We start from the raw sequence: 72,089 nt of genomic DNA, 5'->3' as shown, positions 1-72,089 counted from the left end.
CTGAATGTGTCTCAGTGGGACTTGGCTTTTACTATTAAGTGCTGTTTTTAGATCTTCTAGGGAGCTGTTATCTTGTGTTAGGGAGCTGCTATCTGGTTACCTTCCCATTGTTCTGTTGTTCGGCTGCTGGAGAGTGAGAGAAAAAGAGTGAGCCCTAATACATCCTTAGGCCATAGGAGCACCCACAAGACTGTATTAGCTCTGTCAGTCAAAATCAGACTCCTGACTCCTACTTGATGAAAAGAGACAGATACTAAGAGAGGGAGACTGAAGAGTAACCCTTACCCTTTAAGCAAATAGAAGGTCATGTATATTTGTGATATTTTGTTCAAAGAAGAATCTTTAGTTATTAATTGATCCAGAAAACAATCTGGTGGGACCTACCAGTCTGGAATTTATTTGAATTTTGAAAATCAATATGAATGGTGTTTTGGAAAAGACAAACATATTCAGCCTCATTGAATTACAATGAGATCTATAGTCAGAATAGTGCTGATTCTGATGTTATAAGACAAATCAATCCATCCTGTAATAGGAATTATGATATATACTATTTATTATTTTTGTACCCCATTAAACCATAATAGTGCAAGCTCAAACCCTTTTTCTAATGAGGGTTGAGAACTCTTCTGCCTAATAACCAGAGTAACAGCCAGTTACAAATAGTTGTCTTCGTCAACGTAGAACCCTCTTAGGTCAGCAGACCGTGCACTCAAACAGATGCACTCACCCAGACCCCATTGGTTTTTACTACTCAACAGATACAAACAGATACAGATAGGAAGACTACTGTCTCTAGATTGCAAGAAGAACTGAAATCTTTCCTATTGAACTTGAGGGTAAGCTATTATTAAAAATGTATATTTTTTACTAAATATTTTAAACAATAGATACCTTGTAATATTATTATTCATGCAACAACAACAACAACAACAACAACAACAAACAACAAACAGACAGCATGAGGCTCTAGGGTATTAATGAGCTTCCATAAGTAACAGAGCGCTACATTGTTATACAGTAAAACAGAGGATAACAGGTCAGACATATCTATGAACTAACCAGTAGTGATGGGCGAATCTTTCCCGTTTCACTTCCGCGAAAAATTCACAAAACTTCGGAAAATTTGCAAAACGCAAGTCAAGGATCGCCGAAATTATTTTGACATGCAACAATTTAGACACGAGCAACAATTTTTATATGGACAACTCTTTTGTCCAAATGCATTTAAGTCAATGGCTATCCGAATAATTTTGTGATGCGCACCACAATCTTGACCAGTGACAATTTTTTTTTTGTGGCTAATTTTCCACTGCGAATTTTCCAAGCAGTTTTGGCGGTGAAATGCACCGCAAATCCATGCCTGGCCAATTAATTCGCCCATCACTACTAACCAGTGCACAGCTGTGTTGTCTTAAATTTTTCCACTGCCTGGCAACTCTAGGGTTGTTTATTATACATTTATGCTTTTACTATAAATGCAACACTGAATTGCTCGTAAAACATGTCAGCCTTGCCTTTGTTAGATTTGTTAAATATGCCATACTTGAAAGGATATTTACAGCAAGTGCATCTTTGCACTACTACGTTGTATGCATTGTTTTAAATGTTGAAAGCTGAAAGTTTTCTATATTATTTCTGACATAGATATATTAGGGACTGCTTGACAGCTAACTGCTTGTATCAGATTTGCCAGTTTTTAACCTTTTCTTTAAAAGGTCATTCATTAAAGAACATTGTATGACAGTCTTACATTCTTTTACATGCTTTTGAAGGCAACAAAATGGACTGCCCCCAATATGTTCTAATTTTATTGTAAACAATCTGTTTTTAAAACTTCAAAATATTCCCTGATGTTTGTACAATAGATATTTGCCACCCACACATCTCATCTCAAAGAGTTTCTTTAAATCAGGATCAGCACCCAGTCATCAACAATCTGTTCAGCTTGTCAAATGCAGAGCCAAAAGGACTTTCTAATTAGAGCTTAAAGCAATGCTGCAATGCTCACTTTTATATCATGTTTACATCTTTTTTTCTTTTATTTTATTAGCAGCAGCAGTAACACAGTATAGATAACACTGCAAACCATTCTTCAAATGTAAATCACTAATGTTTTACATTGATTTATTGCTGCTGTTCTTGTGGGCAACCTTCAAGAATTTTATGATTTTTGTAGAACAGCCCTAGAATTTTGGAGATTCAATGTATCAGGCTTTTGACAGCAACCATGACAGAAGAGTTTAAAATCGTAAAAATAACAAAAAAATAAAAATACTATTTTATTTATTATTTTGTACTATATCATGTACAAACATAATATAATTCATGCTTTATTACCCCCTTCAAAATGAAGCTATAAACGTAGCTAGGAATCATGTATTATAATTTATTCAGAAAACTTGAAAATAGAAAAATGTCCTTTTCTTAATTAAAACGATAGAGCAATTTCCACTGATAAATATGCTGCAGCAAGTTTTAGTTTTATACCACATTTATTACAAATAAATCATATACCTTATTTTGTGTATCTGTATAAAGATATGTAACTGTCTTAATTGTAATTATTGATAGATGTCAACAATTACTAAATCGTCACATGTCTATATGCAGATGCATACGTTAAAAATGGGATATGATTTATCTTAACAAGTTAAAATCTTCATCTTTAGTGTTGGCCAAATAAATTCGGCAGGCGTGAATTTGCAGTGAATTTTCACGTTTTGCCGCCGACTAATAAATCCAGCGCATCAAAAAAATGTGGGCACGCGTCAGACTAGTCGCGTGCATCAATATTATTGTGCATCAAAATTATTCGGACACCCATGGACTTTAATGCATTTGGACATTTCAAAATTGATGCTGGTCAAAATAATTTTGAGACCCGTTGACTTCAATGCATTTCTCAAATTTTTAAGTTTCGCAAATTTTTGGGGGAAATGGTGTTCCAGTTGTAACAATTTTGATCTGTGTAATTCACTGTTGACAATGTATAGCTTTGTATAGCATTTTTAAAAAAACAAAATTAACCAAAAACTAACTTGCATCATCATATACTGTACATATGGACTAATGTATGTGGTGAAAACCACCGTAAGGGAACGTATGGACAACCACAGATTAGTCATCAAAAAGGCAATTGCCAACAAGGACTCTAATATCCAGGAATCAGAAACCAAAGACAAAAAGAAAAAAAGAAAGTAACCGTGGATTCATAGATTACAGACTATAACACCTAAATGACTTATTGAAATGCTACCATTTCATTGCTTCCTCAGTTGTCAGTGAGAGTATCTGTGTTTAGACATGGTTATTGAACGGTGTTACTTATTTTTAGGTCAGCTGTGTTCCTTTTATAAGGGTCAGTGATGTTCCTCTTATCTGATAGCAACTTGATTGGCTTATTCCCAACAGCACTTGAGGGGAAATGTAATACAATTTGAAAGAAAACAAATCCATGACTAAAAATTAGCATGGTGCCATTTCCTCCTAAGACTTTTATTGTATTGCAAATCTTAATTGTGCATTGCGACCCTTTAACACCTGCTTTTGGAGCAAAAACTTTTCAATAAGAAGATTTATTACTTACAGTACACTGCACACTATCACCTAAATATCACCTAATAAGAGTATACCCTCCATGTCTAAGCTAGACCTTATAACTGTTTGAAGCCAATGGCTTTATTTGCCTGTGGCTGAATCAGTTGGGACCTGCCATAGTGCTGAAGCTAAGTGCCGTAGCTCTGGATGTGGATTCTGTAGTAACTGTTGTCCCTTGATTCTGAATGGGCTGCTGTTAGGTGGGTCTGTGTAATAAGAGTTATCTTGATAAAGGTCTGGGATACAGACTGAAACACCAATCTTTCTTCAGTAAATAATCTTTATCTTTTTTTACAAATTCTGTGAGGGCTGGAATTCCTATCTTTTATTGTGTTCAACTACAACTCAGCACACATGTATTTTAAACTTTTTGGTGAGTGCTTTCTCTACCGTGCTAGTTGAGATTAATATGTGCCTATGCAAAAGTATTGGTGTCAGCATTAAATTATGAAATAGGTTCCCTTGTAAATTTCTAATACATCTAATTATATAGCTATAATTATATAATTATATAATTCTTGAGCAGAATGAATGTTCATAGGTACCATACAAATACATTACATATAAATACAAAGACTCGAAGGAACATCAATTCTCAGTAAACACATGTAAAAAAGGGATTATAATGAGATAGAATGTCCAACAGAGAATACCGAAAGACAAATTAAGACAGGTTAATGAAATATAAAGAGAAGAAAAATTAAGCAGAGCTGCACCAGTAAATCTTAGAAACAATAACATACAGAAGTCATACAGTAAGGAGATTATTTACTAAACTATGAATGAAAAAAATCAAGAAAAAATTGTTGTTTTTTTTTTATAAAATCAGACTTTTAAAAAATCACGAATTTTTCGATTAAACCCCAAGGATGGAAAAGTCTGAATCAGAATATCCGGCATCTCAGACCTGTTGAGGTTGCATATACTGTAAGTCAATGGGAGAAGTCCCAATAATTTTTTTGATGTGCACTGAGTTTTGTGCAATAGCCCAAAGTTTTCAGAGTTTTGGGCAAAAATCTGAGTTTTCAGATGAAAAATCTGAAAAAATAGTGAAAATCGGATGAAAAATCCCCAAAAAATCATGAAAATCTGATTTTTTTACTGCAAAGCAAATTTTTGGGAAAATGTAATAATAAATAAGCGCAAAAACCCCAAGCGGATTGCATCGAAGTTTGTAGCAAAAAATATTGAGATAAATTCGAACTTTGATAAATAACCCCTCTAAGTCTCTTTTTAAAATTAAAGCTTTGTTTATTTCTTTCGATATTTACAGTAGATTATAAAAACCCAACCTTCAACCTATAGAAGGCACTCATCTACTAACATCTGGCAAATTAGCACCTGGCCAGTAACCAACGGTAAAGCAAATATTTGCTTTAATTTTCTGCATTAAACTGACTGGAAAACTCTAATCTCTGACTTGGGGTAACAAAGTATGGAACAGTGTTGTTCCTGACATCAGTTTGTCTGTTTCAAGTACTTTCAGAAGTACTTTTTTGGTGGGAGATGGATGATGATACATCTATTTTAAAATATAACAAAATCTGATTTATACCAGACTTGAAACATTCTTTCACTTACCATATGGCACGTTGAACTTTTAGTTTATTAATAGTATTTCTGAGAGTAAATGAACACATCACTAAGGAACCATTTAGTTTTCTGTAACTTAATTATTTGCTTCACATAGGCATACTGTCACTTAATCTTAAATCTAAACAATATTTAACATTTACTTCATCATCTAGTTAACTAAATACTAAGCGGACACGGAGGCCCATTTATCAAAGGTCGAATTTTTGTGGTTTTAGAGGTTTTTTTAAACCATTATTAAAGGAACAGTAATACCAAAAACAAAAATAGTTTTAAAGTTAATAACAAGTTGCTGTGTAGCCATGGGGGTAGCCATTCGAAAAGGCACAGGTTACATAGAATTTAACAGATTAAGCTCTGTTCAATACAATGGTGTTTTATCTGTAATCTGCTATGTTACGTGGGTGCTAAACTGCCTGGTCACGGCTCTGCTTCAGCCTGTAGCAGCCGCCTTTGACTTCGGGAGGAGCCCTCAGCTACTCAGATGCCGTCAGGTCTTAATAAGAGAGGAGCCAAGCAAGAGTTCTGGACAGGCAAAGGGGCATGGTTGTTACCTATGTTTTGGATGAAAGGCAACAGGTCAGGGAATAGACGAAAAGCGTAGTCAGGCAGGCCGGGTAGGTACAGGCAGAGTTCAAGCAAGGTCAATCAGGTCAGGGTTGGTACAAGCAGCGTTCAAAGGATTGTCAGGCAGGCAAGGTTCAATACTGGTAGAATTCAGATAGTCAGGCAATCAAGGGTCAGGATTGGCAGAGTTCAGAATAGTCAGGCAGGCAAAGGTCAAAACAGGAATCAAACAAGACAGGAATCGCACCCAGGATAGTAACAAGTAAGACCTTACAATGGGCAATGATTACTGGACAGAAGTCCCTTTAAATAAGCTTGAATTTTGCGCCACAGCGGGAAGACGTCACGTGTCACTGACATAAACCCAGAAGTGAGCGACCGCAAACGCCATAGAGAACACCGGCGCTGAACAAAGAGGACTAGGGCCCCACCGGGCCCTGTTCCCCGCTAGACCACCAGGGTATGTTACATTATGGTTGCCCCATAGCTACACAGCTGCTAGTTTATATAAAGCAAAGCAAAGTTGCGCTAGCATTGGCTAATTTGCATACGACGGGAAGTGAAAGTTTAATAGGCGTATATGTTAACGCAAATATATTACATTACACAATAATAATAAAAATAAAATAGAATTGTTATAATGCCTTACACATGAGCCCAGTGTATAGTTTATTTGCCATGTGTTAAGAAAAGCAGGGGGGAACCCCTTACCCAAAAATTTTTCAACAAATAATTGAGAAAGTCCTATTCACTCCATTGCACTTCGCCTGGTCTGAGTTGGTGAAGGCAAGTCTGGTGAATAAGGTAACCTTTAGCAAAATCTGCATCTTAGTGAAATTGCAGAGTTACGTCCATTCGCCAGCATTAGAGTGCGAAGCAACACTAGCGTCTATCTCCTTCATTAGCGAAGGGACGCCTGAGCCCGTTAGGGAATCTGCTAGCGTTAATCACTTCGCCCTTTAGGGAATCTACCCCTAAATTTTAGAGATTCATGAAAAAAAAAAGAAATCCGAATGTTAGCAAATAGGCCCCATAGTGTTATGTTTGAGAACATATGAAGAGATGACACAGAGCTACATTAAAATTGTGATATATAAATGATACTACTACACAAGGATTAAATGATACTGTTAATTTATGACAGAATGGTTGCAACATTGAGGTTCCGGACATTTCTGGACATAGTGATGGGTGGAGGAAATATTGACTGGACAAACACAAAGCTGAGTGCAGAGACATGTGGCAATTCTTTTATGTGCAGGGCAAGGCATGAAGTGTCAAAGGTATTGCAGATTGCAGGGGTGTAACTACAACGTTAGCAGACCCTGCTGCTGCTGCAGGGGGGCCCAGGAGGTATAGGGTCCCAAATTCATATACAATTTCAATAAATATTGGTAAATCTGATCAACCTCTAGACATTTTGGGGGCCTGAAAAATAATTTGTAGTGTGGCCCAGTGATATCTAGTGGCCCAGTGATATGCCACTGGCAGATTTTACTAGTGTTTTGTATTTTTCAACCTGTTTAATACAACCTCTACATGAACTTTAACATCTGCTGTTTAACCATTAATGTTTTTGCTACGGCTTGGCTCTACTTATGTTGATTTTATCCTTTTTTTCTGTTTTTTCTTTTTTCTCTGCATAAATGTATGTATATTTTTTAATGTAATCTCTTTCCTATATGACTGTGTTATTTTAGGATTTTGTCTTATGATGTAAACACTATTTAATTCTGCATGTCTTTTGTTAATGAATAAGTTAAGTCAAGAGAATGTAACCCAAAGTTTAAAGTTGTATTTGTTGCTTTTACCTCACCCTAACTAATCTGTGAATATTCTCCGGGAAATCACTCCTAAGCAGATATGTACAAGAATGCAGTAATCCTTTATCTTTTCTGCTACAATTCTACAGGCTGCAGGGGGTTGAAAGGGTTGCTTTGTCTGTTTTATCCCACTAATTAAGAAATAAAAGCTGTGTCTTTTTCTAGACAAGGATAATTTATAGTCTGTTGATGTGTTCACTTCAATTTGCTATAAAGTGTAGTTCCCTGCTTTGTGTATGGCCTGTGTGGACTTCATACTGTGAGACAATTATTGGTGTTTGTGCCAAAAGACTATAGAGGCTGAAACAAAATATGTGCCATTCACTGTCTACAAATTCTGCCTTGTATTCTGAATATCGAGGTGCAAGCAATAGTGGTTGACAGCCGTGGGTGCAAGTGAGCAGGTTGAGCACCCATGACCATTTGCACAGTTCTGCACTTTGCTCATATTACCCTATAGCATATTAGATTTTTTGAGCAGCATCTCGATAATGTATAGCTGTAATGATGAAGCTTTCTTATTAAAGGAAAAAACTGCTAACATTTGCTTTATTAACTTGTGTAGGTTTCACAGCTAATGGTAAGTCGAATTGCAGTTTTCCTGGGGTTTTCAGATAATAGATCTTTCCGTAACTTGGATGTTCATACCGTTAGTCTACTAGAAAATTATGTAAACATTAAATAAAGACTGGTTGGTTGGTCGGCTGATTCTGCTTCCAAAAAGGATAATATATCTTAATTTGAATCAACTACAATGTACTGTTTTATTATAATAGAGAAAAAAGGAAATCATTTTTAAAAATTTGATTTATTTGAATAAAATGCAGTCTATGGGAACCACTTATAATTACAAATGCGAAAGAGATTATATAACTTATTTAGTTACAAAAATTACTCCTAAGCATGAAGATCTGTTTAAGCAGAACTTTGCTGCATTATCCCAGGTTTTTAAGGATAACTTACGTAAATGGAACACAATGGCCATATCATGGTTTGGGAAAATTGCCTCTATTAAAATGAATATACTTCCTAAATTCCTTTACCTTAATCTTTTTTTAAAGACCTACAAGCGGCCTTCCAAACATTTATTTGGGGGGGCAAATCTCCTAGAATTAATAAAACAACCCTTGGAACATCGGTTATTCAAGGAGGGCTTGGCCTACCAGTGCTTCAGAAATATTATGAGGCTGCGCAAATTCGCCAAGTACTGGCGTGGTCAAGTTGGTCTTCTAATCAAGTATGGGTTTATCTGGAAAATATACAATTTCTACCATATCATCCCAATGTTTGGGTTTGGGCCCCCCAAAATACTCCTAAACCTAAGATACCTATGTTAAGATCTACCTCACTTACTTTGACTGTATGGAAAAGGGCAAACTTGAAATTTAAGTTGAGCTCTCTTTAGTCCCTGTTGACGGCAATTCTAGGAAACCCATTATTCCAACCAGCCATTACCTCTGTTCTTAGCATCCCTGGGGAATCTATATCTATGTTTATGGTTAGGGATGTGTTGGATGCTACATTGACCACTGTTTCAACGTATGAAGCTGTTAAATTAAAATTCCCTACCTTCCAACTGCAATGGTACATGTATTTTCAGATTAAGCATTTTGTGATGCCATTTATCCAATACCTTAAAGATAAACCTCCCACTCACTATGAACGATTATCTTATAATGGCTTACCTCAAAAGAAGCTGATATCTGTGATTTATACATTGATTAATGACCCATATGTCGTACGGACGTAAAAACACTCTTATATGACTAAATGGGAAAATGTGTTAGGAATAGAACTCTCAATGGAGGAATGGGAATCAATATGGAAAAACGCTAAAACTTGTGTCACATGCACCAAACAAAAAGAGAATATCTATAAAGTGTTAATGCATTGGTATCTTACTTACAGTGAGATTACATAAAACATTCCCTGGGGTTTCACAAATGTGTTGGAGATGTGAAAATGCGCCGGGAGATGTGTCTCACATCTTCTGGTATTGCCCTCTCGTTCAACCGTTATGGGAAAACATACAAAACTTAATATTGCAATTGATGCAAGAGGACATACCTAGGGATATCCTCCCTTTCCTACTAGGTAAAAGTATTATTGGATTATCTGCAGCCCAACAAGTGCTAGTTAACCACATTTTAACTATCACACGAGTATCTATAGCGCTAAGTGGAAAACATCAGCCCTTCCTACACTGGATGAAATTACGTCAAAACTTAACCACAATAAAAATTTTGAACATAGGATAGCTCTCCTTAATAACACGATGCCCAAGCATTTGAAAATATGGTCTGCATGGGAACTTTTCTCACCTACTTGAAACTATATGACTAAACGTTAAAGCAACTAAATATTATTATTTTTTATTTATTTATTTTTTTGATATGCTTTTTTTTTTAAAGTTAATCTTGTTATTGTTACAGTTCAATTATAGATACTGCACTGAGGTCTCTTATAACTAACTGAACAGGAATTTTTTATGAGGAAGTCTATACCTTTTCTTGATGCTTTTCTACGCTAAGGCTTAGAAATAAGGATCATGGGCAAGGCTACTGTTTATTATTAAATATCTGAAACTGTCAAGATGCTGTTTTGACGGTACTGGGAGAGGAAAAAGAAAACAAAAAAGAAAGTAACCAATGAAGTACTGTTTATATTATGCTGTTGAATTTATTAAGCATGTACTATCGATACATTGTTTGGCTACGACTTGTGTACTCATAGCTGTTTTTCCTTTCCTGCAAAAGAGAAAATGACAAAAATTTAAGTTACAAAAAAAAAAAATGCAGTCTATGGGAGACAACCATTCCATAATTCAGAGCTTTCTGGGTAATGGGTTTCAAGATAATAGATGTAGAGTCGGACTGGGGGGGCATTTTAGGCATATGTTGCAAACAGAATCTTCCCAGGTTCCAACTTGTTTCATGCTGTCCTTACTACAGCTTTTACATATGCATTATATTTCTCTCTAGTTTCTGGAATTTTATGTCTTAAAGGAACAATAACACCAAAAAATTAAAGTGTTTTAAAGCAATTAGTATATAATGTCCTGTTGCCTTGCTGTGGTAAAACAGGTGTGTTTGCTATAGAAAGACAACTATAGTTGTATATACTGTATAAATAAGCTTCTTTGTAGCCATGGGGCAGCCATTCAAACTAGAAAAAAGGATAAAAGGAACAGGTTACATTGCAGATAATAGATATGCCTTGCAGAATAAAATGGTGTTTTATCTGTTATCTGATACGTAACCTGTGCCTTTTCTTCTTTTTCTAGTTTCAATGGCTGCCCCCAACAGCTTTGTTTATATAAACTATAGTAGTCTTTCTGAAACAACCGCTCCCATTTACCACAGCAGGGCAACAGTACATTTTATATTAATTACTTTAAAAACTTACATTTTTTTGTTTTATTGTTCTTTTAATTATTTCCTGTTAAAGGAACAGTTCAATGAAAAATTCAGTGTAAAAATAAAAAGTTTGTAAATAAATAGGCTGTGCAGAAAAAAAATTCTAATATAGTTAGTTAGCCAAAAAATATAATCCGTAAAGGCTGGAGTGAGCAGTGAGCAAATATATAGCAAAACAGAACCCAACTTTCTGTTTTGCTGCTCTCTAACTCTTATTTAATCTGCAACTCTAAGGTGGACCACATGGGACATAACTGTTCAGTCAGTTTGCAATTAATCCTTAGCATGCAGGTCAGATTAAAAAGCAACAGTTATGACACATGCCCCTCCCCCCAAGTCACTGATTGGTTACTGCCTGGTGGCTTTTTTTAAATTAAATTCTACATGTCTCTTTGCCAGTCTTCAGGGAGTTCCCAGGAATTCTTAATTTCTACCAAAGAATGTTATAGCAACCTTATGCAACCTGAAAACCTCTGGACAGCTTGATGCACACCAAAACTGCTTCAAGATGTTACATTTGAGAAATAGTGCTCTGTTTAAAATACAGGTATGGGACCTGTTATCCAGAATGCTCGGGACCTGGGGTTTACCGGATAACGGATCTTTACGTAATTTGGGTCTTCATGACTTAAGTCTACTAGAAATAATTTAAACATTAAATAAACCCAATAGGCTGGTTTTGCTTCCAATAAGAATTAATTATATATTAGTTGGGATCAAGTACAAGCTACTGTTTTATTATTACAGAGAAAAAGGAAATCATTTTTATAAATTTGGATTATTTGGATAAAATGGAGTCTATGGCCATTCCGTAATTCGGAGCTTTCTGGATATTGGGTTTCCGGATAAGGGATCCTATACCTGTACAACAGAAACAGTATCAGGAAGTTACTTTCTATTTATATCCTAGAAATAGTCATCCCTTTGAAAACAATAAAAAAAAATGTAAAATGTATTGACTTAAGACCAGTGACTGAGAACTACTGTATTCCTTTTGTTTTGGTGCTGCTAGCTTGAGTGAAAGAATGGATAGGTATGATAAGTTTTCTTATATCAATTTCTGGCAAGGTTATCATGATCCCATAGTATAGCACTTTAATGAATGCAGGGCTTCATATTGCCACAGTTTGGCAAAATATACTGGTGTTCTGTGACATTATTAGTTAAAAGAAGCCTAATTCTTCGGAATTTAGTTTTGCAATAAATTGCCCATAAGTCTTTAAGACACCTTTTGAGGAGTACCTTGCCCGCACTTTGTAGTAGAGGTAAAGTGTGACCAATTACTCTTCACACAAAACATTAGTTGGTTAAAGTTTGGTCCAGCTGAAATTTTGATTAGTCAATTATTTCTCATTTGATAGTAAGAAATCCAGAGAATACGTTCTATGCACGTGGATTGTATCTTAATACTACTCAATTGTTATTACAATGAGTAGCGGTGGTTAGTGAAGTTAGCAAATTGTTTGCTATATATTTTGGGTCATATTTACTAATAGTAGCATAATAGAACACGGAGGAGCTATACTTCATAGAAGTTAGAAATTCTATTAAAGATACAAGGGAGTAACCAAACTTATTTTCAGAAAAACATATTTACTAACATATACTATCTATCTATCTATTAGGGATGCACCGAATCCAGGATTCGGTTCGGGATTCGGCCAGGATTCGGCCTTTTTCAGCAGGATTCGGATTCAGCCGAATCCTTCTGTCCGGCCGAACAGAATACGAATCCTAATTTGCATACGCAAATTAGGGGCGGAGAGGGAAATCGTGTGACTTTTTGTCACAAAACAAGGAAGTAAAAAATGTTTTCCCCTTCCCACCCCTAATTTGCATACGCAAATTAGGATTAGGATTCAGTTCGGTATTCGGGGATTCGGCCGAATCCAAAATAGTGGATTCGGTGCATCCCTACTATCTATCTATCTATCTCTACCCATTATCAATATATTGAGACATTTGACAATTGAGACATTTTGTGCATACAGCTACTTAAAAATGCCTTACCCTTTAAACAAAACAGGGATTGTTTGTCCATATATTTCAATATATTTAAGATGGCCAACAACATCAAAGTCACCCCATATTGATAATGGGTTGAGTGCAGAGGACTCTTGTATGTGTCTATATGTATTTTGTGGTCACAGCCTCATTGCACCCATGCCTAATGGTTTTAAAATTAGCGTCGAGCACAACTTTCCATTGTTTGTATATTAAGAAGATGCCCTAATCCTAAAATCCAATAAATTAGAATCTATATACATATATGGGATCCTTTATCTGGAAACCTGTTATCCAGAAAGTGCCAAATTACGGAATAGCTATTTCACACAGACTCAAAATTTTTAAAAATGGTTTCCCCTTTGTCTGTAGTATCAAAACAGTACATTGTACTTGATCCAAACTAAGATATTTTTAATCCTTGTTGGAAACAAAACCAGCTTATTTGGTTTATATGGGGGCCGATTCATCAAGCTCGAGTGAAGGATTCGAAGTAAAAAAACTTCGAGTTTTTTGGGCTACTTCGACCATCGAATGGGCTACTTCGACCTTCGACTACGACTTCGACTTCGAATCGAAGGATTCGAACTAAAAATCGTTCGACTATTCGACCATTCGATAGTCGAAGTACTGCCTCTTTAAAAAAAACTTCGACCCCCTACTTCGGCAGCTAAAAGCTACCAAAGTCAATGTTAGCCTATGGGGAAGGTCCCCATAGGCTTGCCTAAGTTTTTTTGATCGAAGGATATTCCTTCGATCGTTGGATTAAAATCCTTCGAATCGTTCGATTCGAAGGATTTAATCAATCATTGATGAATCGGCCCCCATAATGTTTACATGATTTTCTAGTAGACTTAAGGTATGGAGATCCAAATTATGAAAAAAATTATCCAGAATAGCCCAGGTTCCCAGCATACAGGATAACAGATACCATACCTATATATAAAATTTAAAGTCTGCCCTTTTCTCTAATTATTAAAAACCTCATTCTAAGCAATGTCTATGATGCCAAGCTACTATTACAAATTGAAAATGCATCACAACTAGCCCACATGTACAGTAATTATAGGTGGCTTTTCCTGATATTAAATGAAATAACGGGCTAGCTAAGTCAGAAAAGCAGTGTTATGTATATACTAAATGAACTTTGGATATTCAGAAACCTAGTATGAAATATGCTCTTGTGTTTTTGGAATAGTGATCATAGCAATCTCATTTGAGCTTTTGTTATAGAGACAGCAGTATAAAGGCACATGTCAACGTTAATATCATGAACAGTCCTTGCAATGGGGTGGTATAGGGCAGGATGACATCCCTGTACAATAAATAACAGATATGTACAAATGACAGCGGCAGGGGGGGGGGGAAATATTTTTCTTACTTTTCAGATGCAAAGCAGATAAGTAGGAAGTGATGTTTTATGTAGCCCAAAAGCAAATTATGCAGTGGTTCTGAAATCAGGGCATAGCTGCATAATAACTCGAAAGGCAGTTGGGCTTAAGATAAGTTCTGTGCAAGTACAGAAGGAGGGGAGGTATTTCTTCACCTCATTCAGCAGTTGGCAGTGACAGCCACAAGTACTAGTCCAGTATCATCAAGGACCTATACATATCTGCTCTGTACTCATCAGATCGCTGCACCTGACCAAAATGATACTATGTTGGGGGCTTCCTTAAGGGTGGGACTACATGAACGATTCTGGTGTAATGCAACTTGCTGCTACAAAACGCATTTTGTTGCAGCGCGTCTGATCGCACCGGAATCGTTCATGTAGTCCTACCATAATTGAGAATTAAGTGTGGGGGAGGGTTGAGGAAAACAGGCTTTGCAATTCTAGGTATTGGCAGTCATCGTCTATAAGCTAATAAAGTACTGTCTTTAGGGATAATTTTACCTTTTTATAGTTCCCTGATTAGGCATCACCTTCAATATGCAGTACTGGATGATGTTGAGTTGGCAGATTCCATTAACACCTTAAAAAGCAGCTTGGATGATTTTGATGACACATTAAAAAGCAGCTTGGATGAAAACAGGGATGCAGTAACCTCAAGCTTTACAATTCCAATAAAAATAAAGAACAAGTTTAAAAAAGTATATACATATTTATGTCCTCAAATGTAAGATTGCAAAATGAAGTAATATTTTTCATTACAAAAACAAAGATTTCAGTCCATATTTCCACTGGGAAAATGTGAGAACTCACCAATTATGTTTACTCTCATTAAAAGCTCTTGAGGTCCACAGATGTCATAAGGAATCTTATTGCAATTCTTCTTAAATTCTTAAATGCAGTGATGGAGCTGCACGGTGCATGAATTTGTCAACATATATTCATATATCATTATATACATATATCACAGTCAAGGCATTTTACTTTATAAGCATCAACATCAATTTATTTTCCAACTCCTCGTTTTATTTATTTTGAAGTTTAAAACATTAAGTATTATGCATTTACACTGCAGCAATGTAAGTACAGGTATGGGACCTGTTATCCAGAATGCTCGGGACCTGAGGGTTTTCCTGGATAAGGGGTCTTTCCATTATTTGGATCGTTATACCTTAAGTCTACTCGATAATCATGTAAACATGAAATAAACCCAATAGTCTGATTTTGCTCCAATAAGGATTAATTATATCTTAGTTTGGATCAAGTACAAGGTACAGTTTTATAATTATAGAGTAAAAGGAAATCATTTTTAAAAATTCAGATTATTTAATTATAATGGAGTCTATGGGAGACGGCCTTTCAATAAATCAGAGCTTTCTGGATAACGGGTTTACGGATAACAGCCCATACCTGTACATCTGAAATTACACGCTTACTAGTTGCCAAATAGAACAGAAAACTTTCACCCACAGTTAGATTGATATACTATACACATATACATGGTAAAAAATGTTTTGCCCTTTTTATTTCAAAAGCTCAAAAAATAAAATCTGTTCTTTACTTTCATCAGCCAAAGTAACAAGAACAACAAATAATCTTAATTAATCACTTTGTGCAGGCTCCAAAATTGTTCTTTGCCAATGAAGCCCACTCTCCATTTTGTTCTCAGTTTAATGTTACTTTACATCCTCTTCTCAGATATGTAAAACTGATAAAGACATGTAGATGCCATTCCTGTGTCAACAGAGAAATGAACTGCAGATTATTAACCTTATTAAAGGGCTAATATGTATTTTAAACAGGCTTATAGAGTTTTGGTTGGACAGTTGTACATTCACTGCAATGAATTAATTAGCTATGCAAATAACAAAAAACTGAAAAGACATGAGAAAGTATGAGGACAAAAAAACCCAGTAACTAATTTTTTTATTTAATAATCAATAAATATATATTTTTCTTCAGATATTGTTTACATGTTGATGGTTTCAAATCATATCAGATATAACATTAAAATATGCAACATGTTTATGTGTGCCTTACATGGCAGCCTGTTTTGGGCAAGGAGTTATTTCACCGTGAAACAGTTACAGCAGAGCAAAGATATGCTATGCTGATTGCACATAAATTCCTATAATAAAGTTACTGCAGTAGTCAAACCCAGAGCTTTTCATGTATCTGAAAGCCCAAGATAATGCAGTGAGCAGAAAGCATACTGTTATTCCAAGTCTTTAGAAGAGAAGCAGATATACTTGATATTTCGTTTGCATGCCTAGAAAAATAATATCTTATTCATTATTTCCTTTTATTTACATTCATGGACAGTTCCTCAGCTGACGGAGCAATGCCACCTACTGTGAAGCAGCATGTCTTTGATTTGCCCAGTGCCTTAATTGAAACTACTCACAGTAAATATCATTGTCTTTTTTGGAGGGCTTTTCCATTCCCATTTGGCCTCATTATTTTCAACCAGAGGCATACTCACCTATTATAATAACAGGATAAAATTCCACACACGATGACACAGTACAGTAACTTTGAACAAAAAAAAATGGTGTATTTTAAGCTCAATTTAAAGATTGGAAAAGAGCTGATATAGATTCTGTGGCAGTCCAGTCTGATGATTCTTGCACTGAAACAATTAAATGGTTGATGATCTCCAAAGCCCAACTAACTAATCAGATTCCTCTGCCAGAGAAGTTTGTGTGGTATGACATACAGTTGAACAGGCTCTCGCTGACTGTTGATGGAGAAGGACTGATTGAAAAAATCGTCTGGCGGATTTGGCATTTCATTTTGATCTTTATTGGAGGAGAAAGAATATTTAAGCACTACAAAAATTCTGCTGAAAACAAACATCAGACAAATTGTCCATAACAAAAAAGATGATAGATGTAGTCAAAGACATATGTGGTGCAATGCTTTGCATTCTCTAAAAGTCTGTAAAATAGAAGTGCAAAGAACTAATTTGTACAACATAAACTACTTTTAGAAATGCTCCCTTAGGAGATCTGGTTGTGATACAAAAAGCAGAAAATAAGGGGCCGATTCACTAAATTCGAGTGAAGGATTCGAAGTAAAAAAACTTCGAATTTCGAAGTATTTTTTGGGCTACTTCGACCATCGAATGGGCTACTTCGACTACGACTTCGAATCGAAGGATTCGAACTAAAAATCGTTCGACTATTCGACCATTCGATAGTCGAAGTACTGTCTCTTTAAAAAAAACTTCGACCCCCTAGTTCGGCAGCTAAAAGCTACCGAAGTCAATGTTAGCCTATGGGGAAGGTCCCCATAGGCTTTCCTTAGTTTTTTTGATCGAAGGATATTCCTTCGATCGTTGGATTAAAATCCTTTGAATCGTTCGATTAGAAGGATTTAATCGTTCGATCAAAGGAATAATCCTTCGATCGTACGATCGCAGAATTTGCGCTAAATCCTTCGACTTCGATATTCGAAGTCGAAGTATTTCAATTCCTAATCGAATATCGAGGGTTAATTAACCCTCGATATTCGACCCTTAGTGAATCAGCCCCTAAATGTTATCATCAGTAAAAAGCCAAACAACAAAAAATCCTAATTTTTACCCACAAGACAGCGTTTTTCCTCTTAGAATGCCAGTATAATCATGAGTGGCTAGATAATAGTATGTACCTCAACTTCTGAGCAACTTACAAATATATAGATACAAATGAGCACAAATTAAAGCAGCATATTTGATGTGAATATGGGAATTACTATATTGCAAGCTTAATCTGTCCCATACAACTGTAGTGGGAAGATATGTTGGTGAGTTACCTCCATAAAGCAATGACACGGATGATATGTCATAGATAAAGGATGCCATTTACGACCAAGAGTGCAATGAGTGCAATTTCAAGCACAATCGCCATGTTTTTTTTTCAAGATAAACAAAATAACAGTTGGAGGGGTTGAACTTGATGGACTTTGGTCTTTTTTCAGCCCTATCTAACTATGTAACTGATTATATTGCTCATGATTACGTCCCATGTATGACATAAATGTTGTTTATTGAAAAAAGACTCCGGTATGCAGGTTCCTGTCTACATTGAGATTACTGTTAAAGTATACCTCCCAACTGTCCTGTTTTCTGTGGGACAGTCCCAATTTTGACAGCTCAGCCTGCAGGTTTCTTACCGAAATGTTGTGACTGTCTCCTGCACTGACACCAGAAACAGATACAAAGTTTCTGAAACTTAATTAAATAAGAGGCTTTTTGGCAGAGAACCCAAAACAGTAAACACCTTCACTTGATACATTTATAACAGTTTAAAATAAGCAAAGGTACATTTGTAACTATTTAAGATAAGCAAGTCTCTTGGGGAAACTGTGGCTCACAGCTTAAATGGCAATTTCAGCTTCAAAACTGTTAGAACACATAAAATATGGCACTAAATTTGCCAGAAATGTGTTTCAACTTTTATAACCTGCCAAATTTTGTAAAATGGACATGATAATTAGACGTGTGGCCACAAAGTAGGCATGGTCAAATCAAGTCGCATAACTTTTTGAACCTCTTTCTGTGTTTCAAATGTTGGGAGGTATGGCTAAAGAAAGGTAACATGAACTTTGCTAAAGCTGCATGGTTGCAAAAAATAAGCATTTACACTATAGCTCACTTTAGTTTTTATAGAAGGTGGGAGCAAATCATCAGGTTTGAGACTATAAGTGAATAAGCCTCACCATGATAATGATATTGCAATAAACACATGTGAAACAGTAACACAAGAAAGGCAAACTACTTTGAACAGCTGCAATACAATACATACAGTACGCTGGCATAAAACATGTATGCAGCAAAGTCTCTGAGCTGCTGGTAACTCTAGCAGTGGCTTAATAGCTAGTGATGCTACATAAGGGGAGAGGCTAGAACTGGGTGTGCTCCTTCCACAGGTTGGGCTACAAAATGAAGACGTAACTCCCACAAAGCACTAAACCAGGTCACATATTGGGAGTATGATAGCCAGATAGATTTAAATGAAATACTGTAAATGACCATAGGGAGGTGCTGGATAAATATCGGAATGTCCAGAATGAGTGGACAGCAAAGTAGTGAACAAATAACAGATGTGTTGGAAGCCTATGCTGGAGACAAGACTCATGAGGGATTAAATGGAACCTGTACTTGGGCACCCCCTTAGATGTAACCTAGGATGTCCTAGTACCACCTGCCTATGGCGCATGTTCATTACAATGGCTGAGTTGTACCTGACTATATTGCACCAATTTATCAACTCCCTCTCTGGCACAAGATGCAGAGCTTAAACTGCAAAAACAAAAAAAATATTAAAATAAAAAATAAAATATCACTTCTGTTTGTAGGAGTGTGTGGTTTATAGGCATTTCCTAGGCAAGAGAAATGTGTGTTGGTTAAATGAAAAGTATATCATGTATTCATATGCATATTTTGATGGCATATCTTTGAAATCTATGAAAACTGTTTGTCCTATTAGAGGAGATAAGAGAGGAGTCAGCAAATTAAAATGCAAGCCAAGGAAGGCTGCGAAGGTTTGTGAAACGAAAATATTTCTATTAGTCCATTGAATTGGACTGTTAATGCAAGATGTTTGTATTAACACCACTTGTAATTGATTGCAATGAAATGGTGTCCTGGGATCAGTTATGTTCTATTCCAAGGGATAACATAACATACAGTACAGCTGCTATAGATTAGATGTCCTGACAGTTGCCTGTGGTCCATGGACTGAAAATTATGACATTTGCATCAGTTGCCAATAACTGCTGTTTACTCTAAATAATCACATGGGAAAATGTAAATAAAATAAAGCAAGAATAACTTAGCTGGTACACAGTTGTAAACATGTTAAGCTGTGTATATCTCAGTCGTTAGGGTGCATCCACGTTGTTTGATTTACAGGGGTTTATGCTAGCTTAGTTAATAGTTTAAATGCAAGATATGTTTAAATCTTGAGAGCAATAAAAATAAGTTGCAGTGTTCACTAAACCTTAGGATCTACTTTTTCTTTTGAAAAAGTCTCTGCTCCATTCTAACTACCACAACAACTCCAGTTCCTTAACCTGACAGTTGTATTTTCAATTGTTTTATTACCTCTCCTGTTCCTTTAAAACATCAATTTTCCTGAAACAAATGTAATTTAACAGCCAGGAATGGTCTATTTTATTTAATGTAAAATTATTATTTGCCTTTCACAGAATGGCACCTTATTGATGTGTTATGATAATAATAAAAAAACTGTATAAGTTACATTTCTGCAGGGTAAGAGAGAAAACTCTAACAGGAAAAATAAAAATATAATAGATCTAAATATAACAGATTTAAAGATAACTATTTTAAACAAAAGAAATTAAGCTTTAGGGGTAACAGTTTACAGTCTGCAGCATCTTTAAATAGGTGTAATATTTTTAAGCCACTTATTTCAAATGGTGTGTGTGTGTGAGTGAGTATGAGTGTGTGTGTGTGTGTGTGTAGTTTATTTTGAGGGATTGGACTTCAGTCTTTTTTAAATTCAACTTAACTATGCAACAGCTAGGGCATATCAGTCAAAATACAATGAGGGATGGAGATGTTTGTCCTCCTTAATAAATGTAACACCCAGTGACACAGAACAATGTAACATAATAGATAAAGTAGAAGAGAGGAAGACCTTCCAGTACAAGATGCCAGAAAGGAGATTACAATTCTAAAGTGGGGTACACAAAAAGTTGTATTTAGAGCAGTATTTTCTAAAAAAATCAAAAAATACTTTGTAAATATACTATAATAAAATAGACTACTGTCTTTGGTTTCTACTTTAGAGCAATAGAATCCAGAGTGTCTGTTATTTCATAGTCAGGCATTCAGCATCAGATACTAGTGGTGACTACCCTTGTTCCTTTCCCTGTCAGTACTTAATGGGATAGCTCCTCTTTCACTCTTCATCTGAAGAACTCATCCGTAATTAGATAATCAAATTTTCCCAGAGCCTCCACTCCATTGGAGTGCAGCTGTTGGAATTTACCAGTGGGCAAAGCAAGGCCTACCCTTAAGGTGTCCCAAGGATGAGGCTGTTTCCTACCCTGAGTTTAAATTCCAGAGGAGTTTTTTTTGCCAGTGTCTTGTAGCACCAGCCTGGGCAGACATTGGATCCCCACACTCAATTGGTGCATAGATACACAACTGCTGATAAGAGGACTTAAGTGGATATGCTCTGGTTTTTTAACTCTTCATTTAGGTGGAGTGAACTTGCCTGCCCCAGTCATGTACACAGCAAGGCCACCAGGCTACCTCTCCCATAGATCTTAATGCACTTATGTTGTAACATAATTGGAACAGTGATTGTATAGTGGTTACGAGATAGTTTCTCCCCGAGCCCACACATGGCATCGCCAACCATGTGGTTTTACCATAGCAACCCAGCAACACAGTCACAGCTCCATACTCCTTAAAAGTGAAAGTAGTTCTCCCAAAACCTAAACACATGGCTTTAGCTATATGAAGGAGTAACGCAGTGGCCACCTCCAGTATCTGCCAGAACACAATGCACAGGGACAAGGGCTCACTCCCCCTCTCTTCAATCTAGGTCCAACCCATAGCTGGCCAGGCAGGGGATTTCCCACCATGGGGTACTTTTAGGACCATAGGGGATTTAACCCTATGGATCCCTACACATATTACAGGGTTTTTATAGTATACAGTAACAAAATACATTAAACATAGATAACAAATAGTGATGAGCGAATTTATTCGCCAGGCGCGAATTTCTGCCAAATTTGCGCGATTTGCCGCCAGCGAATAAATTCGCAAAACGTCCGCGAAAATTCGCCCAAAAAAATTCGGCGGCGTCAAAAAAAAAATTTTGCCGCGCCGAAAAAAACGGACGCCGGCGTCAAAAACGAGATGCCACCGCCGTTTCGTGAATTTTTTGCTGTTTTGCAAATTTTTCCGCGAAGCGAAACGGCGCAAATTCGCCCATCACTAATAACAAACTATCTCCTTGCGTTATGATGGGAAACTCACAATCAGGTAACAGGGTGCTGCTCACACTGGTCATATTTCTCATAGAGCAGCCATCTAGGGATGCACCATGTGCTCTTCAGGGCTTCACTATAAACTTTAGCAGACCTGTAGTGCAAACTCAGTAAAGTTGCTGCACCACACACAGTAACTACAGCAGTACATATACAGCATGTTACAGGGGAGATACTAATTGCCATAGCAGCAGTAACAGAACAGTGACAGAGCTCTAACCTCTCCCATAGATCTTAATGCACTGTGGAGGGACCAGACCATTTGACTGTATTCACTAGGGGGTTTTAGGGAGGGCCCATCACTATGTCTAGTATATTTTCTCCACTGAATTCATCTATGATATCAAACATTGATGTGTGCCTTCTGTTAGAAATCACTCGTAACCTATTTTGGTCCTAATAAACAGTAACATTGACAAGTTTTCATTGCAAATCCTGGAAAGCATGTCGGTACAGCCCAAAGATATTCCTTCCTACTATCCTTTACTCTTCAGCAAACCAGAAATATTTGGTGAAGATTCATATGCATACATTCACTGTGTTACAGCAGTACATTGGTTGTGTTAGTGATCAATCTATTTGAAGGGCAGATAAGGCTGTCCTGCTATTTCCTGGCCCTGCCAGTCCTGTCCAGAAATTATCTCATAGCCTGAGCTGTGTCCAGTAAGTTAGAGAGAGGCAATTGTGTTTTTTGGAAGCAGTCGGGGTGTGGCAGGAGCAGCATCATTTGATGGTGTCAGTGCCGAGGTGCTTAAAGCTCCGGGAGTTGTGGGCATAATGATCTTCCTGTGTTTGTCATTTACAATCCTGGCTCTGAGTCAGAGTCTTCTGCAACTTGTGGTAGGCAATTTTGTTTAGAGGGATCTAGGGGGTAAGCTGTAGGATCATCCTCTATGCCTTCTCTGGACGTCCTGCCCTGGAAGACAGCTGTTCAGGAAGGGAGAGCAACAGCTTTGGTGAATAAGCAGGTGTCATGGGAGAAGCCTGGTGCTAAGGCTGGAGAAGAGTATGCTGAATATACTTTTTTAGTAGTATGTGCCATTGGGTAATCCTAAATAGCAAATTGCCATTTAAAAAAATAAGGGCCACCCTCTGGGATCCTAGGATTCACAGTGCACACAAACAAACGAAAATAACATACATGCTAGGTCACATGAGCCAATTAAAAGACAAGAGTTCTGTCTTTTGCTTCCACACTTCTTTCTGTTACGGTTAGAGCTGCAGTATTTCTGGTCAGGCAGCACACAAACCTTCACGAGTGGTGGTTCAAGGCAAGAGATGTAAAAGGGCAATATTTATTTAAATATACATTCCATTTTGAGAAAAATCTTTAATAAACCATGTAATTTGATATGTTGCTCAAGTATTCATTTTGGTGGTATAGTTTTCCTTTATGCTACATTGCAGAGGACAAAGCTCTACATCTATGGGTTTCAAACATGGGATAGGTTGCAAAGTGTGAAAAATTTTTGGCACTTTGCCCCTGTCCTGCATGTAGTTCACCGTTGCAAATTTACATCTTAAAGGGATTCTGTCATGATTTATATGGTGTATTGTTTATTTCTAAATTACACTGTTTACACTGCAGATAATTCACTCTACCATATACAATTTAATTCCTGAACAAAAAAGTGTATTTTTTTTAAAGGTTTTATTTTATTGAATTTTCATAACAATAACAAGGCAGACTAGAGTAGGAAAGACAGTGTATATCTGGTTATGTTAATGTAAAGCAATAATTATCACATCAGCCAATATTTTGCATACATGTTAAACAGACTTTCAATTCTACATCGCTCTGAACGTCAGGGTCCTTTATGATTTACAGATTATTCTCGTTATCTGTTGGATGGATATCTAACCAAGGGGACCACAGCTTTTTAAATTTGGTCGGGCAACCTAGGCTTTCGTAGTTGAGCTTAATAGCAGGGAGAATTTTATTAGCAAGGTTAACCCACTGGTCCACTGTAGGCGCGTTGTTGCCCATCCAGTTCATAAAAATAGATTTTTTGCATAGAATAATAGTACTCTGGCAAGGGATCTAGTTTTATTAAGTGGGAAGTAATTCTATACCAGGCCTAATAAATAAGTTTTTGGATTGTGAACATTCGGGAAGTATAGGTTATTCTCCAAGTATTGTATTATATCTTTCCAAAATGTTGTATTGGGGGCATTACAATGCCAGTGGGAAGGAATGAGGCATTCAAATCTTGGCATCTGGGACATTCAGCCATTGGACGACCACCCATTTTTTTAAGTTTTACAGGGTGATGTAAATCTGGTGGAAAAACTTAAAATGGATCATTTTATCCCTAATTTAAGTCCCTGTACCTCCTCCCTATTTTCTTCATTAATAGACGGTAATAACTGTAGCCATTTCATTTTTGCTCTGTCAAATGGCAGGGAAGTTGAGCCGATCAGGGCCCAGGAAAGGCGAGATGTAAGCTTTTTGGTTTGAGGGTCCCTAAGGACAATCTCAGTTGAAGGGATGGTATATCCCAGTTGGAGAGAGCCAGGAAATGGGACAGGAAGGCATGTCATAGTTATAAATACCTGTAGAATTGTATAGGATGGGCACCGACTTTGGTCTTCAGCTATGCATAAGTGGGAAAGATATTTTCTACCAGTAGGTCTCCCATTAGTTTAATCCCGAGTAGTGGCCAGTAATGAATGTCCTGGAGCCCCCTCAAGTGTTACAGGTGGGAGTTCTTCCAAAGTGGCAATTATGGAGAGAGGATTTGAGAGGTGTGACCCTAGTTTATACAAGCAGTGGCCCAAGCTCTATATGGAGTTGAAATTGTTGTTGGGCAGGGAGCATAGTCAGTTAGCTTCCTATAGGGCAAATTCCGGAGGGCTTCCCAAGATCCCAGCTAGTAGAATTGAGCCTGCATCTAATTCATCTTGTGTAGCCAGTTGTGGATATGGTGGACTTGACTAGCCAGAAAATAGTAGTAGAAGTGTGGGAGGACAAGACCTCCTTCTGTTATTGGGGCTGTAAGCAGGTTCTACAAGAGATGGGGGTACTTTGTTGGCCCATAGATAGGGAATAAGAATGGAGTTTATGATGGAACTTTTATGGAACTTTATGATGAAACTGCTTTCTGATAGGCTATTGTTTCTCCTACTACTAAATGTATCAGTGGAACCTGGATTTTTACTATTGAGAGATATTCTTATATCTACCAGGGAGATGTTATCTTGTGTCAGAGAGATGTTATCTGGCTACTTTTCCATTGTTGTTAGGCTGCTGGGGGGAGGGAGTGGGTGACCACTCTTTGCAGTGCAGCAGTAAAGTGTGACAGAGCTCAAGTCACATGACTGGGAAACTGCCAACAATAAAATAAAAAACAGATTGCAGATTTCTTCTGGAGCAACACTATTAAATTATGTGTTACAATATCCCTTTAAAAATCCTCAATTACTGATAAGTGACAAGTATAGGTGCATAATGCAGACTACAATTTTTTTGCAGTATGAATAGACAACACTGAAGCAAATGATTTGTTTTGAAAGGGATAATATGGCAAACCTAGCACCCAGTTCTGACAGTACCAGTGTGAAATACATCTGTGCTTCATCTTTATTTTCCAAATAGCACCCATAGTTGGGAAAATTATTTTAAATTAGAATATGATGGTTGGAGATTCCCAAAAATCCAAACAATAGTACAGGTATGGGACCTCTTATCCAGAATGCCTGGGACCTGAGGTTTTCCGGATAAGGGATCTTTCTGTAATTTGGATCTTTATACCTTAAATCTGCTAGAAAATCATGTAGACATCAAATAAACCCAATAGGATGGTTCTGCTACCAATAAGGATTAATTATATCTTAGTTTGGATCAAGTACAAGGTACTGTTGTAGTATTACAGCAAAAAAGGAAATCATTTAAAAAAAAAAATATGATAATTTTTGGATAAAATGGAGTCTATGGGAGATGGCCATTCAGTAATTCGAAACTTTCTGGATAATGGGTTTCTGGATAATGGATCCCATGCCTGTAGTTAAGAATACAAAAATGTTTAAGATAGCCTAACGCATTTTGTGCCTGTGATCTTGAGGAAAGCATAGCAAACCTAGCACCCAGTTCTGACAGAACTAGTTTAAAATATCTGTATTTTCCAAATAGAACCCATACTTGGGAGACTCATTTTATACAGCAATATTCTGGAACATGTTCCATTTTTAAAGTATTGAATTATGTAAGCAATAATCTTGTCTTTTTTTTTTTTACCAGGAATGCGTGAGTAAAATAGGCAAACAGAATAAGAGCTAAGAAAAGAGATACCAACTGAACAAAGAAAATGACTAGATTTCTTAAATCAGAACAAGGAACATTTCATAAGACAGGAATCCAGTTTTTGTATACAGTGCATCTGACTTGGAATGTGACATAATTGCTTTGTGCTGTCTACTGTATATCACTGAAGCTGAAGAGGAAAAACAATAAATATAGAATGCATTGTGAAGCAACTACATCAGTGCAGAGTATATTTTAAAACAAATGTAAAAAATAAACCAACAGACAGCAGCCACTATCTATCATTGTAATACCCTCAAAGGCTCATTTTCTAATCCAGTGCAATGTGCAAAATGTAACATTGGGATGTAAATCACAATGGGGTTTTGTTTGCAAGAATTCAAGCATAATAGTGGGCAGCTAAAAATGAGCATATGCTGCAACTTCATGTCAATAGTAATTAGCACACACCTGGAGGAGGTGGCACTTTCAGGGTTCTCTTAGCCGACCCACTCAATTAACTTGAGCCATGTGAATATCAGGCACATTTTATTTGCACACTAATTAAGTAGGAAAAGCTTAATGATGTGTTAGTGAGTTGCTTTTGCTTTTGTAAATTGCATGCAAATAGCAGCACAGGCTGTTGCTATTACACTGGAACTTACAACAAAAGGTCACATTTTTGGTAAAAAAAAACATGGCAATTTGCTTCCCCCACTGCTTTGCACATTATACCAGTAAATTAGCCATACTTTAAAAAGTATAGAGGATGCATATTTGAAACTACAATGGTACTATGACAGATATATAGAATGTTTGGAACTCTTATCAGCTTTTGCAGCTGATTGACCTGTTACCTGTTTATCTATATAACTGCAATACTATTGGGCAATAGAGTATATATAGAGACAGTGTCAATATGTTTGATGGATTTAACTTGGCAAATCATTAATTTAATTAGAAATAAGGCTGTATGTGACAGCTCTTTCTGTAGACTTGTTATAGGCCCTATAGAAACATGGATTTGTTGTATTAAAGGGCAATCAGTTTTAGAGTTAGCCAACAAATTTGACTGCAGGGCAGATGGAAATTTTAATCACCCACTTTAATGACCAAATGGCATTGTTCAATTATTTCATGGATAAGGATAGAGAGATGCATCGGATGCAGTAGCATGCAAGTATTCTGGACATCCTATATCTTTTGACATAAACATTATCACAGGGGATCTGTATGTTCATCCACTACTTAGGAATTCCTTCTCCACCAGCATATCTACTCTGTCTCAGTGGTTCCTTATTTACCATACAGTAGTGATGAACAAAGTGGCATCCACTGAAGTCATCAATACTGTATGCAAACTGCTTATTCTTAGCATAACTGTAAATGTACTATAAAACACAACCTTTCGCTGGTCCAAAATAAGGCTGCAGTGGAAAAGAATCAACATCAGTTTGAACTAGTGAATATATTTCTTACTCAACTAGTTCCTAATTGATGTAGAATGCTATTCCAAGGGGAATTCTGAAAATGTTATGCAGATACTAATTTAAATACATTAATCAGGCACTTAAAAGATAGGTAATGCATTCACTAACACATAGAACATCAGAACTGTACATTTACAGTACCTCATGTATGCATCCGTTCTCTTTTTTTAATGTCAGCCATCTGCCTTGTTAATCCCTCATCACCCATGTCAGATGTGAAAGAGGATCATAGAGGTAGTGAATTTCCATTCAATAGCGGGCGATTCACTATCAATCTAATTTCTATTTTTTTTCACAAATCTCAAAAAATCAGTTTTTTTCTATATTTCTTAAAAGTTTAATCAAGGGTCGAAATGAATTCGAGGGAATTTTCGAATTAAAACATTTTTTTGGATACTTTGACCATCGAATAGGATACTACGACTTCAAATTTACTTCAATTCAAAGTAAAAATCGTTGGAATATTCGACCATTTCGATAATCGAAGTACTTTGACTTCAATACTTCGTGAAATTTAAACCTTCTACAGCATTTTTCTAAGTTTTTGAAGTCGAAGTAAAAATCGTTCGATCTTACGATAAAATCGTTAGAATTGTTCGATTCAAACGATTTAATCGTTCGATCGTTCGATTTTACTTAGACTATATAGCCAAATTTGATGAAAAAAAGTTCGAATTCGATATTCAAAGTATTTTAATTCGATGGTCGAATTTTGAAGTATTTTTAACTTCGAAATTCGACCCTTGAAAAGTCTGCCCCTATGTGTAAAAACCACGAAAATACAGACATTTTCCAAGTAAAAGTTATCAAGATCCTATAGAAGTCAATGGGAGCTGTGCTGATCTTAAAAAAACACACATTTTCAGGGGTTTTAGGAGTATTCGTATTTTATCATATCATTCTGCTTTTTTCTCATTTGTAATTTTTAAATTCGGTTTTTTTAATCAATTTCATGATATTCGTGGTTCATGAGAAAGTGAGTTTAGTTGTGGTTTAAAAGACTTCTAAAACCACTAAAATTCAACCTTAAATAAATAGCCCTCTAATGGGTTTATTAATCAAAAATCGAATTTTGTGAACATTTTGAGTTTTTTCGAATAAACTCACACACTCGAATGTCTGTTCTTGGAAACTTGGAAATCTTGAATTTAAAAAATAGCTTGAATTTTGCTTAGGACATGTCCCATTAACTTCTACATGAACTCAAAGCTTTTAAATGCCCAGTTTTACATTCAAGTTTTTCAAGTTTTCTGTGCTCAATAAAAACCAAACATTCAAGTTTTCAAACATTTACATTGGTGAGGTTTTGTGCAAAAACTATTGAATTGTGGCAAAAATTCAAATTTGTATTTTGATACAGCACCCAGTACGTGTCAGACTCAGGGCCGGAATTAGGGGTAGGCAGAGTAGGCACGTGCCTAGGGCTGCGGGGGCGCCAGGCATGTATCACCTCTGTCACCTACCTCTAGTCCGGTTCCCTTCTCTGCCCGACTATCTATGGTATTTTAGCATTTTTTGCGCATGCGCAAGAACTCTAATCAGCGCATGTGCACGCGAGCGGCAATTCGCGCATGCCCACGCGAGCGGTAATTTGCGCATGCGCACGCGAGAGCGGTAATTACACATGTGCACGCGAGCAGCAATTCGCACATGCTCATACAAGAGCGGTAATTTGCGCATGTGCACGCTAAGCCGGCTCCGCAACTGGCCAGCTTGCCTAGGGTGCCTGGCCAGCGCGCCCCGGCTCTGGTCAGACTACATATTATATATATTTCTCATTCTGCATGAACTAAACAGTCTCCACATGTTCACAAACCTAATCCCCTAAAGCAACCAATCAGCAGGTAGCATTTTGTTTAAAATCAAACATCGTTACAGATCAGGCCAGAGAAATTCTTCCTGAAAGAACATTGTCAAACATTGGTACAGTGAATTTAATGTCCTTTTAATTTTATGAAGGGTTAAGAATATACATATTATAATCACCCTGTTTTAAGGTTGTAAATCTGCTTGTTTAATTCTTAATGAACTGCAGGAACCTACTTGTTGTTAGTGGCATTTTCTGCTTTCTTATGAACTCAATAATTAAGACCCATTGTGAAGCTGGCTACTCTTCTCAGGACAAAATCTGTAAGTATAAGACACTACATTAATCAATAACAAACAGACAAATTCTCAAGGGTAAAACCTACTTAAAATGAATCAGCCAACAGCCTTGAAAGAGCTGTCTGGCCTTAAAGCCTCACAAAATAGTTGATGCTCCAGAATAACAAATTATAGCACTACATTCTGAGGCTCTGCTTTAATCAGACACTTATAACCATGGGCTTTCTGTCTTCTGTTTTTTGTTCCTATTAAATCTTGGTTACAATCAATGATACTTAATATCCATTTGAAACACCATGTCAAATAATTTGATATTGGCTGAACAGTAAGACATGCCATTTAGGATTTCTTTTCCTTTATTTGTTGCTCTCTAAATGCAGTTATTCAGCACTGTAATTTGTTTTGAGCCGTCTAAATGTTTTTAGGTTTTTGCTGTTTCACCTTGTACTCGTATAAATAACACCCACTAGAAAATACTAATGTAGTACCGTTGCATTAAAGAAAGAGAATGTTTGCCAAACAGGTCTCAATTAGGAACACATATGGTTTCAAAATGAATGCTTAGAAGCCCAGCATTACAAAGAAAGTATAATTATTTCTAGACGATATATTTCCACTGGGACTAGGAAAATCTAATACAGTGGTTTAACTCTCTACATTCATGTAAGACATACAGTATTTGCTTATTAAATGTTGGGCTTTTATACCCTTGTGCTGGACCTTGCAAATGGGAATTATAAAACAAAATAATGTCTGATGGCTAAGGGATATTTTCTAATTAATAAAGCAAATGCTTTCACAATCACATTTTAGCGAGTTTAAGTTTTTTTTTTAATGGGTAATTGAGAATTATTGATTTTTAAAAAAAAGTATTCGTAGGTAATTAGTGGGGATTAGGTTAGTGTGGATTAATGCAGACCAGCAATCTGCCCCTATACTCCAAAAAAGCTAATTGATGTGCCTGCACCCATTGCTATTGGGTCAGCCCGGGTGCAGGCACATGGAAACACTTGAGTTGAGTTTGGCACTAAAATCTGTTCCATGTACCTGCACCTCGGCCGATACAATAGCAATGCAATTTTTTTTTTTGTAGACATGGAGGCGTATTTATTGAAGGTTGGATTTTATTGTTTTTTGAGGTTTTTGAAACCACAACTAAACTTACAAACTCTAAAACTATGAATGTCGTGAGATTTATAAAAAAAATCCAAATGAAAAAAAAAAAGTAGGAACAAAAAACGATGAACGATGCTCTAAAGTATACAAATGCCTCAAAAACAATTTGTAGTGGAGAAAAAATCCAAAAACCTCTAAAAGTACGAATTGATTTAAAGTGATCCAATACGATCAGCTCCTATTGACTTCTATAGCACCTCGACAAATTTTACTCTGCAAAGTTTTGCCTTAGAGGTTTACTTGGTTTTTCCACTTAATAAATCTAATTTGTTTTGCATTTATATATATATATATATATATATAGAAACTATTGGAGGCCAGCACAACACGTAAGTAGGTAAATGTTGCCTGGGTGCGATAAGCCCAAAAAGTAGAACAACAGCGTCGAGGAAGGTACGCACTCACAGGTCTTATGAAGAAAAAAATGGTGTTTATTATTCAAAGCAAAGACTGACGTTTCGGCTAGCACTCTAGCCTTTCTCAAAGTGCTACAACAAACAATTACAGGCCCTAATAAACCCTAAAGTGGCGGGAGGGGAGGTAGTGACATCATCGGTGGGGGATGTGTGGGGGATGTGCACACAATAGAGTGGAAAAAAACAAGGTAAAATTAACAATCACAATACAGATAATATGTACAGATTCACAATCCATATATATATACACAAGAGTCAATCCTGGAGGTGAAAGGTTGTTGCAATTAATATCAACAGTTTGGCCATTTAGTCCATAAACCACAAAATGTATCAAAACGCGGTTAATCCTATCGAGTGATATATTTAAAGGGAAATGCAACAATTAATATCAACAGTGTTGCCATTTAGTCCGTAAATCACAAAATATATCAAGATGCAGTTAATCTTCTCGGACAATGTTGCCAAATAAAAATACAGCAGGTCCCAACAAGCTGGAAGTCCTTGAAAGTTCATTAAAAGAAATGGTAGGCGCTATACAGTACCTATAGTAAGCGGTTCCTGGCTGAATGAAACTGAGACGGGAGGTGGGAAGTGACTTCACCGTTCTGTAGGGGTTCCATTGGAGTACGTCCATGATCAGTCTGGTCCTCACGTCAAACCGAATTCTGAGTCGCTGGAGAGTGCGGCCTTGTGTTTGGTGCTGATTGAACAGCTCTGATTGAGTGTGGTAGTGGTGCACCTTCGCATAACTTCCTGTAGGTGGCATGAGTTCCCCAGGTCCCGTTGCTATGGACTAAGACCTTGGTGACCTGTTGTTGCTAATGCTGCTTATTAGGAAATAAAGAAGGATTTTGGCATCAGTTTGACATCCTGGGTATCTGAGGGTTCTGAAGTAAGAGCAATGATATACAGAGTGACAGAAAAGATAGAGTCAGATGTAGAAGAGAGGGAACAAAGGGGCACAAGAGAGGGGCAAAATCCCAGTCACTCAGTAGTATCATCTGCTTGGTGATAAAAATATACAGTTCATAGCGGACTGCTTGAATAATGGCGGATTTACAATTGTGTAACCGCCCTAATGCCAGATACGCCCAATTGCTCCAGGCTGCAATAAGTAGCTACTTTTTGGTGCCGCAAAATCTGTGTTGGTCCAAGCAGTCGGAGGTACACACTGGAGTTGTAGGTGAGGTCTGCCACCTAGTTACCCAGGGGAGATGCGACACTCAGCCCATCCTATGTTGTGTGTTAAGATGAGGACCCTTAGAAATCAGATTCAGGTGGTTGCTGAATTACTTGGGAAAAAGACTGGTTATACATTGGTGATCATAACCGGCCAATTTAGGCCACCAGTGACACAGGGAGGTACAGCAGGGGAAAGAAGAGAGTAAGAAAATCAAGAACACTCAGCCTCAGGGTCAGCCTGGAACTGTGATCAAAATGCAGCAACAAATAACTACGACAGGTCAATCAAAAGAAAGGGTTATAGGAGATAAGTTCGTTCAATCCTCTGGGGCTCAGGGTGTCCAAACGGTGGATCCACTTCAGTTCCTTCTGTAGTAGGAGTCGCTCTTGGTCACCTCCGCGGGAAGGGATGGGGACGTGGTCAATGATCATGCATCTGAGTGATGCTAATGTATGTTTACATTCGACAAAGTGTTGCGCTACTGGTGTGTCACCGCTCCCTTTATTCAATGCCGCTCGAATGGAGGATCTGTGGTTCGCCATTCTGTCCCTAAAGTTAGTGATTGTCTTGCCCACATACATCAACCCACAGGGGCACTTTAGTATATAGATAATAAATTTGGAGGTACATGTAAGTCGATGTTCAATTTGGATCTGTTTCCCCGAATGCGGATGGGAGAATGTAGATCCTGTCAAGAGTTGCCTGCAGGTAGTGCAATCTGTGCAGCGATAGCATCCGGGCTTGGAGTTGGAGAGCCATGTTGATGGTGTAGGTAATTGGTAGCAGTGTGTAGGGTCCGTCTTAACTAGTTGGTCCCTCAAGTTCTTGCCCCTCCTATAGGCGATGCGTGGTGGTGATTTAAAAGATGATGGTAAAGACTTATCTTTTTGTACAAGGGTCCAGTGATCATGTATTGCTTGTGTAAAGGACTTTATGTTGGGGGAGAAAGTGGTGAGAAAAGTGAGGCGGTCCTCCTTGTTTACTCCCAAAGATGCAGGATTAGAATCATGAATAGGGTATAGCAACTCAGTTTGTGTGAATTGAGTAGCTTTGTGGTAACTGTCCATGAGTTCATGTAGTGGGTATCCACGATGGAGGAAGCGGTCCACGAGTTCATCTAATTGGAGACGAAGTTGTGTGGAATCTGTGTTGTTTTTGACTGTCCGCAACATTTGTGAATACGGGATGCTTCTTAGGAGGTGTGGTGGATGGCAAGATGAATGATGTAATAGGGTATTTCTATCGGTGTCCTTGCGGAAAATGGTAGTAGAAAGATGTTTACCTCGTTTCAACAGTAGAATATCTAAGAATGGAATTTGATCTGGGTCAATATGTGCTGTAAATTTGATGGGAGATGGTAGTGCATTGAGGTCACTAATCATCTTGTTGAATTGAGCTGTCGTTCCGCTCCATAAAATGAGGAGATCGTCAATAAAACGCCAAATTCTGTAGATGTAGGAACCAAACTGGGGAAGGATATGTTGTTGTTCATAATATGCCATATACAGGTTGGCAAAGGCTGGTGCAACATTAGAGCCCATACTGGTGCCACTTTGTTGTAGATAGTAGCACTGTTCAAATTTAAAGTAGTTAAGTTTGAGGCATAAACCCAGGAGGTCCATGAGAAATTCAGAATTTGGGCGCTTGGCATCTGGATCCAGGAGTAAGGTTTGGCGTACTTTCTCAATACCCTCATCAGTAGGAATTACGGTGTAGAGGGAAGTGACATCCATGGTAGCCAGGAGAATTTGTTCAGGTACTGGTTGGCAAGCAGATGATACTACTGAGTGACTGGGATTTTGCCCCTCTCTTGTGCCCCTTTGTTCCCTCTCTTCTACATCTGACTCTATCTTTTCTGTCACTCTGTATATCATTGCTCTTACTTCAGAACCCTCAGATACCCAGGATGTCAAACTGATGCCAAAATCCTTCTTTATTTCCTAATAAGCAGCATTAGCAACAACAGGTCACCAAGGTCTTAGTCCATAGCAACGGGACCTGGGGAACTCATGCCACCTACAGGAAGTTATGCGAAGGTGCACCACTACCACACTCAATCAGAGCTGTTCAATCAGCACCAAACACAAGGCCGCACTCTCCAGCGACTCAGAATTCGGTTTGACGTGAGGACCAGACTGATCATGGACGTACTCCAATGGAACCCCTACAGAACGGTGAAGTCACTTCCCACCTCCCGTCTCAGTTTCATTCAGCCAGGAACCGCTTACTATAGGTACTGTATAGCGCCTACCATTTCTTTTAATGAACTTTCAAGGACTTCCAGCTTGTTGGGACCTGCTGTATTTTTATTTGGCAACATTGTCCGAGAAGATTAACTGCATCTTGATATATTTTGTGATTTACGGACTAAATGGCAACACTGTTGATATTAATTGTTGCATTTCCCTTTAAATATATCACTCGATAGGATTAACCGCGTTTTGATACATTTTGTGGTTTATGGACTAAATGGCCAAACTGTTGATATTAATTGCAACAACCTTTCACCTCCAGGATTGACTCTTGTGTATATATATATGGATTGTGAATCTGTACATATTATCTGTATTGTGATTGTTAATTTTACCTTGTTTTTTTCCACTCTATTGTGTGCACATCCCCCACACATCCCCCACCGATGATGTCACTACCTCCCCTCCCGCCACTTTAGGGTTTATTAGGGCCTGTAATTGTTTGTTGTAGCACTTTGAGAAAGGCTAGAGTGCTAGCCGAAACGTCAGTCTTTGCTTTGAATAATAAACACCATTTTTTTCTTCATAAGACCTGTGAGTGCGTACCTTCCTCGACGCTGTTATATATATATATATATATATATATATATATATATATATATATATATATATATATATATATATATATATATATATGTAGCGCTCTAATAAAGGGACTTTAAGGAACTCTGTTTTAACTACTTTCTGTGTGGATTAACCCCACCAATAAAACTCTTTTCTCAGGGGTAAGCCCTCGCAGCGGGGTGGAGGCAGGGTGTAGTACATCTGTAACTGTGTGCAATGCACAAGAGATTGGGCGCCAGTAGTTTTATTTTGCTTAAACGATAAACTGAGTTTATTAACCAAAACCAGAGTTAACAATGGAGCATGGAACTTAGAGTAATACATAGATCAACCAATATAACAAGGTATACTCACTGTAGCAAACATAGAATGACTCTCTGCAAAGTAAAGAGTACACGTAGAGAACTAGGCAGCTTGTCAGAAGGTATTTCCCCAATCTTCAGGATTACCTTAGGTGGAACTCAGAAGACTACATACTCACCTGAACTTAAAACTTAGGCCCTACTATGGGGTCAGTAATACCCAGGATCTTAATCCCTCTAATATCCTCGTCGGAGCTTTGAGCTGCTCAACTACATACCCTATCTATCACTCCTAGAGTGATCTATTAAAGGGTATAACTATCACTTCCTATACTCAGGCTGAGTTCCACCACTCCTAACCTCTGTGGCCTAACAGAGTAAAGGTTCAACAGCAATGGCCCTGACCTCATGGTTTTCAAGCCTTTTATATTATGCCACAGTGCCATCTAGCATCCACTGTGAGAACTGCAGGGATTACATAAACCAAGGCCCCCATAAGGACCCACTTAGGCGTCAATATCACTAAGGATGTGCCTGTCAATTATGTGTAAGGGTGTCTAAATTTTCACATATATATATATATATATATATATATTTTTTTTTTTTTTTTTTTTTTTTTTTTGAGATTCCTTGAAAAAATAGAAATTCAATTGTTAATAAATGACCCCCTTAAAGAAAGTACAACGATCCAAAAGAGAAAAAAACCTCATTCATAAAACCTGGACCTGTTGACATTACAGATAATCAATCTCGTACCTCTAAAATATATTTGCACTGCACATCAGAATAAACATTAAAGCTGTAGCTTTCATAGCAGACAACTGGCAAAGAGGGAAGGTAGGCATCACCTTATTGCATATATGCTTCTGTTTACTCATTTTTGAAGTTGAGATATTTTTCTCAAATTGTAGCTAACTTAAGAAATAAATTAAATCATTTTGTACTGTGCATGCCATTCCCATATGATAAATACCCATGTTCCAATCATATGTTAGCTTTATTTAAGACATAAACTATAATACAGCTGAAGCGCCAGTTATCCCATAAGGTGTCTGGTTACAACCAGTTGTGATATCACAAGATAACATTTAGTTAATTAAAGCGGCAATGAAAAGGTCACTACTAGATTTCTCCAATGACCTTAGGCTCTTAAGGGGCACACTGGCAGATTCGAGGAGATTTAGTCGCCTGGCACTTGCGGCGCTTTGATTTTTGAAGTTGCCCGAATTTTCCTTGTGAGGCAATTTCGGGCGACTTCGAAAATCGAAGGAGACCATAGGAGATACAACAAAATGTCTTCTCTGTTTCCTCATGCATAGATATGTACTGTATCAGTTCACAAGGCCTGTAAGAATTCTAGCTTGCAGTGTTATATATTAAAATAAAAAGCCAACTCTGGTGGATCAGTGAGTGAGGGAAATGGTGTAATGGTAGAGTGGTTGAAAGTTCAAGCTTTTAACAAAGGTGTATTTATTTTGTAGATCACAATATAATTCATTACCCTTCTGCTAGATCTGTATATATAATATTACCTGTGCAAAAGTAAACTGAACTACAACTCAATGGGGTTTGGTAAAGCCTTGCATTTGCAGTTTCTTAAACTTGTTTGACAGTCCTGCCCTGAACTACAACAGCAACTTGATAATCAATAATGCCAATTGAGGAATTCGGAACATTATTTCGATTACACTTTCTTTGTATATTCAGTGTGTGTGTGTTATAATCCTTGAAAGGCCTGCACTGGTAATCTGTGGATTCGGACCAATGCCAGAAGGGCTGCTGTAAAATGCCATAGAAAACCACTATTTATTGGGTCTGTGGGGGGGTTGTTTGGGCCAGTATTTTGAATCTCAGTCTGGACCTGACCCTTGGGCAGTCATATCTCAATATTAGGGCTGGTATTAACTAGCTGCTAAAAATTATGTTTGTTGTTACTAAGGACAAACAATGTACATATACAAAGTCAATTACTTTTTCCCAGAAAGGATGAGCAACCCTACTTGGTATGCTATATGTCTGGGGTGCTACAGGGGTTGCTGACCCTGAGCAATGTGTCTATCAATCTCCCAAATAAAATGGTTTACTATGTTCCAAAAAACTTCTTTTAGCTATTTTTTTTCCTAATTTTCCCCATTTTGGCTCTCTGAGGATGCTGGAAACTGTGGTTGTAGTCCCAGCTTAATCAGCATGTCAGTGTAGTCAGTTTGTGAAACAGGAGTGTTAAGCAAATTGACATTTAGATACAACAGAGAGACAAACCATACTACAGTTCCTTCCCAACCCTCGCTCTGTAATTTGACTTCATGTGTGGACACAAATGCTAATAAAGGTGATTTGACTCTAAAAAAACTTTGGAGTGTGGTTCTGTGTGACAAATTTTATATATATATATATATATATATATATATATATATATATATATATATATATATATATATATATTAGTGATGGGCGAATTTGCACCGTTTCGCTTCGCCGAAAAATTTGCGCCCGTTTTTGATGCCAGCGTCTGTTTTTCGAAAAAATTAATTTATTCGCTGGACGCGAATCGCGCAAATTCGCCGCGAATTCGCGCCTGGCGAATAAATTCGCCCATCACTAATATATATATATATATATCAGTCCAGGAAAGCACTCACGGCAACAGAAAATCAACATATATCAGTGCATCTTTATTAGTGCATGGTGCATCAACAGGTTTCGGCTCACATGGAGCATCCTGACGAAGGCTCCATGTGAGCCGAAACGTGTTGATGCACCATGCACTAATATAGATGCACTGATATATGTTGATTTTCCGCTGCTGTGAGTGCTTTCATGGACTGCTATTGATAATTTTGGTTAGCACCTGGCCAAACTCTGTGGACTGATGAGTGACGATTTATATATATATATATATATATATATATATATATATATATATATATATATATATATATATATATATATATATATATATACACAGTCCATGGAGGAATCAGCACTCATGTCACAAGATTCAAATATGCCTGGGTGCAGTTTCCAAAATTAGATACAATATCATACAAAATAAGGTCCACACACTCAGGAAAAACTAAAAAAAAAATTATTCACAAAGGAGACTGACGTTTCGACCTCTTCAGAGGCCTTTCTCAAAGTACTGATAGATATTACAGAAATGCTTTAAATACACAGATTGGCGGGAAAAAAGTCAGATTGGAAAAGACGTGTCAGCACAAGCGTCAGTATACGTCACATAATTAGCATACACATATTTAAAACTATACACTCATTCTGCATATCACTTTCAATAATTACAGTAGCACACTAACATTTAAACTCAACCTCTCCTACAATATACATTGTTAATAAAGTTATAAACAAATACTAAGTAACGTACTGCTGCCTTCTATGGCCATTTACTGCTTTCTTAGCCGCAGCTGTTCATTTAAAAGTTACAATTAGTATATAAAAAAAGAGATAAGATTATGGGTCTGTTAAAGTGAACGCCCTCAACTTACTTTCATAAAGCCCTTACATAATGCAATGAAACTAATATAACCCTCAATTCAGGCCAGAAACATGCAAATTGCCCCACCTTTTAGATAAAAAACTTTTACTCCTCTCGTATGGTAATTCCCCCCACATACGGGTATTAACCCTTCAATCCAAAACCTATATCCTTTATCTGGAAAACCGACGGTTCTGTGCATTTTGGATAACAGGTCCTATACCTGTAGCTATATTTGGATAGATATATAGTTATAGATAAAACTTCAGTTTTACATCCCCTGATACATTTTCACCTTTTTTTTGTTTGTTTTTGCAGTCACTCCAGTTTTGGGTGAGGGTCTTTTTTGACCCATGCATGAGGTATCTGAGCAGTCCTTCCTAAGAGACATGCTAAAAGCAATTTGCCACCTATTGACTGGAGACTCTGTGTGGGCCTGTGTTGACAAATGTAGCAGATGTTTTGCACCAAAATCTGCTCAGTGTGTCTGCACCCAGACACACACAGCTGTGCGGATACAGAAAAGAGCAGTTGTAAGTAGAGTGCAAGTGGGGAACCATGGGGCAAATTTATTAAAGTGCAACTTTTTGCCTCAGAAGGTTCTGCCACACTTTGCTCAAGGCATCCGCCACACTTCGTCAGGCGTTTATTCACAGCACATATGCTTATTCAACAAACGTGAAGTTACGTCTTGGCAGACGAACTCTGGCAAAGCACCGCCAACAAAAATTTTTCAGCATGAGCATTTCATAGCGAACTTTCGCTAGCGGTAATTTCTGCCTAGTGAAACTTTTACATATTTATGCTTAGGTAAATTTGACACAGGGTAGGTACATATACCTGTAGGTCAAGTGATTCACAATTTTGGCAATAGTGCTGTGTTAAGACCTCGTCAGAGGCTGCATTGTGGACAAAATTTAAACAATCCCCACAACAGATGACGTATTTGCAAATTGAAACATTCTAACTTTCCCCTTTTACACGGATTATATCCATCTAGTTAGGGAATCCTCACTTATTCAAATCTCTGGACTATTTGGCTCATATCTCTTCCTCCAGAACTTTTTAACAGAAAATAACTGGTCCAAATTCAATACCAACACAATTGATTTTAATCGGGTTTCATATGAATGAATTTATTTATCTACATAATTAATTGACAATGAATTTGTAGTTAATTGTTTGAAATATATGAAATATATGAATTGTTATAATCATGAAATTTGTAATTGATGCTGCATATACATGAAATTGGTGGTAAGTGATTAATTGAGAAGACTAATTTTTGAATAAAATTGAATGAATTGAGATACATCTACTGAGTGCGAGTTGAGATTCTGTTTGTTTAAAATAGTGTATAATTTGCAAAGGACCAAATACAGAGCCCTGCGGTACTCCACTAACAACACTGGCCCAATTACAAAATGAATTATTACCACCACTCGTTGTAGTCTATCTTTTAGCCAGTTCACTATCCAGGTACAAATACTATGTTCCAAAATCTAAGTTGATAACATCCACTACCATCTCACAATAGAGGTCCCGGCTCATCTCCTAGATAATAATAAATTATTTGGTGTTATTTAAATCACTCTTATCAATTCCCACATTCCAGAAAAAGGAACAGAGAGATAAATTAAGAGAAGCCTGTTGTCAAACACAAGTGGCCCCACTACTGTGCACGTTCATGTTACTTTCCAGACACCACCTGCTGTCTGGAAAAGAGAATTGCAGTCTAAGAAGGCTTTTCATCCCCTGACACTGCAGTGAGATGGCACAAGATAATGCAAGATAGCACAAGCTGCCCTGTTTGTAGCAATGCATTTGTATGCATTTGTTTGCTAACAATTTTTTAAAGGGATTCTGTCGCAGAAAAATATGTTTTTTTCAAAACACATTGGTTAATAGTGCTGCTCCAGCAGAATGCTGCACTGAAATTCCTTTTTTTAAAAGAGCAAACAGATTTTTTATATTTTATTTTGAAATTTGGTGTGGGGCTACACATTTTGTCATTAACACATTGACATCTCCCTGACACCACTGCTGCCTGAACTGTTAAGAGCTCCATGGGCTAATAAGCACTGCTGCTACTGTCCTGAATTTTAACAAATTTGGTAAACAGGCAAAACTATTTACTGCCTTCCAACAATTAAGGGTGGTTTCAAGCATTTATTTGCCAGATAAAATACAATGTGAAAAAACAGCCCCATGTGTCATTAGCCTCATTTAGCTTTTACAGATATATATATATATATATATATATATATATATATACACACACACACAGTAAGCACTTGTAAATAATGGTACACTGGCCTAATATATAATAAATACACTGAGAAGCAGTGAAAATATTTTACACTCTTTCAGAAGTTCCGGGGGAAGCTTCTCAAAGAAAAAGCAGATAAAAAAATGACCCGATTTTTACACCGTTTGACATGTGGCAAATTATTCTGCACATCTTTTTACACCACATAATAAATCTGTCCCTTTGTGTGTTTTTAAAAAAAAACTTGTCCTAATTAATCATCGAATTAAATAATTCATTCTAATAGAAGGTATTATGACATTGTATGGAGTAACATAAACTGTATGCTCCCTGTAATATTCTCTTACATCCAAAGGGTTACACAATGAACAAAGGTTTCAGACAGTAGTAGGATTTGCACAATATATTCTAAATCTGTCCATTCTATTTATACCTGTTTACATGGATGACTACATGGCCCGGGAGATTTCAGGTTCTAAGGGGGGGGCCCAGCCATGCTGCAGAAGCAACGGAAAAAAGAACTACAAATACCTCTCCGGAGAAGAATGAAGAGGCTGTGTCGGAACAAAATAACAAAGCCGCCATTTTTTAACTTAATGTGCAATGTTGAACATTCCATGTGCTCATGCAATCTGATTTTGTTAGATCCAGTTATCTGGAGCATGATACTTACGGCGACATCTATTACTAAAAATACTATAATTTTTTTTTTAATAAGATAAATGTACAAGTCTTAGTAGAATGTGTAAACATTGATCAGAACTGGATCACTTAAGATCATACAATCCTATTTCAATGGGCTTTCTTTTCCTCTGTTCGAAAAAGAAAATAATATACGGTAATAGGAATTTTTTGCACATCAAATGGATTGTAGGTAGGCTTTCACTAACTGAATACTGCTTCAGCATTGTCCAATGACATACAATTTAAGTGTGATATACTAAGCTGCAAGAGCTATAATGATATCCAAAAATACATCATTGAACTAATCTCTAACAAAGAGGTTATACCATTTCCTGCTGAACACACAATATAATTAGCTTTTAGTGAGGACAAGGCTCAATTTCAGGGATTTTACATCAAAGAAAATAAGTTCTAATATAATCGTGTGTTTAAACTTTGTATTCAATGTTGGCAGGAACAATAAAAGATACACGGATACAAAATATTCTACAATTCAAAAAAAGAGGAGGATTGTCGCTCTGAAATCTCGAATTATTGAGTTGACACCCAAAACAAAATCCAGGGAAAACCAAGACCAGCGTAAACAACCCAAAACTATCAAGTATCCTAAAGGTAAAAAACTTGTTCCAATTGTTAAAGGGAGCATCTGCCACTGACTTCCATTAGCTGGTGTATTTTTGGATTTGATTTTTAGCAGTTTAGGAACATAATTAATCTAGAAAAATATTAGGTTTTTTTCCTTTAAAAATTTTGATTTTTTTTTTCCCTTTTAAACTCCACCAGAAAAATTTGAGGCTTGATAAATAGGCCCCCTATATGTTCACCAGCTACTTATTTCCCATATCCTACTTCCCATATTATCCCGTGTGTCTGCCCTGCTACATTATGGGGCTAAATTATTATTATGTTTAAAAAACCAACATTGGCCAACATAAAAAGTAATGAACACACCATTTATATTACACAGCTTGAGAAATAAGCCTCTGTGTCTTGACTTTCTTCTGTTTTCTTTACTCCTTATAAAGAGTACGCTTTCGCTACCCTCTTCTTATGATATACTGGCAGTTGAATGTATTATTTGTAAATGCCATGCAATTAGCTGCAAAGAGCTCTGGAACTCTCTATAGCTTTATAAATAATTCATCATGAAAATGTGTGTGTAAGTGTATGTATAGCACTACACTAAACTGCCCAGTGGGACCAAAAAGCTCAATAGGTTTCGATTACATTGTGCATGGAAACTGTTTCCTGCATATATAGAATATCCTTTGGCTTAAGAAATAAAATTCATTAAATACAATATCAGCTATTTTACAGGTCAAATACAAATCAGTAATGGAACTGTGCTGTACTGGCGATACATGTGCTATTGGATATAGACAGTTATCCAGCATTCAAATCTGTAAAGGCTTACTTTAAGGGGTGCACGCCAATTAATGTGTTCACCTTCACATCCTTCAAACGACATCCAAAATAGATAGCAGCACTCCCAAATCAAAATAAAACTGAATTACATCTGGCACAGCAACGTTTCGGACCTCCTGGTCCTTTTTCAAGCTGACAAAGTATAAAACTGCAAAATGTAACTTCCTTAAAGGGATACTGTCATTGAAAAACATGTTTTTTTCAAAACGCATCAGTTAATAGTGCTACTCCAGCAGAATTCTGCACTGAAATCCATTTCTCAAAATAGCAAACAGATTTTTTTATATTCAATTTTGAAATCTGACATGAGGCTAGACATTTTGTCAATTTCCCAGCTGCTCCCAGTCATGTGACTTGTGCCTGCACTTTAGGAGAGAAATGCTTTCTGGCAGGCTGCTGTTTTTCCTTCTCAATGTGACTGAATGTGTCTCAGTGGGACATGGGCTTTTACTATTGAGTGTTGTTCTTAGATCTTCCAGGGAGCTGTTATCTTGTGTTAGGGAGCTGCTATCTGGTTACCTTCCCATTGTTCTTTTGTTTGGCTGCTGGGGGGGAAAAGGGAGGGGGTGATATCACTCCAACTTGCAGTACAGCAGTAAAGAGTGATTGAAGTTTATCAGAGCACAAGTCACATGACTTGGGGCAGCTGGGAAATTGACAAAATGTCTAGCCCCATGTCAGATTTTAAAATTGAGTGCAGAATTCTGCTGGAGTCGTTTTGAAAAAAATGTTTTTTCCCATGACAGTATCCCTTTAAAATACCCACATTAACAATGCCCCCTAGTGGTTATGACTAATACAATGTATAAAAATAGTGTGTTTGAAACTTTATAACCACAATTTGTAACAAAATGCACTTACGTCATTAAATACAATATTGAAGTTCACTTAAATGTAACATAAAGACTAACTTAGACTAACTTAGCTTTTGTTACTTCAATAGTATAGTCTCTAGTAGTCACTAGAAGATAAGCAATGTATCATGTTAAAATCAGTTTAAAAAGTTTAAAATGCCATATTTATAACAGAGGATATAGTTCATATTCCTTATTCAGACCACCGGGCATCAGGATGCCAAGCTTGCTAATCCAATTTGCCTCCCATTTTAATAGTTGTTTAACCCTGTCACCTCCTCTCCTAGGTCTGGGAACCTGTTGTAAACTTATCTGAAAAAACACAGGTTCCCAGCTTACTAGGTTAGTAGCCTGCACATCATCTGTTCAGAAGACTTTCTATGCTCAAACTTTCTTTTCACTGTCTAATCCTAGCTAGTCCTGTTCTGCCTTGCATAGACTTTGGGAATGCCTAAATAAGCACTTGCATTATTTTAAGGGGGTTATCTATTAAGCTCTGGATTTATTACAGTCAGATGGTATGAAAACTTTGAATCCAAAAACCCAGCATCTCAAAGCTCTAGTGGTCTTGTATTAGTCAATGTGGAAGGTCCCAGTGTCTGAGCTGCTGTCAGTACCATTATCCGATGATTTCGGGGATTTTGGACCAAAAAAGTCCGAAAACCACGAAAAAATTCTTGGTTTTTACAGAAAAGTCCAAAATCTTCGGACTTTTCGGGCAAAAGTCTGCCTGAACTTATTTTTTTGAATGATAAATAAGGTCCATCCAGGAATTCGGAGATGCTTGGATTTTTATCTTAGAAATACTGAGATAAATAACTCCTAGGCTGAATCTGCGCCGTAACATAGTAACATATTAACATAGTAAGTTACTGTAGATTGAAAAAAGACACACTTCCATCAAGTTCAACCTTTTAACTTTTTTTTACCTGCCTAACTGCCAGTTGATCCAGAGGAAGGCAAAAAAAAACCCATCTGAAGCCTCTCCAATTTGCTTTAGAGGGGAAAAAAATTTCTTCCTGACTCCAAAATATGTTATTTTTTTGTCCTGATGGTCTGCATAGTGGCAATTATGATTTTATCGTTGGATCTCATTGGTGAGAGATCTGCTCATTTTGGCAAACTTGCCAAAAAAACTTTTTTTTATATGTATGGCCAGCTTAATATTTTAAAATATCAGTACCAGGTACAGGTATGTGGTATTGCTGTAAACATATAGCTCCCTATAGAAGGAATAGAAGGAAAATCTACATAACCAGCACAAACTTAAAAGATGAAACTTTTTTCCAGTGTTAAAGAATATACTTGTGCCCTCTGGATAGATGACCAGTGAATGGTTGGTCCCCTTATATATTTATACATGTGGTCATACCCATTTTATCCAGTGTAAATAATCCCATCTTTTGCTGGTCTGTCATCATATCATTACTAGTGATGGGCGAATTTATTCGCCAGGCGCGAATTCGCGGCGAATTTGCGCGATTCGCGGCAGGCGAATAAATTCGCGAAACGCCCGCGAAAATTCGCCAAAAAATTCGCCGGCGTTATAAAAAATTTTTTCCGAAAAACGGACGCCGGCGTCAAAACGGGCGCCGGCGTCGAAAAAACGGGCGCCGGCGTAGAAAAAACGGGCGCCAGCGTCAAAAACGAGACGCCGGCGCCGTTTCGCGAATTTTTCGCCGTTTCGCGAATTTCGTGCGAAATTCGCGAATTTTTCGGCGAAGCGAAACGGCGCAAATTCGCCCATCACTAATCATTACTGATATCCTTCCATAACTTTATTAAATATAGGGACAGATTTACTCAAATTTTAGTATTTTGTAAATGCCTGACATAGAGATATATTTTTTCTTGAGAGCTTTTATCAGTACATATATCAGTAAGCCAATAAACAGTATCACCTTGTTCCCGAACAAAGGTTTACATTGCATAACACTCTACTTATGCTCTTATTAGTGGTAAAGATAGTTGCTGCTTGTTGAAAACAATATCTTGAGGTTAACAAGTGATTTCTATTATTTTTAATTTGTAGTAATACAAAAATTAATTGTCCTGGTTCGGTAAATGCCCCATAAACAAATACAATTTATGACAGGAAATACTGAATCTATTGGACATTATAGCATGGAGCTGCCACTGATTTACTAGTGCCCTGGATGAGTAGCCTATAGCAGACAATCATAAATATGCTGAAATACTGCACTAGACCAGGCAAAGCTTATTGCTGGGGTTACTGGTGAATACAATGCATACATTTCAAACTTATTAGTCCAAGAGTCTGAAATAACATAAAAACAAAACACTGTCACACATTTGCATATTAAAAGAAAACAAGTTTTCCTTTGCAAGCACTATTTTTTGTAATGATATCTAACATGATTGATGAAGTGTTTGCTCATACAGTGCTGTGCTCCAAAATAACTGGCAATCTATTGTTATTATTCACTGGCAGTGACCTACTTTATTTGTCTCCTCTTACAGCATTATGCAGGTCACTGTGAGCGAATTCTCTTTAGGGACCAAACATCATTACCTACACATTTTGCCGCAGTTCTGTAACAGCAATATATCAGCTTGACTGGACTCGTGTTTTTATACGTATATTAAAGGCATAATAAACTGGACAACTTTTTGCAAAACACAAACAGAAGGAGAGTGCTAGGAATTCTTTTCCAAGTTGGCATGAAAAGAAGCTAAACATAGATGTTCCAAGGTCAAACAAAGAAGAAAAATGCCCCTGTTCAGAAGAAACCAAACTGTTTCAGATATGTTTAGAAAAGCAGAAAATTGAATGACAAAAAGTAAAATACAAATAGAGAATGCAGACATGCTGATGACAAAGCAGATGACTGTTTGGATAATTATATAATACTTATCTTACCCATGGGTAGAATTAGACAGAGGATATATTAACAATATGCAAATTATACTATTTTAACAATCATACCACATGAGTGGAATTATTAAGTTAGCCTGGGTCATAGCAAATCCGCAAACTACATTTTCAGAGTTGTGTTAAATGATCATTAATGTGCTTCATCTTTGTGAAACAGATAAAGCGTTATGTCCAATATCTTCTTTATAAAAATATTTACGTATCCTCAAATTTATCTGTTAAAACATTCTATATTCATTCTACTAAAATCCATATGGTGGAAAAATGTGAGAGTCAAATGCATCCAATTCCATTTTGCTAAATTATTGCAAGAATGTCCATCACGTAGAGTCTTTATAATCAATATTCTTCAACATTCTCAGCATCTTTGAAAACCACGACTAATCTCACATTCTCTAAAACCATGAATGTCATGGAATTCAATAAAACATCTGGATTTAAAAAGTAAGAACAAAAAAAAACCTTTGAAACCACGACTAATCTCGCATTCTCTAAAACCATGAATGTCATGGAATTCAATAAAACATCTGGATTTAAAAAGTAAGAACAAAAAAAATTAGCTGCATGACCTGTTAAAAAACATGAATACATTTAAAATCTTTAAAATTAATTTTTTCTTACAATAACTAGCAAAAAAAATAGATATTCTCTAAAAGTCTGAATTGATTAAAAACAATTTTAAGATTTGAATGCGCTAACCGACCTATTAGATCGAAAACTGACCTATTTGGCCAAAAAAAACTCCTCAATTTAATTTTGGTTAGTCTTTTTGAATTCGAATTTCAAAGTTTTTCGAAATTCGACCCTTGATAAATCTGCCCCTTAGAGGCTTATTTATTAAAGAATTTTAATGGTTTTGAAACCACAACTAAAATCGAACTACAAAACCGGTTTTACAAGCTAAGCTTTCTGGTGGCATACAGACGCTCATACGTACATCATAAACTGGCCTATCTGATGCACTCTTGAAGCCCCTTGTTTATGAGCCCATTTGTTTATTATTATATATACAGTAGTTTCAGTAATATGCTTATACCTTAAAAAAGGTCTATATAATAAAGTTGTTTTACTAGCTAGATGAAATCCCCTGCATTTTAGTTATGTATACTTCATGGTTCTTCTATTAACTATTTATACTCCTTATTACCCTGTTCATTTTTATTTACAAAACAGCAAGAGTCCTACAAAAGATTATTTTCTCCTAAGGCAAATGAAGAAGTTCTCCTCCAGAAATCTCACATGAATGCAATTAAAGACAGACCAGCAATTGAAGCATGGAGATGGGCGGGGAGAGGATGTTTGGGGTGGGTAAGGGGGCGATGAATATGTTACTTGCTGTGCTCTTCTAATAGTTAAATAAGAACATTTGTTATTATGGTGCATTATATTATTTATTTGATGGATAATTGCCTAAATGACTCCAAGATGTGTTTAAGAGGACAAAATATTCCCCATACTGAATATGTATTGGATAAAATGCTGTAATCCCTTTTATAATCGTATCTGGTTTATGGGGTATCATGGGTAATGTAAATTACAATTGTGTTTATTTGAACATTAGGTCTTAAAGATCTGGGGCCAGGGATCTGGCTAATCCTCACCTTATAAGGAACTTCGAAGTTGCAATTGGGTTTGTAATTAAAGATTGTAGATGTTAAAATGAAGGGTTTAGGGATCCAATGTTAGTGCCCCTGAAGAAGCCAGAGTTGTGCCACGCCCAGGAGGCCCCAACTGCCCTTGTTGAGTGTGCCCGGAAGCCGTCTGGTGGAGATTTTCCTTTGGCGAGATAGGCTTGTGTGATTGTTTGTCTGATCCACCTCGCAATGGTAGTCTTGGAGGCTGTTTGTCCCTTATGAGGTCCAGATAGTAAAACAAAGGGTGACTGGCATTTATGGAAGGACTTTCATCTTTTCAGATACCACCGAAGTGCTCTGACTACGTCTAGAGTGTGACATTTGACATTTTTAGGATCTGGACACAAGGACAGTACCATGATATCTTGATTAATGTAGAAGGATGAAACTACCTTTGGTAGGAATGATGAAACAGTTCGTAGAACAGCCTTATTCTTATGGAAAACCAGAAAGGAAGGTTTACAGGATTACGCACCCAGTTCGGACACTCTTCTGGTTGAAGAAATCGCCACTAGGAATACTACTTTCCAGGGGTGCCAGGTTTCAGAGATTGAGCTATGCGGTTCGAATGGCGGATTTAACAATGCTTCGAGTACTAGGTTGAGATCCCAGCCTGCCACTGGTGGTCAAAAGGGGTGTTTTACATGTGCCAGCCCTTGTAGGAATGTGCGTATAATGTCTTCCTCGGCCAATCTATGCCAGAGAACGATGGATAATGCAGAAACTTGTACCTTTAAGGAGCTAAGTTTAAGTCCTAACTGTGGCCCCGTTGTAGAAATGAGAGGACTCTATGTGAGTTCCAGAAAAGATAGCTGGTATTCTTCACACTATTTGAGATATGAATGCCATGCTCTGTGGTATGACTTGGAAGATGAAGGCTTGCGTGTATTGAGCATGGTTGTGATGACCTCTTCGGCTATCCCTTGTTTTCGCCAAATTGATGCCTCAACAGCCATCCCGTCAAAGCGAACAGATCGGGGTTGGGGTGAACCACTGGTCCTTGATGAAGAAGATCTGGTCTGTATTGCAGGCAAATTGGCTGAGCTACTGACATCTCCCAGAGGTCTGAGAACCATGTCCTTCAAGGCCAATAAGGGGCTATCACTATTACTGTGGCAAGTGAGTGTCTGATCTTTTTGAGTACTCGAGGCAGCATTGGAAGTGTAGGGAAAATGTATGCCAGGTGGAAAGTCCAGCACTGAGTCATGGCGTCCACCACTGCTGCCATCGGATCTTAGTAACGAGCCAAGAATCCTCCAACCTTTTTATTGTTTCAGGATGCCATCAGATCTATCTGTGGTTGCCCCGAATGGTTCACCAGATGTGTGAATGTCTCTGGATAAAACTCCCATTCTCCCAGATCTAGCTAGTTTCGGCTGAGAAAGTCTGCCTTGATATTGGACACCCCTGGTATATGAATCGCTGATAGCCTTACTTAATTGATTTCGCCCAGCTCAGGATTTGTTGAGCTTCCGTCAGTGCTACTCTGCTGCGTGTTCTTCCCCCCCTGCCAATTTATGTAGGTCACGGTTGTTGCATTGTCGCTTTAAACCCGTACTGATTTGTCCTTTAGCATATATGCCCAGTGGTATAGAGCAAGTCTTACTGCTCGCAACTGAATGATGTTGATTGGCAGTTTGGTCTCCTGTAAGGACCACAGTCCCTGAGCACATAGGTTGTTCCACACTGCTCCCCAGCCCTGAATGCTGGCATCTGTCGAAATCACATTCCAAACTGGCATAGCCCAAGATTGTCCCTTCGATAGGTTGTTTGGTTGTAACCACCACTGGAGGACCTCCCTCGTTGTGTGGCAGAGTGTGAAAACTTGAGATGTTTGTCCCCCTTTCCATGCCGACAGTATATTCGATTAAAGAGGACGTAAGTGAATCTGTGCAAACGGATCCGCCTTGATGGCTGATACCATTAGTCCCAGAACCTTCACTGCCATGAGGATTTATGGCCTCTGCAGGTGGAGTAGAGAATGAATTTGATTTCTGGCCTTGTGTGAGTCTCACTAGCTGTGTGGTCGTGTTGAACTCTAGGCCCAGAAATATCATCTGGTGATTGGGTTGTAAACTGGATTTCTTACAGTTGATGGACCATTCGAATAGTTGGAGTAGTTGAGTTGCTTGCTCCAGATCCTTCTTGGCCTTGTCTTCCGACTTGGCATTCAGGAGAAGGCCATCCAGATACGGTGTAAATGATATGCCTTGCAGTCGCAGTGTTGCCACTTGGTTCACTTTGGTGAACACCCGGGGTGCTGATGAGAGTCCAAACAGGAGCGCCACATCCTTGATGTCCAGCGACGTCATGAACTGCCCTTGCTCCATTCTCCGAATGACAGAGCGAAGGGTTTCCATCTTGAATCGAATGAGATCTAAGACTGGCCTGAAGGATCCGCCTTACTTTGAAACAATAAACAGATTGGAGTAAAACCCTGAGAATCTCTCTTGTGATGGTACTGGTACGATTACTCCAGTTTGCTCCATCTTGGTAATACATGCTCAAAAGGCTTGTTTTTTGTTGGGTTGAGATGGTATTCTTGACATGAAAAAAATTTCTGGGGGGTAGGGTTGTGAAGTTGAGGTGATATCCATGCTGATACTATCTCATCTACCCATGCGTCTGAAGAGTCCACACCTCTCGGAACCGCAGTAACCTGCTTCCTATCTGTTCCCACGATTCCGGAGGCAGTGCCCCATCAGGCTGATGTGGATTTGTCTGCTTGTGGGCTTTGTTGTTTTTTCAAGGTATGAGACCCTTATCGCTCACCTTGAAGCGAATGTTTGATCGATGTGGCGGACTGTTTCTCCTTGTGTAACGTCCGGTTTGGCCACAAAAATTTTTCCCCTGACAATTGGATCCTGAAGATCTATTTCTCGTCTGAGGAAGGAATGGGGAGGTAATGTAATGGGAAGCACCTGTATTTAGGTGCAGCTTGCTGTGCTGCGCTTCCTCCAAGCTCCCTGTGAGCCCGCACTACATCTAAAAAGAGCAGAAAATGTGCACTTGGTCACGCATATGCGTTCCAACAGCGTGCGGCTCCGCTTTACTTCCTGTGCCACAGTCGCTCCACAGTTGGGCAGGTGGGGAGGTGACAAGCCTGCCAACCAGGGTGACGTGGTTCCGGTGCTCCCTTCAGTCAAGTACATAGATCACTCTCTCCCCTTGCTGCAGAGGGGGATTTTAATTGTGTGAGGAAGAGATGAAGGAGAGATCAGTGGCAGCCTGCAGCAGTTTGGCAACAAGGTATGCACAACTCTGGTGTCAGTATTCTGTGAGAAAAAAAGAAAAGAAAGAAGACTTTCTTGAATCCTGTCCTCCTAGTAAACAGGACACTTAAAAACTGAGTGGATTGGTAAAGTGTACAGGCGTAAGCCTGGTCCCTTAATTAATATAAAGTGTCTTGCCTCCTGGAGGGTGGAGCTTAACCCCCAGGTCCCTGTGTCCCACTAAGACGACAGAGAAATTATTTTCTTTTTTATCCCCTCTCCCCCCAAACCCCCCTCCCTGCCCATCTCCATGCTTCAAGCATTGGTCTGTTCATTTTTAGATGTTTTTCTTTATTGCACTTTTTCTCAGCTCAGCTGTTGATGTTGAATTTCAATGGTAAACTGTGCTGCAGGACATATATACAAGGTTATATCAGTTTGGGAAGCAGACGTGGCAACCAATGCTAGGACGCCAAAGAGTATAGAGAACCCAGAGGACTTCTGACTGTAGAAATGCAATATGAGTTTATTAAACAGGTTTCAACATAATTTTGTTGTTATGAATTTTCAAGTTACATCAACAACTGAATTACTTTTAGATATAGTTCTTGATCGGTTGGCTTTCAAAGCTGTTTTTGCTATTTCTAAGATTTGCTGTTGTCATCCAATTTTTTTGGTTTAAGGTTGTTATTGGATACAATATGTCCAGTGCAAATGGTATATCCAACCATAATGAAAGAAAAATCATATAATATATATATATGTATATATACTTCCTGATGACGGCTTAAGTGAATAGCCGAAACGTTGGAATAAACATCATTTTTGGATTTTGCACCTTTGAAAAGGCCTGTGTGTGCGGTTTTTTTGCTGTATATATATATATATATATATATATATATATATATATATATATATATATATATATATATATATATATATATATATATATATATATATACACATACATACATACATACATATATATATATATATATAATATATATATATATATATATATATATATATATATGTATATATATATATGTATATATATATATGTATATATATATATATATATATGTATATATATATATATATATATATATATATATATATATATATATATATATATATATATATCCTTCCAAGTGAGTATCCGCACTCTAAGGCAAATAGTTTCAGCAAAGGGAGGGGTGCACAGTAATTATGTATACATCAATTATTCTGAGACCAGCCCTCCCTCCAATTTCTTTATTGTGTCCGTGCCCGGCACTGCTCAGGACTTGCAAAATTGTTCATTTATTAGAAAAACTAACATTTCGGCTGCAACATCAGCCTTTGACAAAGGCTTTTGTCACTTTTGTGAAGCGTGCACCCAGGCAACGTGAGGACATTTATCGTGAGTGCTGGGATTTTGGGGAAGTATATATATATATATATATATATATATATATATATATATATATATATATATATATATATATATATTTATATATATATATATATATATGTGTGTGTTTGTGTGTGTGTGTGTGTGTGTGTGTGTGTGTGTGTGTGTGTGTGTATATATATATATATTGCATTTTCTTTCTTTCTTTATATATATCTGTGTATAAATATATATTTATATATAAACCCTGTTTAAAACAGAAACTGGTTTGTGGTTTTCAGCCAAAGAACAAAAAAATAAGGTAAACAATGTTGTGCATTTTTATTTAATGTAATCTAAGAATGCAACTAAATATACTCTATACAGAAACTGTGCAGTCTACATCCTGAGAGAATATATATCAGAATGAACTGAAGCAAGAAGAGAAGCACTGTGTATAGCTGCCTGCTGAAGCACACTGGGTTTTAAACAAAAAGCAATAAAGCTCTGTGTTAAACTGAATAAGCATCTCATGTGTATCAGCAGATAGCCAGGTCTTTTGACAGTGGCTGCATTCTGGGCTCTGGATTTAATATTATCCTCAGAAAGCTCCAATTGTGTGTCATTTTCTAGTGTATGATACAAAGATATATTTCTTTACCCTATAATGTGCAACTAAATCCTAGTCTTTCCATTCTATCTGTCTCCTAAAATGTCTTGTTGATTAAATAGAAAAGCTATAGTAGGATTACTGGATTACTGAAAAATTGTAGGTCAGTGCCAATTCTTATCGGCATTCACCATTTGCAAAATCATCTAAATACTAAAGAAAGAAATCCTCCCAGCAACAAACTGGCAAGAGAAAATAAACTGTATTATGTAGCAAAAAATGTTTGTGGAATTCATATGAAGATTATTGAATATTTTTACCTGCAATCCTTTTTTCATTCCCTAGTGGTGCTCCTGCTCCCGTTTCTTGGATGATTGTCTTAACAATACCATATAACCGTGTAAGTAAGTAATAGGAACAACAATGCTATCATGGAATAGAACAGGGTTCCCAACCCTTTTTTTCCCTGTGAGCCCCATTCAATTGAGTTGGGGAGCAACACAAACACGAAAACATTTCCTGGGGGCAAATAAGTGCGGTGATTGGGTATCTGGTAGTCCCTGTGTGGAATGGCAGATTAAAGGAGGCTCTGTTTGGCAGTACATATGGTTTTATGCAACCAAAACTTGCCTCCAAACCAGGAATTCAAAAATAAGCACCTCTTTTGAGACCATTGAGAGCAACAGCCATGGGGATGGAGATGAACATCTTGTTCACAGATTGAGGATCAGTAGAATATAAGGACAAGCACTTGGAGAAAGTCAGGAACAATTAAAGACATTTATTTCTTTAATACCATATTCACCATTAACCATTTTTAGGGAATGGATCTGATTGTCAAGACCGCCGGGAGCGCGAGGAGTCGCGTCCGCTCCCGGCGGCGAAGAATCCAAGATGGCGGCGCCCAGGGAACCCACGTGGGTTCCGACGCCGGCGTTGTGACGCCAGCACGGCGCGACGGTCGCAGGCGCGCTGACGCTGGCGCAAGGGCGCCAAATTCAAACATAAAAGGACGCCTGAGACGCCAAGATGGCGCCCGAAAATAGGATCCTGTTCCCTGAGTGATTCCTGGGTTCCCTTGCTGTTTTTCCCTGCTTATATCTGCCTGATTCCTTGTTGTGACCCCTTGCCTGGACTTGGACTTCGCTGTTACTCTGCCTGCCTTTGACCCCGTGCCTTGCCCTGGACTTTGTTGTATTCCGCCTGCCTTCTGACCTGTGCTTGGACTTTGATTATTCTCTTGCCTAACCCCTGGATACCACGACCCTGATCCCTCCTGAGGGGCTTCCTCCTAGATCCGGACTACTCCCCAGAGGGGGCTCCCGGCTCCCTGACATTATTTTCGGGCCATGGATCCTTCTGAGGAAGCCACACCTCATGTCGGACGAGCGCTCCGCGGACTGGCATCCCGCATGGAGGACTACGAAAACCAGCAGGTTCGCATTGGGCAAGCACTCGATGTCCTGCTAGCTCAAGTGCCTTCTGCGCCCTCCGCTGCTCCACCTACTGGAGATCCCCCCATGGCGGCAGCCTCTACGAACGCAAGCTACCCGACAGGTGAGCCTCGCATTCCACCTCCCCCTCGCTTCAGTGGGGACCCACAAGCCTGTAGGGGATTTGCCACACAATGCCAAATTCAATTTGAGTTCCAACCCACACAGTTTCCAAGTGAGCGTTCCAAGGTGGGGTATGTGATGTCTCGTTTGGAAGGCAAGCCACTGGAGTGGGCAACGTCTCTTTGGGAGAAGAATTCCCCGGTGACTTATGATGTTAAAGAATTTCTCCAAGCTTTTCGCATAGTCTTTGATGCTCCAGGTCGGGTTACGAACGCCCCTGCCCGTCTCTTGCAGCTCCGGCAGGGAAGCCGCAGTGTCAATGAGTACGCTATAGACTTCCGAACTCTGATGGCGGAGACTTCCTGGTGTGATGACGCTTACAAGGCCGTATACTACCAAGGCCTATCCATCCGCATCAAAGATGATCTCGTCTCCAGAGAGACTCCTGACACCCTGGAAGGGCTGATCGCTCTATCCATTAAGGTTGACACCCGTCTCAGAGAACACCAGGTGGAGAGAGAACGCAGCAGACGATTTTCTCCCATGTTGGCCCCTCGCTTTCAAAGGCCGATTCTGCAAGCATCCGCTGTCCCTGTGACTCATGTGTCCACGTCTCCCCTGGAGGAACCTATGCAAGTAGGAAAGGCTCGCCTCTCCGAGCAGGAAAGACTCCGAAGACGTATGGCAGGTCTCTGTTTGTACTGTGGTGGGCATTCCCATTTTGCCAACGCCTGTCCTGCCAAAGCCAAGAGTTTTGTACCCCGAGGTATGTCTCAGGTTTCTCATGTAGGGGGCATCACTCGAGGGCCTCCATCTGTCAGCCTGTGGCCTCCATCTGCCATAGAAGCCTTTCAGTCCTTGAAAGAGGCCTTCACGTCCGCTCCTGTTCTCCGACATCCCAATCCTGCACTACCCTTCTGCATCGAAGTTGATGCTTCTGAAGTCGGAGCCGGAGCTATCCTGTCTCAGAGACACTCCACTGATGGAAAATTGCACCCCTGTGCGTTTTTCTCCAAGAAGTTCTCATCCGCAGAGCAGAACTATGATGTTGGAAATCGAGAACTCTTAGCAGTCAAGCTTGCCCTTGAAGAATGGCGTCACCTCCTGGAGGGCTCTGAAATTCCTGTCCAGATTTTCACAGATCACAAGAATCTGGAGTTTATACAGTCCCTCAAGAGGCTAAATCCCAGACAAGCCAGGTGGGCCCTTTTCTTTTCCCGATTTAACTTTGTTTTGACTTATCGCCCAGGTTCCAAGAATCTGAAGGCCGATGCCTTGTCTCGTAGCTTCACTTCGGTGGACCGTGACCCTGAGAGGCAGGAACCAATCATTCCACCAGTCAAGATCATTGCCTCTCTGTATCCCCAATTTGCCGACCAGATTCTGGCTGGGCAGTCTTCGGCTCCTCAAGATACTCCGATTGGCATGGCCTTCGTCCCTCCAGAACTTCGCCTGGCCATCCTGCAACAAACCCACTGCTCCAGGCAAGCTGGACATCCTGGTCCGGCCAAGACCCTTGAACTCTTGAGGCGCCTAGTCTGGTGGCCTGATATCCGCAAGGATGTAAAGGACTTTGTGGCTGCTTGTAATGTCTGTGCCACTTCTAAGCCTAGCCATTCCCGCCCCAGCGGGTTGTTACAGCCTTTGCCGGTTCCCTCTCGTCCGTGGACGCACCTCTCTATGGACTTTATTGTCGAACTTCCTCCCTCCGGTGGGAATACTGTGATCTGGGTTGTCATTGACCGCTTCAGCAAAATGGCCCATTTCATCCCTTTGAAGAAGTTACCCTCTGCGGTGGAATTATCCCAACTCTTTATTAAGTACATCTTCCGCCTGCATGGTTTCCCGGTGGAGATCGTCTCCGACAGAGGCACCCAGTTTACCGCCAAGTTCTGGCGTTCTCTATGTAAAGACTTGGGAATAACACTTAAATTTTTGTCTGCCTACCACCGCAGACGAATGGGGCAGCTGAACGTGTGAACCAAGCCTTAGAACAGTTCCTGAGGAACCACGTGTCTCTTTGCCAGGACGATTGGTCTGACCTCCTCCCGTGGGCGGAGTTTGCTCATAATAATGCATGTCATTCCTCCACAGGAAGGTCCCCATTTATGGTGGTGTATGGACAGCATCCTCAAGCCTTTCCTCAGGACTTCGTGTTGTCGGACGTCCCGGCTGCAGATGATCTGGCAGCCCATATGCTTGCTATTTGGGCTGCAACCAAGTCTAATCTAGAGAAGTGTGCTCTAGTCCACAAGACTTTCGCGGATCGCCGTAGAAGGCCCTCTCCTCCCTACAAGGTGGGTGATTGTGTCTGGCTCTCTTCCAGGAATATTCGCTTGAAGGTGCCATCTCCCAAGTTGGGTCTGAAGTTCCTGGGTCCGTTCCCCATCTTGGAGATAATTAACCCTGTAGCCATCAGACTTCAACTCCCACCAGAGATGAGAATCCCCAACGTGTTCCACGTCTCCCTGGTGAAGCCCACCGTCTCCAACCGTTTCTCTGGTGTCCAATCTCCTCCTCCTGCTGTCTCTGTGGAGGGTCAACAAGAATTCGAGGTGGAGAGAATCCTTGATTCCAGAATCTCCAGAGGGTCCCTTCAATACCTCATCCATTGGAAGGGCTTTGGCCCCGAAGAATGCTCTTGGGAGGGACACCGTGATGTGCATGCTCCTCGTTTGGTAAGAGACTTCCACTCCAAGTTTCCCCAGAAACCAAGTTCCGGTGGTCCTGAGGCCCCCCGTGAGGGGGGGGTACTGTCAAGACCGCCGGGAGCGCGAGGAGTCGCGTCCGCTCCCGGCGGCGAAGAATCCAAGATGGCGGCGCCCAGGGAACCCACGTGGGTTCCGACGCCGGCGTTGTGACGCCAGCACGGCGCGACGGTCGCAGGCGCGCTGACGCTGGCGCAAGGGCGCCAAATTCAAACATAAAAGGACGCCTGAGACGCCAAGATGGCGCCCGAAAATAGGATCCTGTTCCCTGAGTGATTCCTGGGTTCCCTTGCTGTTTTTCCCTGCTTATATCTGCCTGATTCCTTGTTGTGACCCCTTGCCTGGACTTGGACTTTGCTGTTACTCTGCCTGCCTTTGACCCCGTGCCTTGCCCTGGACTTTGTTGTATTCCGCCTGCCTTCTGACCTGTGCTTGGACTTTGATTATTCTCTTGCCTAACCCCTGGATACCACGACCCTGATCCCTCCTGAGGGGCTTCCTCCTAGATCCGGACTACTCCCCAGAGGGGGCTCCCGGCTCCCTGACACTGATTTCATTTAATTTAACCTCAAGGACCCTGGACAGGCTAATAACATTTTCAGGTATGTGCACTGAAGCTATGGATCTGGGGGTCCACTAATGAGGAGAAAAAGACATAAACAGACTAATGTTTCCAGAAGGCATCTTGGTTAGCTGTCTCATAGTGTAGCTGATTGGGATTGGGGAATTAATGGATATTGAAGTATATGTGCAGGTAATAGTCAAATATTAAGTAATATGTAGTAATATGAAGTAATATGTAGGTGCTCTACTGTTTGTAAAACATGATCAGCATCATATGACTGTGTATATTTAGAAATCATTTATAAACAAAACATATGCTTCACATCATATGCTCCAAACACACATTTTTGATACACACAATAAATATCTGAAAGACTAATAGACCAAAACTATACAATATATGATTAGTATAACACTATTTAACTGAACAGAAAAAAAACAATACTCAACTTACTCAATACTCAACATTGGAAAACATAAATAAACATGCTATTAAACAGATATATTATATATTACAGATATTTAACAGATATATTATACATTTTCTCAGCTTGTGGAAAAGCGCTACCAGAAAAAGGTTAGATACATGCCAAAGTCAGAAATCTGGCATAAAATGTGTATTCGCCCTTTTGGCAACCATAAGCTGTACATATACTCCTCATGACTGAAATAAAAGTGCCAAAGATCCTGCTGAGAAACAAGTACAGGTATGAGATCCGTTATCCAGAAACCCATTATCCAGAAGGATCTGAATTCCAGAAAGCCTGTCTCCCATAGACTCTATTTTATCCAAATAATCTACATTTTTTCCTTTTTCTCTGTGAAAATAAAACAGTACCTTGTACTTTTCTACTAGACCTAAGGTATGAAGTTTCAAATTACGGAAAGATCCATTATCTGGAAAGCCCCTGGTCCCGAGCATTCTGGATAACAGGTCCCATACCTGTATTACATTTTAATGCACCACTGGAAAAAAAAAATAATCTTTGACAATCTACACCCATCTAGATGAGAGCTGTCAATTAAGGTATTCTCAATTAAAAAATATATTTATGTGGATTTAAATTGAAATCAAAGCGAGTCCCAAACACACACACACACACACACACACACACACACATATATATATATACACACACTCACATCACTCCCAAAGTTTCAACACATCTTTCCAACCACACAGAAATGCTTGAACTTGTTGATTTAATGATCCATTGCTTTCAGTCACTTTTGTTTTTAACTGACATATTGTAATTCCATATATATAGCACTGGCAGATGACTATAACCATAAAAGAATATACTTTACAGGCTCATACATAATTAATTAGAAATTTACATTGCACATCTATTTAAAATGTAATGAAAACACTCATAAATCTAAATAATTCAGAAATGTGCTTGAAACTAAATGAAGTAAACATGGAGAAAGCACCCATTTTATTAAAGGATGGAATAGTCAGGTAAGAAAAGGGAAACAACAGTGTACAGCAGTGACATCCAATCAATGACCTTGTGCCTACAGCATAATAGTATGTTCCTTTTTTGCAACAGGCTCATGGCTGCATGATTTTTTTCTGTTTGTTTAATGGGCAGATTTATCGAAAGTCGAATTTCGAATTGATGTGAATTTCTTTTCTCTAATAACTTCGAATGTACTCACAACTCGAATGCGAGGTTATTTATGAAAAATTTTGAATGTCTTAAATTTCGATCTAATGGGAACGATCTGAATTTTTTTTTGTATTCGAATCAAATGCTTACGAAACTCAAATTCAATTTTCCTCTGAAACAAAACTTGAATGTCAGGAAGGCTATTAACATATTCAAATGGGTCAATGGACCACTGCCTTTGACTTGTAATGAATATTCAACTGCAGCAGTTTAACTGGGTGGATGTCCATTGAGCCTGAGATCAACAAGGCCCCAGAAGTGTTAGGCCTACTTGGGGAAGACAACCCCTTGCAGAATTAAGGGAGCAAGGTCCCCTGAATGAGGTTAGTTAGCGTGCAGGATAGCCACAGTTATAGTTGGTGAGCATTAGTTATCAAGAGCAGCTTTGAGCTCCACCAAGGAGAATAGAAGGGAGTAGCTATCCCACAGGCTCTGCTTGCCTGGAGTGAAGGGATAGTCTATAATTTCTCTCTGTTCCACATCTACTGTAGGAGATCTACTGTAGGAGATCTGGACCACATGAGGTACTGTGAAACCTAGAAGGTGATTACTTTTTGCTCCCAAAACTATTCCTTCAGTGGTGCCATATGTGCTGTATCTGCTACACTTGTGATTGTACCTGTCATGTATTTCAACTAACGTGAGTAGCTGAAACAAGTAAGAAGTGAATAGTACTGTGCTGTGAGTATTCTTAACTCTGTGGTGATTTATATTGCATAAAGACTGTTTTATTTTGTTTGCAAGGAACCCCTGGCATCCTTTCTTTTGTTCTTTTACATTTTGTCAATGTATGGTCCCTATCACATCCACAATTGCCCAATTATAGGTTTCTTGTGCTATAGAACCTGGGTGTGTTTTTGCTATTGCTATTGCTATCCTGATTCCTGCCTGAAACTCTGACTTTGAACCTGATCTGCCTGCCTCCTGAAACTCTGCCTGGACTTTGACTATTCTCTTGTTTAACCCCTCTGATACCACAATCGTGGAATCTTGTTCCTGGCTTCCTCCTCGGTCCGGACAACTCCCTTTGGGAGCTGTTGGCCCCCTAACATTATAATTGGGCCATGGACCCTACTGAGGAAGCTCAGCCTGATATCGGCAGTGCCTTTCGTGGTCGCATGTAGGCGTATGAAGCTCGGCAATCCTATGTCGGACACACGTTGGAGGCAATTTTGGAAAAATTATTAATTCTTACGCCAACATCAGCGCCAGTTCCAGTTGCCGCAGCCGCGGCCCCACAGTCTTTCACTACTGGTCCACGTATTCTGGCACCGCCTCTCTACAGTGGTGATCCCCAAGCCTGTTGTGGTTTTTTGAACCAGTGGCAGATCCGGTTTGCCCCGCAACCCTTTGAATTAGACTCAGAGCGAGCTAAAGTGGGATTTGTAATCACTGGTCTGGCTCGAAAACCGCTCGAATGGGCATCACCGCACTGGGAGAAAGAGTCTCCTTTAATTGATGATGCCAAGGCTTTCCTCCAAGAATTCCGGACGGTGTTTGATGCTCCCGGTCAAGTTGCTAACCGAATCTTTCCGCTTGTCCCAGATCTGCCAAGGGAATCGCAGCGTGGCTGAATATGCTAGCAAATTCCATAGGCTTGCTGCAGAGACTAGTTGGAACAATGATGCCTATCATGCTGCATTCTACAATGGCCTCTCTATCCGCCTAAAAGACTACCTGGTCTCCCGTGAATTACCTGCACAGGTAGAAGACCTTATTGCTTTGGCTGTCAAGGTGGACACTCGTCAAAGAGAGCATCAAGCTGATAGAGACTGAGTCAAGAGGTTCCAACCTACATTGGCTCCCCGCTTCCAAAGACCTCTGCTGCCTCCGTCACCTCAGCCGCTTTCCGTTATCCTACCTGAGGAACCCATGCAGATCGGAAGAGCACATCTCTCTGAGCAAGAGAAACTCCGGAGGCGTTTGGCCGGACTTTGTCTATATTGTGGTGGTCAGTCTCACTTTGCCAACTCCTGTCCTGTGAAGCTTAAGGGTCCTCTTCCTCCAGGTAAACTTGGAAAGACATATGTGGGAGGTGTTACCCCAGGTTCCCAAGAGAACTCTCACCGGTTTCTTCCGCCTTTACAGATTCGTCTGGCCACTAAGACTATTGATGGCTCTGCTTTCATCGATTCTGGGGCTGCCGGAAATTTCATAGACGCTCTCTTTGCCAAATATATGGATGTTCCCCTGTATCCATTGTCTACTCTCCTTCGAGTTACTGATGACAGGCCTCTAGCATCCGAGTTTATCTCCATGACGACTGGGGAATTACCTGTGCAGGTTGGGATTTTACTTAAAGAAAGGTTATCGTTCCTGATTATTTCCTGCCCTTCTGTTCCAGTCATCTTGGGTCTTCCGTGGCTGCATTTGCATTACCCCACCATTGATTGGTCCTCTGGGCACATCCCTCATTCTGTCAACAGCACTGTCTTCCTGCTAAACCCCTCCAGAGGGTAAATATCTCTATGACAGATTTGAAAACGCTGCCCTCCTTCTACAAGGAATTCTCTGATGTCTTCTGTAAAAATTCTGCAGAATTCCTTTCTCCTCATCAACACTACGACTGTCCAGTCGACCTCCTTCCTGGAACCATGCCTCCTAGAGTTCGCACTTATCCTCTCTCCCCAGCAGAGACTTCCGCCATGAAGGACTATATCCAAGAAAATCTCCAACGAGGGTTTATTCCCCCTTCTATCTCTCCTGCCGGTTTCTTCTTCGTGGAGAAGAACGATGGTGGTCTGCGTCCCTATATAGATTACCGTGGACTTAATAAGATTACAGTTAAGAACTGGTACCCTTTGCCTCTGATTGCAGAACTTTTTGACCAACTGAAAGGGGCTAAGATTTTAACTAAGTTGGATCTAGGCGGGGCTTACAACCTCATCCGCATCTGTGGAGGAGACAAATGGAAGACAGCATTCAACACTCGAGATGGGCACTACGAACATCTCGTGATGCCCTTCGGCCTCTGTAATGCCCCTGCCATCTTCCAAGAATTTGTGAACAACATCTTCTGGGATCTCTTGGGAAAGTCTGTGGTCGTGTACCTAGATGACATCCTGATCTTCTCCAAGGATCTAGAAAGCCATCGCTCCCAGGTAAAGGAAGTACTCTCTCATTTGAGGAAGAACTCTCTCTTTGCCAAGCTACAGAAATGTGTCTTTGAAGTATCCAAGATCCCTTTTCTGGGTTACATCATCTCCCCAGAGGGTTTCGAGATGGATCCCGTTAAAGTGTCTGCAATAGAGGAGTGGCCCCTTCCTTTGAGCACCAAGGCAATACAAAGGTTCATTGGGTTTGCGAACTACTAGCAACAATTCATCAAGGGGTTCTCCTCTCACATTGCACCTATCCTTGCCCTCATCCGAAAAGGGGGTAGACCCAACATATGGCCCCCATCAGCTGTAAAAGCCTTCCACTCCTTAAAGGAAGCCTTCACCTCTGCATCTGTTCTCCGTCATCCAGATCCGGAATTATATTTTTTCATTGAGGTGGATGCTTCTGAAGTTGGATCTGGCGCTATCCTGTCCCAAAGACATCCTGCTGATGGAAAACTACACCCCTGTGCCTATTTCTCCAAGAAGTTCTCTCCTGCAGAACAGAATTACAATGTAGGGATCGTGAACTCTTGGCTGTCAAGCTAGCTCTTGAGGAGTGGCGTCACCTCCTTGAAGGTTCTTTGATTCCAGTCACAATTTATACTGACCATAAGAACTTGGAGTTCATACATTGTCTCAAGAGATTGAATCTCCGACAGGCAAGGTGGGCTCTCTTCTTTTCTCGCTTCAACTTTGTTCTGACTTATCGCCCTTGCTCCAAGAATCGAAAGCTGATGCTCTATCCCGAAGTTTCACTCCGGTGGATCGTCTTCCTGAAAGGCAAGAGAGAATTATTCCCTCTGACAAAATTATTGTATCTCTGTTTCCTTAATTTGCTGAACAAATCTTGACCGGTCAGTCTTCTGCTCATTCTGATACTCCCATTAGGATGGCGTTTGTACCCTCTGAGCTTGCCTGCCCATCCTACAACAGACTCATTGTTCCAAGCTGAACATCCTGGTCCTGAAAAGACTCTTGAGCTGTTATGACGCCTAGTCTGGTGGCCGACTATCCATAAAGATGTCAAAGACTTTGTTGCTGCCTGTACTATTTGTGCCACTTCCAAGGCTAGCCATACTCGCCCTAGCGGGTTATTACAACCTTTACCCATCCCCTCTCGTCCATGAACTCATTTAGCAATGGATTTCTTTGTAGAGCTTCCACCCTCAAGAGGGAACACTGTGATCTGGGTAGTTCTGGGGCCGGGGCAAGTCCGATGAAGGGGCTGATTTAGATCACTGACAAAACATTATTTTATGGTTTATCTTGTGAGAACTTATGGGTGAGATTCAATTTAAGGAGAAAAACTTCTACTAATTTCTACTAATTCAGTTTCAGTTTTTTCTGTAGGTTTAAAGTACCTATTTGTTTTGCTTTGCTCCCATGCAAAACATTAGTGTTCTCAATTATTTTCGAATAGAGAGAATATATTCAAAAGGCCAAGCCAAGATGAAGAGTATTGGTGATTGAGCACAGGACAGCAATGAACCCCTCTTGCATTAACATATGCAAACAGCAAAATAGTGAGATTGTGCTATTGTGCTATATAGATGTAGCAGCATTTCACATCTGAAAATAAATCTTCGCCATTGGTAGCAGATCAGTTTACATCAGTAGTTACTTGCTCATCTTGGGTCAATTTAAGTGAGTAAAAAACTGAGGAGCAGATTAATAAAAGATCAAATGGCCATTCAACAGGTTTATCTAGCATGATCCATTTGAAAGTCCATTTCAACTGAATCAAAATATTACATCTGATATTTAACAATGTCTGAGCATCCCATGTACCAGAATTGAACTGTATCAATTCTTAATTTCATTAAACTGTCTCTATTTACAATCAATTGCACAATACAGCAGAATGCACAGCAGCAATATTTCAGGCTGCACCTGGTCTTGTATCAGCCAAGACGGAATTTCTTGGCAAGTACACTGGTAGGGGACCAATGAAGAATGGTTTGCTATACAGAGCTTAAAGAGGCTCCCTGACTACCTTGCATTTTGAGTATTTGTAATAACCTGCCTGGAGTTGAACTGGGGACCTGGTGTTCACATGCTGTCTGCATTACCACTGCTCCAGTTGAGCACTGAGCAGACAGCTAAAGCCTTGGTTCACTCCTATGTCTATGTTACTGTAAGTAAGCATGTTGCCAGTCCGGCTATAGGTGATCTGTGTAAGCCATTAAGCTGGCCACAGACGTAAAGATCCAATTGTACGAATCAATGTACGATTGGACTTTCCCTTCTCCCGACCTGCCACTAACCATTCAGCTAATCATAATCCATACCATATAAACAAAGGCCTCTAATTTTAATTTATATATTTTACTATAGTTATTCATTTTGTTTTCTCCCAACATATCTTTAAGGAGCTAATTGAGTTGAGGTTTATACATAGTAAAGCCTCCATATCTTAGTAACATAATGAAGATTAGGGAATTACAGAGGAACAAAAGCGTGTAGAATCTGAAAGGTCATGCATTCATACTGTATGGTGATTCATTAGTGTTTAAAAAGCACAAAAAAAATCAGTTCCCAATATTTAGTATTCACTGCTGTATTTGATGAATAGGAATTGAATAAACACCTGCAGTTGAAGTTCAAGGAGTAATAGGCTATGAATGAATGGAAGGCTGAATCAGTGCAGTAAAATGGAATAAGTACTTAATCATTGATTAGTTCTTGCGGAACTTGACAAAAAGGGCTTTTTACATATTTTTGTATAGATATTTTTGTTTTTAGAAAGCAAAGTCACTAATGGAATGCATGCTTTGCTGAGAGACTAAAGCTTAATGTTTTTTTTTAGAAACAATATTTTAGTGCCTTAGACACAAACAGAAATTATTAAATGTCCAAAGTTTTTTGTTTCACGCAAAGTCACATTTTCTGTACAGGTATGGAATGCATTACCTGACTGTAATTGTGTTTTCTTTGATGACAATGCTGTATCTGTAGTGGGTATTTGGGTTGGGTATGTAGTGGTTCTATATGAGTTAAAAGAGCATTTTGGGCTTTTTCTTTTTTTGTTTGTTTTTGGATTTATAGTAACAATCCCGTTAATTTAACATTTTTTAGACAACCCTATTTTTTCTAGTAAATCTTAAAATCATAAGCACGTATGATTTTGCTACTGTACAATTTGTTGAGTACTTTGAAGATGGTGCATTTTTATTGTTGGTTCAAGGTCTTTGGTTTCTATTTCTACAGATCACCACCTTGCTACTTTATGAGCAGTGATCCACCTGGATTCTTTCACATACCTGTATCCCTCAATGAAAGTAAATTCTATTTGTTCTTGAAAAACGCCCTCTAAACTGTAAATATATGATTTATATCTAATTGATTGTATTATCTAATGTTTCAATAAAGCCAAATGTTAAGGTTTGACTATATTGCCTGCCATTGCTATTGTTTTTGTATGTTAGGAACATTGCTATCAGTGAAATTCTAATTTGATGTACAGGTATATATGTGCAGCATATACTGGTCAAATATCTAGATTGGTTGTTAGGACTATGATTCCTGACAGAACGTTGCAGCTTTCATTACATTATCATAAAAATATATGCAAATATTTGGGACTTAATCCCCAACTATAAGTCCATGAGTAATATAAATGAATTAAATGTCAAGATATAGATAAAAAGGCAATATTTATTCACAACCATGCCCTTATGCATATTTAAAACCAATTTAAAAATGGGGTATTACACATAGGAGGAGGGATCCCTCTCAAATGGATGTTTTATCTCACAATCCAATATGAATGAATCGGATGTGGGAAAAGTACGTGCAAGACTATGTATGCAGGTTAAACACCTTATCCACGATATTTATATCAAATAAATTTGAACATAACATATACAATAATTAAGCATCTGTTGGTATAAACATATGAAATGTTCGTGGAACTCTGAGGCCTTATGGTGAACAAGAGGTAAAGTAATGTCGTGTTTACAGTGGGTTACTTGATGTAACTGATACTCCAATGATGGAATGTAATTGTGCAACTGTCGGCCTGGTCGGTAACCAAAGTGTGTATTGTAAGGTGCCTTTCCAGTATGACTGCGGGTGCTAGATATTTACTGATAGGCCTGGTATTGCACTTGGAGACGGGGCCCCTCTCCGAGGACTTGTGGCACACATAACACACAGTGGAACAGATGGTCTGAGGCCAGACCTGTGGTTCCAAAATATAGGTGTCGACACAAAACAGCGCAGAAGTTCTGCTGCAAAAGTGCCTTTATTTAACACGACATGTTTCGAGCACCAAGGCTCTTTATCAGGCCAGACCTGAGGGTTTCGGTACAGCTCTGTTGCGACATGAACACATGGTTGGTAAAGATCTTTTTTCACTTTCATGCCCAAGCAGGGCATTCTAGCACCCGCAGTCATACTGGAAAGGCACCCACACTTACAGTGCAGACTTCAATTTAACAGGTGCATGTGACATTGGGATTTCAACTCCGCCAATCTAATTGTTAGATAGAACAGAAACAAATTGCCTATGGGCATTCAATCTAACTGAGCTTGAACTCCAGCAACGAGTTATTACCACCAGATTAACAACTAGAGCCACTATACCGGGATTTATTTCTGGAAAGTTGTTATAGGTCTCATTAGACCCGTACAATACGCACTTGGGTTACCAGCCCGACCTGGCCGACAGTTGCACAATTACATTCCATCTTTGAAGTATCAGTTACATCAAGTAACCCACTGTGATCACGCCATCACTTTACCTCTTGTTCACTATAAGGCCTCAGATAATAAAAATACCATCTGCCCTTTAGCTGAAAGGTATATAGACACAGTTGTGGGCTTATTTATCAAAAATCTAATTTGTGAGGTTTTAGAGTTGTTTTCTACATCCAATACACTCTCAATTTAAAATTACTCTTATGTATGTTTATTTATTCAAAAATCGGAATATTAAAACCGCAATTGCATACATCCACGAAAAACTCAAACTCAAACTTTGTGAGTTTACAAGCTCAAACTAACTTGAAAACTTGAAAATATCAAATTTAAAAAATAGCTTAAATTTTGCCTAGGACAACTCCCGTTGACTTCTACATGAACTCTCAGGCTTTTAGATGCCAATGTTTTACATTCAAGTGTTTTGTGCTTAATAAATAGCAATCGAGTTTTTGTGCAAAAAATTTGGAATTGTGGCAAAAATGTAAATTTTGATAAATCCCCCCCTTAAACATGAGTAACACAGGCTAGATAAAGAATGTTATAAGACAGTTGAATGAAAGATAATGTATAGATGGTGCAGGCATGAAAGACATATTCTTAATATGGTGCGTGTGCACCATATCCATCAATAAAGTCTGCTACATCATTTAGAGTGTTTCTAAGGAATGTAATTGCTCCTTTAAATACAAGTATAGTCATTGAAATTAAATTAACTACTGTCTAATATTTTAAAGGGTGGTTCACCTTAAAGTAAACTTTTAGTATGTTATAGAATGGCCAATTCTAAGCAACTTTTCTATTTGTTTTCATTATTTTCGATCGTTTATATAGTTTAGTTATATATAGTTTATAATTTTATAATTATTTGCCTTTTTCTTCTGACAGTTTCCAGCTTTCAGATTGGCATCGCTGACCCCATCTAAAAAGCAAAATGCTCTGTAAGGCTACACACTGATTACTACTGTTACTTTTTATTGCTCATCTTTCTAGTAAGGTCCTCTCCTATTCATATTCATATCATAACAGCTGCTGAATAAAAAGCTAAATAACTCAAAAAACACAAATAATAAAAAATAAAACCAATTGCAAATTGTCTCAGAATATCACTCTCTACGTCATACTAAAGGTGAACAACCCCCTTTAAATCAAAATATCCATTGGGGGACTGTAATATGCTTTGTTAGCGCAAAAAGCGTTCTTTCTTGCAAAGTTTGCAAATAAATGATTTTTGCAAATGTAATATTCACCAGCAAGTTATTTTGCACTGCAAACAGCGCTAAACATTCGCAAACACTCCACTTTAAACAATGCTTGGGATTTTAACTACATTCCCCCTTAAAGATCGAATAAATTTAATGTGTAAATCAGAAACTTTAATTCTATATGAATGTATATTGTTGTATGGCTTACCTTTTTTGGTATCTAGGCCATCAACATATACATTGTTCATTCTGACTTCCAAACTGCTGCCTAGCTTTTAGGGTAAATAAACCCTAGAAACCAGGCAGTGGTTAAAATTACAAGCAATGCAATACATATACAAAGATTACCCAGGTGCAATAACACTTAGGGGGTTATTTATTAAAGTCTGAATCTATCTCAATATTTTCTGGAAAAAAAAACTCTGACCAAATCCGCACGGGGAAAAATCTGTTAAAAAAATGCCAAAAACTTCGGGGTATTGCCAAAAATCCAGCGCACATCTAAAAATCATTAGGACTTTTCCCATTGACTTATATGCAACCTTGACAGGTCTGAGATGCCGGATTTTCAGATTGACTTTTCAGTCCTGAGGGTTTAATAAATTCCCAAAAAATTTAGATTTTTTTTAAAAGTCTGATTTTATAAAAAGAAAATCACAATTTTTTTGAGATTTTTGCATTCGGAGTTTAGTAAATAACCCCCTTAGCAACAAATAGTGATGGGTGAATAAATACGCCAGGCACAAATTCGCAGTAAATTTCCACGTTTCACCGCCGGTAAGTAAATTTGCGAAACTGCAAGAAAAATTAGAAAAATTTGCTGCGTTGAAAAAAATTTGGGTGCACGTCAGAATAGGCGCATGCATAAACATTGTCGCGCGTCCAAATTATTCGGCGACACTTGACTTTAATGCATTTGGCCAAACAGGTGCGCGTATAATAATTGGCCTCAAAATTGACACACCAATGACTTCAATGCGTTTTGAGAATTTTGCGGGAAATATGCGAATTTATTGGAAAAACTGGACAAATTCGCCCATAACTACAGGTGACTATAAAATGCTAACTTGCTGCTATAGGTGATTAGAACTGTAGCAAACTTTGCACCTTTTATTATATTACCTGCTATGAGTAGCATTAAAAGAGATTTGCACAAAGGAATTATACAGCACATATTTCTTTTGACTGGATGCCAAAATATTTATTTTTATTTGATTCCCTATTTAACATTTAAAAATGAATTATTTTCATTTTGCATGATTACTCTTTTTGTGTTTGTTTGATTGATTTGCCATGTTCAAAAAAATGTAGGCACAAAATACACTCAGAACATATAATGCTTTAATTTTAATCATCCCTGAAATTCTGATTTCCTGGGAATTTCACTATTTGGCAGAAGGTATTTAAGCCATTTACAAGGATAAGCAAGAGCTGGAAGTCTTTCAGGCATGTATGAATAAAAACCTATGTAAACAACAGAGACTAAGAGGCCAGCCTTGAAAATTGTGTGTGTATTTTTGCTTTGAAAAGAACTCCTTGTCTTTATACCACTTTATTGCTTTTAGCAAAACTTTAATCTTTCAACTGCACAGATACAGTTCTAAGGCTGTGTCTATGGGATTACCTAATACAGATAAAAATGGCAATTTATAAAGATAATATTAATGAAAGTTTGAGGTTTATTTAAGGTACGGCACCTTTTCACATCTGAACTTACTTACTTCTAAGAGAAATGATGACTTTTAATATTCATTATGTTATTGAATCAATAGAGAATTTTTGTTCCTGCTTGCAGATCTCAGACCAACAAACTTATATCTTCCGAAAAACAGTGTTATGTAGTCCATCAAGTTTATATACATATTACCAATTTGTCAGAACATCTGACAGTTGCACCTTTTGTTTTAAACAGGTATGGGATCTGTTATCTGAAAATCCATTATCAAGAAAGCTCAGAATTACAGAAAGACTGCCTCCAATACACTCCATTGTAATCAAATAATCCAAAT

Source organism: Xenopus laevis, chromosome 1S, assembly GCF_017654675.1.
Source record: "Xenopus laevis strain J_2021 chromosome 1S, Xenopus_laevis_v10.1, whole genome shotgun sequence".
In the NCBI taxonomy this organism is placed as follows: domain Eukaryota; kingdom Metazoa; phylum Chordata; class Amphibia; order Anura; family Pipidae; genus Xenopus; species Xenopus laevis.
The sequence above is the reverse complement of the archived record's forward strand: the minus strand, read 5'-3'. Positions refer to the sequence as shown.